Source organism: Olea europaea, unplaced genomic scaffold (assembly GCF_002742605.1).
Source record: "Olea europaea var. sylvestris unplaced genomic scaffold, O_europaea_v1 scaffold336, whole genome shotgun sequence".
Classification (NCBI taxonomy): domain Eukaryota; kingdom Viridiplantae; phylum Streptophyta; class Magnoliopsida; order Lamiales; family Oleaceae; genus Olea; species Olea europaea.
In genome coordinates, this window is record NW_019252586.1 from 91,485 (window position 1) to 159,307 (window position 67,823).

The window sequence follows — 67,823 nt, forward strand, 5'->3', positions numbered from 1 at the left end:
CAATATCATGACAATATGTATTCACTCTTGTTGATCAATAATCTCTAACGAGTAGAATTAAATCTATCATCTCATATGACCTTCTTATATATATATATATAAGATGCAAATATGACAGCATGTATAAAAAATGTAGAATATTTATTGAAATCACATAAGGCATAATGGCATATCTCTATCTTTTATTGGACATCACAACAATTGTTACAATGTGTCATCTATCTTACTGTCTCTCTCAACAACAATAAAATCCACTCATCAATCTAATTACTGATCAAACAATTGAAAGCAATAATCCCTATAACAATCATCCAAGAATAAACACATATTTTGCATCAAAATATTGAAATTATATAAAAAAAAATTGTAACAAGGATTCATCTATGTTATAGTAAGTTTTTTCAATGGTTGCTTGATTAATGTTCAGTTGCACATTCCTCTTCATTGCATAGAAACCAAGTTTGGATCATCAATGGATTGAATTCTTATATCTCACCTCTTGATTTTCCCCTAAAAATGATGAATTCCCTCTCTTTAATTTCAAGATTTAGTATATTGTATGATATGGGCGGTATATTTTCAATGTTGGACGAAGTTCTCTATTTATAAGACAAGATTTATGTCTTCCGTTGTGCCCAAAAGTGATGGAATTTGGAGTTTGAGTAAAAAAATGAATGCTGGAATGCTTACTTTCAATTTTGAGGGACTAATTTGCAATTATAGCATAGTTTTAGGTACGATTGTACATTACAAATAAGTTTGGGATTGCTACTGAAATTTTCGTATTTGTGGCTTCATCCCCAAGTACCTAGTACGAATGCAACAATCACTGAACTTCCTTATGTGCAGTTGGGTACTCAGATTTCATCTTTTCTTTCGCTGCGTCCTATCATTTTTGTAATCTTGGTCTTTAACCTCTAAATCATTATAATTTGGTCCTCTACATTCTTCAATCATTCAAAATCGATCCAATGCAAGTTCCAAGTGTTAGCAATTAAGTCCTTAAACTTTTCAAATGTTGGATTTAACTCCCAAAACTTATGAATTTTATTCGATTCCTCAGTCAACACTTCCAACAAATCAATTTCAATCAGATTAGTCTTCAACTGCTTCGAGTCAACCTGAATTAAGCTCCAATTTCATTTCAATTTCAACAGTGTGTCAAAATTTGGATATTTCCTATAATAGTCGATCTAGGCCCCACAACCTACTTTTCAACCAAAAAAAAAAAGGCATTTGAATCATTCAAATCACAAGAAAAATTGTCTCATCAATAGTAACTTTTTCTGTTTTAGTAGTTTAGATTAGTTTAAAAAAAAAAAAAAAAAAAAGAGTTATTGGTACAAAACTTTCTTATCTTTCAAGTTTATTGTGGAAGACATCCTTATTTTTCGTTTTTTGACATTTTTGCCACTACCTTCCACCTTCCTTTGCGCATAAGGTCTTTTTCATCAATTTTGGACGATTTTACCCTTCATTCAACTAGAGTAAAAAGAAAAGGAACTAATTGCATTTATAGTCCCAAAATTTTCGAAAAATTACAATTCAATCACAAATTTTCAAATAACTAGTACAAACACTTTTTTTTTCATATATTTTTTAAGTTTTTTCATTTTCATTGGCTATGATTCAAAAATTGTGAAATGATAAAGGTAAAAGCAATATTCATATCAAATTCTCGTAACTTCAAAGCTATCTTTACTGCGTGATGGAGCCACGCCCTTTTCAATCTGATACTGATACAACTTTCCAACAAAATTTCCAACTCAATGGCCGACTATGGTGGCTGGAAGAAACATGAAATTGGTGGTGAAGATAGCTACAACGGCCAAATAAGACACAAACATTTTAAGGGCTCGCATTTTGATATGATTCAACAATGCAACTTTTGAATCAATTTGCTTGTGAATTGGATACAATGAACAAAATTCAGCAGTGAAAGCTAGCAGAAATACTAGAGAGATAGAGAGAGAGACTAACAGAGAGAGAGAGTAATCAGATAGGGTTTGGTGATCTAGCCATCTTGGGAACAACCTTTTTTTTCATAAAATATATGTAGATTTGAACTGCGCAAAGTTACATCCCAAAAACACCTGTAAATTAGCAGTACAAGCACTGGTGGATCCAGCACCTGGCGACCACCCGCGGCCGCACGTGCTGGATCCGCCGGCAGCCATTTTTTTTGTTTGAGAATAGATGAATTTTTAGGTTATATTTCTGATTATCATTTTCTATTCAATCATTCCCTCTGCCCAAGTGGGTAAATGTTGGTTTTTACTTCTTGCAGGTCCCAGGTTCGATTCTTCATCAATCAACTTTTTGTTCAATTTTTTTAGCTTTACAATTTTTACCAAAAATTATTGGAATGAGGAGGAGGGGATTCGAACCTGGAGCTATTGTTAAAATTATTAATGGTTTGACCAATATGCCAATTGTTGAATTGTGATAGCATATTTAACAAATTTATATATATTAGATATTAGCTTGTTTTAATGCAACAATACAAATTTGAACTCGTGCTCTTTTTGAATTATATAAAACTTGGCAACAATGTCATTTGATGAATATAGTTTATTGTTTTAACAAAATTATATATGTTGAATTTTGACAAAATAATTGTTATGTTTAAATTTTAGGTCTTGCTTGATTTCCATTTATTTCAAAATATATTTTTCTCTCTTTTATTTTCAATCATATATTTTTCAATAAAATAATATTACACGAAATTCAAAGCTTTTTCTTATTTTTAACCACATATTCCATCAAATCACTATTTTTCAAAATGCATTTTTTGCCAAAATTTTTTTTTTAAAAAATTACATCAAACGAGCTTGTAATATTTTATTGGGCCCACGGTTGGCCCTCAACGATCGCCCGTGCTTACTCAAAATCCTGGATCCGTCACTGAGTACAAGTTTTCATTCCACATTCAGCAAGTCAATATCATTTATTTCCTCAACAAAACCAACTACACAAGTTTGACGATTCCAACACAATTTAGACTAGTAAAAGCAGAAAATTAAAACCATACCCCAGGTAATGGCAACCTTCTAATCACATTCAGTGCGTTGAGTCTGAGAAGAATCGAATTCAAGCTGTTCTAGTGCTTTCTGGCTAGCCCATGTCTTGATGGTGAGATTGGGCTTGGCGTTCAGACCTACTCCAAGGATAACAATTGTGAGGAAGCTGATAACATTGCAAGGCAACTCCCAGTCCTCCCATTTTCGAGACTGTCTCGACGGCAATAGCGTCTGGATAGGTATCCCTTGGGCGTTCCTCATTACTCGAACTTGCCCACCGATGAGTCTTTTGGATCTAAATTCCAGATCCTGGGAAGTGGAAACATCGTCATTAATCATTGTATAGAAATTCTAGAAGTTTGAGGGGGATATCCTGGGAAATTCATGGGTTTTATAAATTGTGACTAATTTGTAATTTTTTGAAAATTTTGGGACTACGGTTACAATTATTTTTTTCATTTTTTCTTTTCTTTTTATTTTATTTGAATGGAGGGTAAAATCGTCCAGAACTAATGAAAAGGATCTTCTGCGCAAAGAAATGTTGAAGGTAGGGACAAAATGCCAAAAATGAAAGGTATAGACGTTTTTCACGATAAACTTGAAAGATAGGAATGTCTTGTGTCAATTACCCAAAAAAGAAGTCCCAAAAAAAATGTTAAAAAAAAGAGCAATTAGTTCATCTATTATGAAGTTGCTATTTTCGGTTTCTCAAAAAAAAAAAATTTATAAAAAATAAAAATGAAAATCCAAATGAAAGAGAAAAAAGGTTGAACTACTGTTGTTTTTGTGCTGCTGTATTTAGTTGCAAAAATGCAACTCCAGCTTTCGACACTCCAAACAAACAAAATTTTGGCCCACTAAATACATATAAGTTAATAGCCCCAATCTAAGTCCAAGCCCAATAACAGCCCAATACTCTGCAAAATCAGCCAAGCAAACATGTTAAATAAAAGGGAAAAAAAATCATAATTAAGAGACTAAGTATCATCCACTTCAAAATTAAGAACAAATGTTTCAAATTTTAAAAATAGACATTTATTAAAATTTATTTATGATTTAATTAATTAAATATATTGAGGTTACATACCTATACAATTTGGTCACAAATTAACGATTTAGCTCGTTACATTATTTTCGATCACAAATCAAAATATTTATGTCACAAATTATTTTACGATTATAATTAAAAAAATTTATAGGTTGCAATTTGTTCATCAGTCATAAATAAAAAAATTTATAAGTCACAATTTATTTATCGGTCACTAACCATAAATATTTATAAGTCAGAACTTATTATACAGTCACAAATTATCAAATTATCGGTCGTAGATTAATAATTTTTTAGGTCATACAACATTTCTTGTTCATAATTTATATTTTTCATTGGTCACATGTTGCTTATTGGTCACGGATTAACGAATTTAATGGTAACGGTCAACCAAATAATTTGTGACCACCAACAACACTTGCTACCGCTATTTCACTACTACCTCCCGCACCACCACCACCACCATCGTCGTTGTTAGAACCATTACCACCATCTCCCGACAACAACATCACCACATCAAATAAATCAACACGTGGTAGCAAAATACCACCACATCGTCACGTTAGATCTACCACCTTCCTGATAGACCCATTGCCACCAACATCTCACCATCACGACCACCACCATCATGTGCATAGTCATCGGAACCACTACCTCTCGATAGCAACACCACGACCGCCATGACCATAGATTGGGACTATTGCAGCTATGTCAACAACACCATCATCACCACCACCAACACCCAAACCTAATTTCTCCAAAGTTGCATTGCTGCAGTCTTGTCGACTGAGGAGGCACACCGCTTGGAACAAGGATATAACATTTTCCATCACTCATCTCGACGCTAGATACGGTGTTGCTGCGAGCATCAGCACTACGCTGTCATAGTGCAGAACATCATTAACAGTGGTGAGAGATGCTCGCTGCTATGAATCGAGGAGAGAAAGTGTCACGACTGTTGTGAACCAATGGGAAGAGATTGGGAGAGAGTGATGATGATGGAAAGAGATGCGAGAAGTCTAGATATAGAGGTAAGAATGAGAAAGGATTTAGGGTTTAGGAAAATGAATTAGGGTTTGGAATGAAATAGGGTAGACTAGTTAACACACACACATATGTATGTATGTATGTATGTATGTATGTATGTATGTATGTATGTGTGTGTGTGTGTGTGTATATATATATAAATTAACAAAACATCTGATTTTTGAAATAGTAAACTCAACATATGATTTATGAAATGGGATATCAAAATGTATTAGTTTATGTAATTTCAACTAAATAAAATAACTAGCCCATTAGTCCAATAATCAATACTAACCCACATATAAAACAACTTTGAAACAACCCAGGCCTCATGCCCAATCGTTATTTTATGTACTGTCTGCTTTGGGAAGCATCTGAACCTCTTATCGCTTATGGCTTTCTTTCGTGTTCTCCAGAATTTGAATATACGACCTCTCCTTAAAAGAGATTTAAATTGAATCCTAGTACCAATTGAGCAATAGAATGTTGTAAGAGGTAAGAGGGCCAAATGCCTTCTCAAAATGGACATTACGTAAGATAATAGTCTGGCAAGAGGCTGGGTCATTACAAAGAAACACGCATTTTTGTAATAATCATGTCCTCATGCTTAGTTATTATCTTACATTCTATCCGCTTTGTGAGAGAATCTGAACCTCTTATCCTTCATGGCTTTCTGTCACGTTTTCCAAGATTTGAACACATGACATTCCCTTAAGAGAAACTTAAATTGAATCATAGTACCAATTAGACAAGTTTGCCCAATATTGTCATCTTATGAACTTACCTTAAACTTAAACCAACCTAGTATCTAATAACCCGGCCCATATCCTCCATCTTCTCATCCAAAACGTAATCCATTTTTCCTCTATCTGCAACATCCTTATCATCTTTGCTAGTGGTAGTGAACAAACTACTAATAGCTTTTGCCAAATTTCAAATCCCCAAATGCATTCAACCTGAAGAACCCCTCACGTAGTCTACAATGCAGGCTCTACCACCTACAACACTGTTGGTTCCACCACTATTATGAATCTATTGTAAGGATTTTTTAATTAATAGATGGGCTCATATGTGTGAAAAATTGTGTTTTAAATTAAAGGCTATCGAATTCGATTGAGCCCATATAAAGTAATCTAATAAGTCTTCAATTTTGGGCTTTTATGCATCCAATTAAAGTATGAGTTTATAAATGTGTAAAGACCGAACCCAAGTCCCTAATTCAATGATGGCCCGAATTAGGTCAAAGGATGTCGCTATATAAATACGGTTATGTTCCCCATATCACACGTACGTATTATTCATTCTCTTCTGCATCTCATCGCAAAGAGAAAAATGAGGCTGCATATAGATTTGGAAGACAAAATCGCGAAATTCATTATTGCATTAACCATGTCCGATTCAGGTATGCTTCCGCCATAATTTATGTATTTCTTGATGATTTAACATTAAAGATCCTGTGATTTAAAGCAATAAATTATCCTACAATTTGTATCAGAGCCTTTTCATATTGAATAATTGAGAATCGAATAATTTATTTGGTTCTTGCAATATATTTTTGAAGTTTTCAGATTTAACAATTTCGGATTTATATTTTGTTGAATTTGAAAACTTTTGCGGTATAACTTTCATTATCTTTCATAATCCGGATTAATTGGTTAAGAAAATTTCAGATTATGGATTTTTAGGGTTTTGATTCAGATTTAAAAATACAGATTTCGGTATAGATTTAATATAAAAAAATTCATTGGGTTTTCCAGCTGCAGGAGCAGCGCCGATGCTGCTGTAGGGGGCGCCGGCCGCCGGTGCCGCCCAAGGGAAAGAGAATAACAGATTTTGGTTGATTTGGGGACGGGGCCCTCACGTGTAAATTAGATAACTTGAAGGGCCAACTTGCAATTAGGGTTAGGGTTATAAAATCAATGTTTCAGTCCTTAACATTTAAGTTATATTCATATTTGGGCCTTTAAGTTTTGGATTTAATAATTTAGTCCCTAAAGTTTAAAAATTAATTAATTTGGGCCATTAAAGTTCTGAATTTTATAATTAAAGCCCTCAAACTTTAATTATTAATTAATATTGGCCCCCAAGTTTATAATTCAATTGACCCCCAAAGTTTCAAATTTTCAAAATTTGATCCCTAAAGTTTTGAATTGGTCATGTTTTGGCCCCTAAAGTTTTCAATTTGTTCTAATTGATCCTCTAAAATTTTGAATTAACTAGTTATGGTCCCTAAGGTTTCAAGTTTATTAATTTCAACCCCTAAAGTTTGGAATTAATTAATTTTCCCCTTAAAGTTTTGGATTATTTATCCTAAGGCCCCTAAAGTTTAAAACTAAACAAAATATGCAAAATTGGTGATTCTCTTTCTTAATTTTGGTACTAAGGATTCTTTTAAGAGATATAATATTCGAAAGTTAGTTAACTGAAGCAACATGTTGCCACAACAACCTCTCTTGTGAAAATAGACTAACTTAGAATATTAAAAGGTGTTTGTGCATGTGTTATTCAAGGGAATATTGGTCGGCCCAAAGGAATGTCAATATTTAACAGAATACACATGCACCTGTGGTGATGAACATGTGACGATTATTTGGTTTAATGTGTGATCAATAATTCAGTCCAAAGAAAGGTTTGTTGATTGATATATTATTTTATCGTCAATGTTTGATCACTACGCCAAGAGTACCGCTTACAAGTCAATATCTTTGTCTAAAGACTGATATTGATGTTGTACTTGGTATCTTGTGATAGGCCCTACCACTATTTGAGATTATTATTATTTTCATATTAAAGATATTCATGTGAGCTATTCATAATAAACGTTCTCTAATTCAGTTTCAGGTTTTGTTGCTAATATCGTTGCTAGTATCAATTCAATTCCACTGGTAAATGGCACAAACATCAAGATATGGCAAGAGAATGTGATGATTGTTCTCGGAGTCATGGACCTGGACCTTTCTTTACAGGTTGATCAACCTACTGCACTTACTGATAAGAGTACCTTTGATGACAAGAGGGAGATGGAAAAATGGGAACGATCGAGCCGCATAAGCTTAATGGGCATGAAGCGTGCTATTCCAGAAGCGTTTTGGGTCACTATGTCCAATAAGGTGACTACGACTAAGGGTTTCATTGAAGATCTTGAGAAGAGGTTTGCCAAGGATGAAAAGGCTGAAACAAGTACGCTTTTAGCAAACCTTGTCTCAATGAAGTATAAAGGGAAAGGAAACATTCAAGAGTACATTATGGAAATGTCTCACATTACTTCAAAACTAAAGGCACTCAAGTTAGATTTATCTGAAGACTTGTTGGTGTACTTGGTACTAATATCCCTTCTGACACATTTCAGTCAACTCAAGGTAAGCTACAACTGTCAAAAGGACTCATGGTCTCTTAATGAGCTCATCTCACACTGTATCCAGGAAGAGGAAAGATTGAAGCATGAGAAAACAGAAAGTATTCATTTAGCCACCACCTCTAAGGACAAAAGGATCAAGAAAAGGAAGATTAATAAGGAAGCTGCGAGAACAACATCGCAAAAGAAACAGTATAAGGAACCAACTGAAGGTAGTTGCTTTTTCTGTAGAGCTGCATGGCGTGTAAAGAAAAGTATTCTAATTCATTTGGTTTGTTATGAGGTTAATTTAATTTCGGTTCCTAGACATATATGGTAGATAGATTCCAATGCAACAACTCACATCAGTATATCTATGCAGGGTTGCTTGAGTTACCGAAAACCAAGTGATAGTGAAAGATACATCTATGTTGACGACGATAAGAAGGTGGAAGTAGAGGCAATAGAAAAATTTAGATTATTGTTAAAGACTAGATTTTATTTGAATCTTGTTGAGACATTTATTGTACTGTCTTTTAGATGGAATTTGATTTCTATTTCTGTTTTGGACAAATTTGGTTATCCTTGTTCATTTGGAAATGGAAAATTTAGTTTGTTTCATGATTCAAAATTGGTTGGTTCCAGTTCTTTATCAGATTATAATAATCTTTTTTCAATTGATACAACTGCTTCTTATAATGAATCCTTGCATATAAGTACTCGATGTGTAAAGCGAAAATCAACCGACGAGAATTTTGCTTCGTTGTGGCACAAGAGATTAGGTCACATCTCCAAAAGGAGAATTGAGAGACTTATGTTTGACGGGATTCTTGACCCTCTTGACTTCATAGATTATGATTTGTGTCTCAACTGTATAAAGGGAAAACAAACCAATTAAAGAAGATTTCAAGCCAATAGGACTCTGGATGTCTTAGAACTTATATATATATACGGACATTTGTGGACCATTCCCTACGGGTTCTTGGAACGAATGATCAACAATATTTTATAACGTTCATAGTCTCTTTTTCAAGATATAGCTACATATATCTCATTCATGAAAAATCATAGTCACTAGATGTGTTCAGAAACTATAAAGCCGAAATTAAGAACCAACTCGGCAAAATGATTAAAAGCGTTAGATCTGACTGTGGGGGTGAATACTATGGCAGATATGACGGTTCAAGTAAACAACGTCCAGGACCATTTGCTAAATTCCTAGAGGAATGAGGTATCTTCCCACAGTACACTATATCGAGTTCGCGCATTATGAATGGTGTTGCTAAGAGACGAAACAGAACGGTTAAGGACATAGTAAGGAGCATGATTAGTCATTCTACCTTACCAGAATCTCTTTAGGGTGAAGATTAAAGACCGCAACGTATATACTCAACAGAATTCCAATTGAGGCCACTGATAAAGATGAGATTTGGAGGAGCAAGAAGCCTAGTTTGAAGCATATACATATTTGGGGGTGTGCAGCTGAGGCAAGGCCCTATAAGCCAAATGAAAAGAAACTAGACCCAAAGACTATCAGTTGCTACTTTATTGGATATTCTAAAAGGTCCAGGGGTTACAAGTTTTATGATCCCACAACTAAAGCAATTTTTGAGGCAGGAAATACTCGATTCTTTGAGGATGTTGAGTTTGTGGAGGGAAAAAGGGTTATATGCTTTGTCTTTAAGGAGGAATATGTTGAAATTCCTCCAATTGTCATTGACAATGATCATGTCTCTATCCCTGATATTGTTCAAGAAGTAACTCCAAATCAAGACAATATTATATTTCCCTGTCAAGATCAACAAATTGTTCCAGAAGAACAAACTCTATAGCCTCAAGAACCAATGCCATTAAGAAGATTTACTAGAGAGAGGAGAAGTGCGATTTCAGATGATTACATCGTATTTCTCCAAGAACATGAAGTTGACATTGGAATGGTGGAAGATGATTCAATCAACTTCCGTCAAGCCATGGAAAGTTCTAACTCTCAAAAGTGGCTTGATGCCATGAATGAAGAGATAAAGTCCATGAAGGACAATGACATATGGGACTTCGTTCCATTGCCTGAAAGTGCGAAATCCATTGGTTGCGAATGGATATTTAAGACCAAGAGGGATTTGAAGGGTGATATAGAGAGATATAAGGCTCGTCTTGTCGCAAAAGACTTTACACAGAAAGAAGGCATCGATTATAGAGAGACTTTCTCTCCGATTTCTTTGAAAGACTCTTTCAGGACTATAATGGCATTGGTAGCATATTTCGATCTTGAGTTGCATTAGATGGATGTTAAGATAACATTTCTCAATGGTGACATTGATGAAACAATTTATATGGTATAATCAGAAAACTTTGTATCGGATGATACAAAGCAAATGGTTTGTAAATTAAAGAAATCCATATATGGACTCAAACAGGCATCTTATCAATGGTATTACAAGTTTCATCAAGTGATCATCTCACTTGATTTTGAGATAAATTTGGTCGATGATTGCAGATACCACAAGGTCAGTGGGAGCAAGTATATTTTTCTGATTTTATATGTCGATGAGATATTGATTGCCAGCAATGATATAGACTTATTGCACGAAATCAAGAGATTTCTAGCAAAGAATTTTCAGATGAAAGATCTTGGTGACGTCTCTTTTGTATTAGGAATTCAGATACACCGAGATCGTTCTCGGGGTATTTTTGGATTATCACAAAAGAGCTATATCGAAAAGGTACTTAAAAGATATGGCATGCAAGATTGTAAACCAGGTGACACCCATGTGGCTAAAGGAGACAAGTTCAGCTTAAGTCAGTGCCCTAAAAATAATTTGAAAATTAAAGAAATGCAGAAGATTCCTTATTCCTCAGCTATATGGAGTCTGATGTATGCTCAAATTTGTATGTGTCCGGATATAGCGTACATTGTTGGAATGCTAGGGAAATATTTAAGTAACTTGGGAATGGATAATTGGAAAGCAGCCAAATAGGTCATGCAGTATTTATAGAGAACAAAAGACTACATGCTCACATACAAGAGATCAGATCAGTTGGAGGTTATCGGTTATTCTGATTGTGATTTCGCAGGATGGCAAGATAGTAGGAGATCCTCTTCAGGCTATATTTACCTGCTTGCTAAAGGTGCTAGTTCCTGAAAGAGTGCTAAGCAGACACTCACGGTTACTTCCACCATGGCAGTGGAGTTTATAGCATGTTATGAGGCATCAAATCATGGAATATGACTAGGTAATTTTGTCACTGGACTGTGCATTATGGACAATATAGAAAGACCGCTCAAGATATTTTGTGACAATAAATTAGTAGTCCTGCATTCTAATAACAACAGGAGCTCAATAAACTCAAAACATATAGAGATCAAGTTCCTGGCTGTTAAAGAAAGAGTTTAGAGTAGACAGGTATCAATAGAGCATATCGGGACAAACGCCATGGTTACGGATCTGCTTACTAAGGGATTGATACCCAAGGTTTTTCATGAGCACACTGCTCATATGAGTGTAATGTCTCTTGAGGATATTTAGTTTCAATGGGAGTTTGTATTTTTGCTTTTCATATTGGACACATGTACTGTTATTTTGGATACAGATTAAGGTTAAAGTTATTTTCAACTATAAATTTATTTGGATTATTATCTCTGAACTTGTTTAAAATGATCTCACTCAAGTATTAAGGTGGACCAGTTGGAAATAGTCATGTTACAGATCACATCACATGTAGTTTCCATACTATACATCCATGCTTGATCCATGTCATTCAATTATATCGATATACGTGACCATTGATAGGTCTAGCTACATGAAAGTAGTGAAAGCCGCTTTGATCCTATGGTGATATTATTGATGGACGGGATTGTTTGGGGATGCATTCAATAATGATAGCAAAATTCTGAGTACTCAAAAGGTTATGTTTAATGCATAATTATAAAGTGACAAATATAGCCTAAGTGGGAGATTACTGCAAGAACCAAATAAATTATTCGATTTTCAATGACTCAACATGAAAAGATCCGGCGATTTAAAGCAATAAATTATCCAACATCTATGATACCAATCCACCATAACCCTACACCATTCGACCACAACATTAGCATTTGTCCCCACAACTTCCCTAAATCCCAAAGTAATATAATAATTCTGCCAGCCATTACTTCAAACCCAACATGCTATTGCCTACCCAAAATCACCTCTTTCAAAAGTAGATATGGCAGTGGGGCAAGTTCGGGCTGAGGCGCGGGGCAGGGTGGTGGCTTGCCCCGTTTGTTGCCTCCTTTTTTTTTCTTTTTTTTTTTGGGTACTGAGGACAATGGCCCACAATTGGTGATATCGCCAGGCAGAGAGTTTGGGCATCATTTGTAGAAATTTGACATTCTTGGATTTGAGTTCAAATGGGTGTCATTTGTAGAAATCTGACTATGGCTGAGATGTAACTAGTGTCTTAGATGAGGAAGACATTCAAAAAGTTTACTTCAATATCCTAGTGTGGGGCTATCAGATGAGTGTGGGTGCACCTGTAGACTTTGATATTGCTCTTGTTGTTTCTCATGATTTCAACTAGAATTTTTTTTCTTTACAGGGTGGGTGAGTTTTTTTGGCCCCATTCGGGTCGGGGACGAGTTATTTTGCCATCTCTATTCAAATGCCATACCCAAACAAGATGAGCTGCTGCCTCTAGCTGGCTGTGTCTTCGCCTCCCAATTCTGCCCTTACCAACCACAAATCCAACTCACAGCCAATCAAAAATTGAATTACTTTGGCAGATCTCTATATTTCAGCATCTGTTGTCTGTTTTGTTGGGAAATTTGGACCTAAAAATGCCACATCATCATTTACTACTCAAATGCCTATTGTATTTGTTCAATATTAATTGGGAAAAATTAGGATGGAGAAACTGAGGCTAAAAGCCTACTCGATGAATTGATGGAGAGGCAATTAATTTTGCCCTTGCGTACCCAAAGTCCATGTCTGCAGAAACTGAGGCTAAAAGCCTAAGCCATGCGTACGCATAGGCATACAAACTAGCCATTAGGCTGGTCTTTGCAGGTGTGTTTCTTGTGCCTTTCAATGAAAAGCTTCTAATCTTTCATGAATTTTTGGGGCCTCTTCGTTACACATTGATGGAAATCTATAAATAGGATATTTTATTTCCATTTCAACGTAGACAACAAAAAGTAAATCATCATTTATTCCATACTTGAGAGAATTATTTTCAACTTTATGTACATATTCTAGCTTTCTTTAGTTTTTGTCATGTTCATTTGAAGAAACACTTCTACTTTGGACTTCTTTCATTATAGGCTTGATTAATCCTTCGAACTAATTGCTGAAAATCCTTAAAAACACATGTGACGAGGCAAATATCGTTTGAGGATTATATTCTTAAATGTATTCAAGTCTTCATTCATATTTCTATTTTATGTTTCCATCTCCATTCTCTTCTATCACCAGTTTTTTCCAACAATACCTAGCACACCGCCATCTTCAATTTCTATGTTTTACCAATTGTTTTATTTCTCTACCTTTGTTTGTGTTCAGTAACGGGGTTTATTAGATTAATTGATTTATTTTACAAAAAAGTCAAAAAAATATACACATACAGAAGAGAATAGAAGAAAAGAAAAGTGAAAAAAGGAGGAAAAAAAGAATTTTTTGACACCATTTGATGGAATTGTGATCAGTTCCCATTGATTACACCAACGGTTCCCATAGAACTCACATTCTCCTATATGTTTTTTCATCGTAGTAGTGCCAACTTGAAACTGTTGATTGGGACAATATTAGGCACTTTTGAGTACCAATTTTTTCTATGTTGAAATTTTTTGCCTTTACTTAAGTGTTTTGTCTTGTTAATTTAAAAATGAAAAAATAAAAAATTCCTAGTAGTTTTTATAGAAATAGAATACAGACTTTTAATCCTAGTTGATTTGTTTTCCTTTAAATAATATAAAAAAATGTTATGACGTGAATGTCAAAAGTTAGGAGTCTAATTATTGAAAAATGAGGGCAAAAAACCTTCTTCGATCTTTGTTGTTTTGTAATGAGCTCCTATCTTTAGTCAAATAATCTATGGATTTACTCTGACAAGTTTACTCATATCTCTTCCTAAACTTATCAAAGCATTGATCTCCAATGAGTTATTATAACATCCAGAGTTTTCTATAAAAGTAATAGTTGTTCCTTGTCTTGGTGAAAAATTTCATATTACGACAACCAATATCCCTTATAGTTATGAGACAATGCATCATATCTTTTCATAAATTATTTAATCATCTGCATCTATCATTGACACATCCACCAACTTATATGCTAAACAAGCTAGGATAATTGAGACTGTGGACAATATAAGATACTGCATCATCATGTTGGATTTTTACTGTGAGCATATGATAATTGATATGTTGCAATATTTTCTTATAGTCCTGAGGAAAACTCATCTAGAAAATATCTTCATAATTATAGAGACTATTATGACCCTTAAATTGGAAGAAAGTAACAATATTTCTCTAGATTTGATTATCCTTCTTTTGGATATTGTACAAAGGAAAGCAATGAGGGTTTTCCTATTGTATTTAATGTGGTGGAAAGACTTTTGAGAATTGTGCCGATACGATTAAATCTTGTCTTTCATAATCTATAAATTCTTTAGGGATTTCTTTAAATAATTATAGTATAGTGATTTTTTTTTCCTTTTCATAGACGATCAGAGTTCTGAACAATGTATTGTGTCACTTATTGTGATCAGAACTACCGTCGATGTACTTGACATTAACATAGTTTAGGATTTATCTATAACATCGCCATCAAAGTCAAACATTCTATAAGTCGTCGATCTCATACCAATATTGATATCACCTACTCTTTTGCATGAATTTCCATTTTAACTTTGTTTAGATGTTAACTCAACTTTGTGTTACTTCATAGTGTACCACATTGTGCTCCAAGGCCATTGCTCAATTGCACACTTTTCCTATCGACATTAAGGTTGTTGTATACAAATATATGGTGTTAACTCATCCTTTTGTTGTCAATATTCCTAAATTTCATGCCAAGATAAACGACAAATTCTTTTTTATCATGAAATTTTTAATTTACTTTTGATGTATAATATAACCTAGGGTATTCTAATGACAATTATTCCTTATCGAGGCCCATTCAACCCTTTGATGTTGCAATCATTTTATTCTATAAGTAAATCTATAATGTTGGTTCCTCGTGCTTTTCATTATGCACAAGCAATTGAAGATTTGAAGATAAGTAGCAAACGTTTTTACTTTTCGGACTTCCATATTATTACTTGGTTCGAAGGAGAGATCATTCCCCTCGATCAACTCATATTATTGGGAATGGTTTGTAGATACAGTTGATGTCATGTTCTCAATTTTTATTTTTGGTAGATCACCCTCGGGGAAAAGTTCAGATACATGTTATCATTGGTTCAATATAGATATTTTGTTAAAATAAAAAGATCAACCTCGTTGAAGTATGATGTTCTTGTCTACCTCGTTGAAATCGAATTCTTTCAATCAGGGAGAAATGTTGAAGATCAAGATGAAGATAAAGATAGAGTTAGAATTATAATATAGTTTATGAATAGAGTTTAATTTAAATTAGATTAGGAAATATTATTTTTTATATTTTGATCAAATTATAGTTTATTATGAGTTTGTTTCCTTTTGACTTCTTTTTAGTTTATCTACTCTATAAATAGAAAGGCTTATTCAATATAATAGTTAACATTAGATTATATTAATTAAACTGGCACTATACCAAAAATGGTCATTTACAACACATAAAAGGCAACATTCGATAGTTAAGTTTTGCTAAAGGGGTCTATCGCAACATTTGAAAAAGTGAATGTTGCAATTAGTCAATGTAATTGAGTTTTGGCAACATTTTTAAAATAAATGTTTTTCGTAACGTCTTTGAAAAGTTACGAAAAGTTTAATTTTTTGCTTGCGAAAGGTATCTTTTGCAACATTTTATAAACATTGCAAAAGGTAGACGTTTCGCAACGTTTTTTAAACGTTGCAAAAGATAGACTTTTTGCAACATTTTTTAAACGTTGCAAAAGATACCTTTCGCATTTTTTAAACATTGCAACAGGTATACTTTTTGAAACGTTTTCTAAACGTTGCCAAAAATTAGACCTTTTTTTATGGAATGTTGGGCCTTTCAATTTAGAAGCCCAAGAGAAAAACGTTGCAGGCCTTAACTCCCAGCTCAAATTTACCTCTCCATTCTCCATGCATCAATCTCGCACTACTGCCTCTCACCAACTTCAAGCACCACAACTAGAGGTGGGCAAAAACCCAACCCAATTGATATAGATCGAATCTACAAACACATGATACTAATAACTCAAGCCGATTGAATGCAAAAAACAAATGTTTTTCTTATTTCATGAAAAACCAAAAATCCTAGGAGACATTTTTAGAGTCTTAAATATGAAAAGAATAGATAGCCTATGGCCAACAGTCCCTTAATGGGCTGAGCTACAAAGCGAGAATAACAAATACGGAAAATAATAAACTACGAAACTTTAAATGTCGTTTGACCAAATAAACGAATTCAAGAATCGTCGTGAGCTTTCCGAAATGGGGTTATAAGCCCAAAACAGACATCGTATGCAAAAGTTACGCCAATTTCTTCGAACGTCGACTGTTGTTAATTTTAGTTTCGCAAGTGTATGAGCTGTAACAAGTAATAGTGGACCTAAGAGTCCGGATTGTCGATCCCACAAGGACTATTTTCTAGCACTAAATTCAATTTTTTCTTTAACTACTATTTGATGGAAACAAATTAAAAGTTGAATGATTTGAGTTTTAATATAAAATCTAGAAACTAAATGGTTGCTGACACGATTGGTTGGAAAATCAAATAATAAATGGATGTTAGGGCAGAATAACTTCACATATTGATCGCCTTTACATCTCAAATTAAAACTCAATTCTAATGTAGTAAACGGTCGAATTCTCCTATTATATTCAATTTGCCCCTCTCGAGTTCTCATTAATCCTATTCAACTAATTAAATTCCATATCTCTATCCAAATTCAACTTAGTTAAACGAGCTCTTTGTCCTAGGAATTCAATTATGACCGCAATAAAAGGTAAAGGCATCTCTACTCGTTATACCAATGTACTAGATTCTACAACATGGTCTAAATCCTAAATTCATATCTCTATTTGTAAAGAATTCACAAAAATCATCAAATTATTAATTAGATAATTTAATGCATTCAAATCAAGCAAAATAAACACATTTAAAAATTAAAAACTAAGAATCTTAATAATAGAATGTAAAGAATCCCAATTAATTACATTATTCACCCTAACAATAAATTTAGTTATTCATAATGCAAGAAGAAAAACAATCAATTGTCTTAGAATACATCACCAGATTTGTAATAAAGATGTAGAAGAAAAAGTAGAATTCTTATACCAAGATCTCATTCCCCTTCCAATCAATGCTTCAAATATTCAATTGCTTGATCTTATTCTCCTTGAATTTCTCTTTTGAATATCCTTTTTTGTTATCTTGCCTCCCAATGTGTTAAGAACCCCTCAAAAGTATGAGAAAGATGTATTTATAGCTGTCCCTCTGTTTTGTGTAGAAAGTAGGGTTTTTATGGATTTTAAAATGGCCCAAAAATATGCCCTAGACGACCTAGATGCTACGCCTAAGCATCACGTCAATTTAAACGCAGCGCCTAGGCGCTGCCTCTCGGGTTCAAATAATAGTTTTTCTTCAGTTTTGTGGCCAAGGGGCTACGAATGCTTTTCTTCTCTAATTTCCTTATTTTTTTTATCTCTTCGTTCACTTTAGTTCCTCTTTTTGCATCGCCTATCCTAATCTTCAAAACAACACTAACAAACATATCAAAAATGTTCTGTACTCATTGTGCAAAATTCAAGAGTGACACAAACTCATCAAATACCCCAAAACACAACAGTTTCCTAGTCCTCGAGTAAACAAACACACCAAATAATAAAATCATCCAAGGACGATGCACACAAGCATGCAAAAGATAATTGATTGGACAATCAAACTTTTTACTTCAGGATTTGAGATTTTGAAGTTTATTCCATAAACATGCTTCAAGTCACGATACCAAATCAATATATACTCTTCCAGTGCAAAACTGACATGTGTGTGTGTGTGAAGAATTAAGAAATCAACCATGACTGCACAAGTTGTTTCAATTTCCAACCCTCTGTGGTCAAATATACCTTAAATTTCTCGTAAGATTCACACACCCCCCAAACTTACACTTTTTCACTACTACCTCACCCTCTCGAGTTTAGGTGGACATTACTATTTACAACTCAACACTTCAGTGAACAGGGATTTTCCAATTATTTGGTTGCTTTGACCGCCATGACTCAACTAGCTAATTATCTTGCATCACAATCAAATTTCCTCAAATAAGTGTTAGGGTCTAACCAAGGTATTTAGTGCTTTTGTTTTCACGCACTTGTTTTTTTTTTTTTTTTTTTGACAAGTTATTTTATTTATTTATTATTATTATTATTTTAAATTCTCTCCATTAAATTTTCTAGATGATCATTGTAGTAGACTTTAGGTCGATGGCTCTCAAATTAGAAGATTTTAGGGTACCAGGTTTTAAATATCCTTACAGGTTTATTAACCCGAGTAAAAAAGGCTTTGAAGAGAACAATTTTTTCAAGTGCAACTTCATCTCTGATTGCTTTTTAAATGACTCCTGTAGCGAGCTTTAGGTCGATGACTCCCAAGTTAGACGACTTTCAGGGTACCAGGTCTTAAGATACCCTTGCAAACTAAATCACTCGAGTCATAAAGGTTTCAGAGGAAAGATTAAAATTTTCAAATGTATATGCCTTGATTAGTGCAATGCCTCTTATCACACACTTATTCAAATAAATCGACCTCCAACTTAAGACTCTCACCTAGTTTTATCATGTTAGTCTAAGACAATCCATACATAAGTTTTTACACATGGAATCCAAATTCACATCCACATCTTCCTACAATTGTAAAGTCACCCCCAAACTATGCTAACTTTGGTCCAAGGATAAATAACTTACCATGGTTTAGGTAAAGCATCTATGTCCAATTAAATCAACCTATCTAACAAATGAATCAATTCATTTAATCACAGTGTCAGACTCAATTCTAGTGCACATATGATATTGGGTTTTACAAGGATAAGCTTTAATCAATCTAGCATGCATCATATCCACAGTTCATAAAGCAACACCAAATCTCAAAGTAAAACGTAATTGTAAGACAAAATGTCCAACTCAAAAAAATTTCATGTAGGCAATCAATAATAATACACTCTCCCAAACTTAAACTAAACATTGTTCTCAATATTAAATCTAAAGGAAAAGGAGGACTTCCCTGAAATATCAGTATTGCATATGATGTTGTGGTGTCTTAGTGTTGCATTTGATCGGCTCTTCTTCCACATTCATCCCCAAACTTGAGATTTGCCCATTTTCTCCATGTCCATGTTGGTTTGAGAGTTCCACGATATCATTTTCCTGAAAAATTAAATTTGAAAAATTAAACTCATGGACCAAGGGTTACTTAACTCAAACTTCTAATAACCAACTTAATTACTCAAAGACCTGTACGTAGAAGGTGTATGGGTGATGATTCCTGAATATGCTAAAAATTAAACTATCCTAGAACTTTGAAAACAAAATAAATAAATGAAAGATAGCTTGGGTTGCCTTCCAAGAAGTGCTTCTTTTAGGTCATTAGCTTGACTTGTGCCGCTGATTTATCATGGTGGCTCAAACCAAGTTATTCTATCATTGTAATTTGTGCAATTTTCATTGATGCAGTCATTTTTTGCTCTCCATATTTTGATTTGTCCATTCTTGTCTCTACCAAGAAGTTCTCGAAAATTAAGTTTTTTGTTCTGACAGCTTCTTTGATCAGGTGGCTCTTCTTCATCAATTCTATAGCAATCATTTTTAATGGGAGGTTTCTCATATTTGGTGTAAATATTGAATATCTTCTACTTGTCCTCCACCCTCAAGATTAGTTCTCCTTCTCCATATCAATAAGGGTTTGTCCCGTTGCTAAGAATGGTCGACCAAATATAACTGGAATGTCTAGATCTTCTGGTATGTCCAATATAATGAAATCCATAGGAAATATGAAATTTCCTACCTTTACGAGTACATCCTCAACTTTGTCACATGGCCTTGCGATTGTTCTATCATCTAGTTGTAGCGTTATTGATGCTGAGTTGACTTTACATAGTCCTAATTCCCTGTAATTAGAATACGACATTAGATTAATACTAGTACCAGTGTCACATAATGCGTTAATTGAACAGGAATTCCCAATTGAAATTGGTAAAGTAAAACTCACTAGATCCTTCAATTGAGGAGGCAATTTGCTCTGGACTCTTGCATTACTTTCCTCAACTAATGCCACAGTTTCAAACTTCGGAAGCTTTATTTTCTTTGTCAACATCTCTTTCAAAAATTTCGCGTAGCTTGGAATTTGTAGTATCGCATCAATAAATGGAATATTGATCTAGAGCTTCTTGAGAACATCGAGGAATTTTTCATAATTTGTGTCTTGTTTGTTCTTCTTGAGCTTTTGAGGAGAGGGAATGGGAGGCATGTAAGCTTTGTCTAGACTTGGTGCTTTGACAGCTAATGTTTCTGTACTTTCTCCATTTTCAGTTGCGTTTGGTACAGATTTTTCTACCTTTGTAGCTTCATCAATCACTCCCTGGTCATCTTTTCTTTTGGGTCTCTCCGTAGTGATCTCTGGCGATTGTACCTCATTCTTTGTATTTATGACATGACTATTTTGCTCCATTGCCTTCTTTCGAAGTCTTTGGGGAAACGGAAGTGAAGGTACATATGCTTTAACTTTCATGGGGGCCTTGGCTGGATCATTCTCCACTACTTTAATTGCCATTACCTAGTCCTTAGGATTTATCATTGTATTGCCTAGCAATATCCCTTGTGGACGTTCTGTAAGGTGTTATGCTATCTGACCAATTTGTGTCTCTAGTTTCTGGATGGATTCCTGCTGGTTTTGAAAGTTCATGTCAATTTGCTGGAACACCTTGTCCGTCTTCTGCACATATTTTTGAAACATCTTCCCCAAACTTGGTCTTTTTTCTTGCTGGAAATTGGTCCCATATAAGTTGAAATTACGGGAGCTATTTTTGAATAAAGTTTACTTGTTCCTCTGAAGAAGTGAGCGTCATGCAGCTCTCTGTAGCGTTACTTCTCCCACAATTCTCACATGCTGAACTGGCCATTAGTGCATTTGTTCCACGTGTTTACAATTTTAAAAGTAACTCTACCTATTTTGTTTTGTTAAAGCTGCTATCTGTGCATTGGTAGATGTTGTACCGTCTAATTCATACATTCCCGCTGCCTTTGGTGGTACCACTCTTTCTGATGAGAACATTGAATGTGTGGTGGCAATTAACTCAAATAGGTCCTTGGTTTGTTGCACTTATTTTCCTATGATTGATCCACTAGTAGAGGCATCAACTTAAGATTTTGACAGTGGTATAATCCAGTATAAAAGTATTGCACTTGATTATCTATAGTAATTCTGTGATTTGGGCATTTTCTCATCATCTCATTAAACCTATTCCATGCCTCATGGTAGCTTTCTCCCTTTTTCCATTGAAAAGTTTGAATCTCCAATCTGATTTTAGCTACTCTCACCGGTGGGAAAAATTTATTGCAAAATTTCCTGGTTAGTTCTTCCCATTTAGTAATGCTAGCGTGAGGCTCTGCATCTAACCACTCCAATGTAGCATCTCTCAATGTAAATGGGAATAGTCGTAGTTTAATAGCATCTTCATTGACCCCAGAAGCATGTAAGTTCTGACAGTTTCTGAGAAATCTGGAAATATGCATATTTGGATTCTCATGAGATAGCCCATAGAATTGTAGAGTGTTGTTTATCAAGTTGATCCAATCTAGCCTGATCTGAAAATTATTCACCACAAAATATGAATACACAATATTGGAATGCATGGGTGTTGCTATAGGTGTCAGGAACAGTGATACTGACAAATTTCCTTCATTTATTTCCCCACTCTAATACGGCTATTCCGATGGTGCCACCACTCTTGCAGCCATTTGTCCAATCGGCTGGATAGGTATAGGGATTTGCTGATTGTCAGCCATTTGATATTACTGTTTTTGTTTGTGTTCCTTGTGTCTTCGTCTAAAGGTACGTTCTATCTCCGAATCAAATGGTTTAAGATTGTCACCTTTGGCATGGAGCATACAACGAACACAATTTTCTGTCAATTAAAGAAAAATAAACAAATCAAATAACAGTTAAAATAAAAAAAATTAAGAGTAAAAGAAATAGTTCTCGACAACGGCGCCAAAAACTGGTTGTTAATTTTAGTTTCGCAAGTGTACGAACTGTAACAAGTAATAGTGGACCTAAGAGTCCGGAGTGTCGATCCCACAAGGACTATTTTCTAGCACTAAATTCAATTTTTTCTTTAACTACTATTTGATGGAAACAAATTAAAAGTTGTATGATTTGAGTTTTAATCTAAAATCTAGAAACTAAATGGATGCTGACACGATTGGTTGGAAAATCAAATAATAAATGGATGTTAGGGCAGAATAACTTTACATATTGATCACCTTTACATCTCAAATTAAAACTCAATTCTAATGTAGTAAACGGTCGAATTCTCCTATTGTATTCAATTTGCCCCTCTCGAGTTCTCATTAAGCCTATTCAACTAATTAAATTCCATATCTCTATCCAAATTCAACTTAGTTAAACGAGTTCTTTGTCCTAGGAATTCAATTATGACCACAATAAAAGGTAAAGGCATCTCTACTCGTTATACCAATGTACTAGATTCTACAACATGGTCTAAATCCTAAATTCATATCTCTATTTATAAAGAATTCACAAAAATCATCAAATTATTAATCAGATAATTTAATGCATTCAAATCAAGCAAAATAAACACATAGAAAAATTAAAAACTAAGAATCTTAGTAAGAGAATGTAAATGATCACAATTGATTACATTATTCGCCCTAACAATAAATTTAACTATTCATAATTCAAGAAGAAAAACAATCAATTGTCTTAGAATACATCACTGTATTTGTAATGAAGATGTAGAAGAAAAAGTAGAATTTATGCACCAAGATCTTCTTCATCTTCCAATCAATACTTCAAATCTTCAATTGCTTGGTGCTATTTTGCGTGAATTTCTCTTTTGAATCTCTTTTTTGTTGTCTTGCCTCCCAATGTGTTTAGAACCCCTCAAAAGTATAAGAAAGATGTATTTATAGGTGCCCCTCCGTTTTGTGTAGAAAATAGGATTTTATGGACTTTAAAACGCCCCAAAAATGCGCCCTAGATGTCCTAGACGCAACGCCTACGTCTACAATGCCTAGGCACTGATGGTAGCGTCTGGGCGCTATGATTGCAGTGCTCGGGCGCTGCCTCTCAGATTCGAATTTCAGTTTTTCTTTAGTTTTGTAGCACCTAGGCGCTGTCTTTCTGCTTTAATTTCTTTATTTTTGATCTCTTCGTCCATTTTAGTTCCTCTTTTTGCATTGTCTTTCCTAATCTTCAAAACAACACTAACAAATACATAAAAAAACGTTCTATGCTCGCAAGATCGAGCAAATAATCAAACTAAAATTGTGCAAAATTCATGTGCGAAACAAACTCATCACCAACCATCCAAACTTTTCATATACGCAAGTGTTTGTTCCTCCACACGAACATCATCACCAACTCGCCAAAACCGATTGAACCGAATTAACCCAATGTTTGGGTCGATTTTTGCTTATTTTTTAAGTGGGTTCAGTTTTTCTACTTCTATGGGTTGGGTTGGGTCAGGTTGTGGATTGACCAATAAAAACTGGCCCAACCTGACCCGCCCTAATTAAAAAAAATGAAAAAATAAAAAAAACATGAAAAAGAAAAAACCTCATAATTCTCTCAAACTCTATCCACCCAATTAAAGCAGTGAAGCCCGAATCTTTCTACCTCTCTCATTCTCTCTTGCCAAACGCCAAATGTTGAAGCCCTAATCCCGTCGTCGAGTCTATTTTCGATCAAATCGCTCATGTCAGTCGCCATTTTCCAGCAGCTCATGTCGGTTGCCATTTTCCTTAAATAGTATTTTCAGTCCAAATAGTATTTTCAGAGATAGCTAAGGTATGTAGGTGTTACTCTTTTTTCTTGATGAGATATTGAAATTAATTGCAAAAAGGTGTGGTACAAGGCACTATTGGAGTGCTAGTCAACTTGCCATCAATTTAGGGTTGATTTTACCATATTATACTTGTCCTAATATTGAGGAAGCATGCCTTTTTCTGATGCCTTAGATGTCTTTCATTTTTTATTTTTTTTATATAACAAAAAAAATAGTCCTCTTTTTGGTGGTCTTAGCATTCCATTATTCTTAGATTCTCTGAATCTAGAAGTAGATATTTTTGCTTCTGTTTGTTTCTAATATAATTTGGGGGTTACCAAACTACCATTTGAAAAAAATAGTTTGGCTGTATTGTGTTATCATACTTCTCATACTAATTGCTCCAGAATGTTTTCATTATGCATTTCACAAGGTTGCTGCAGTTATGTGCTCATTTTCTATCTGAAAGATATGAATGTTTCTCTCTTTTATCGTGTAGTTATTTGATATGGAAGTTTTTTTTTTCCATTTTGCAAGCACCCCAGAGGACTCAAGAAGAATCACTAAAGGAAATTGAGGAAAAAAATGCTGCTCATATTTTAGTTGAATCTGATAAAGCCAAGTGGACTGACAGGTAACAATTTAGTGTTGGTTTTCTTTATCACTTAAGTGTTTTGCCTTAGAAAATGACATTTTTTTGCCTTAGAATAATGAGGATGTGAATCTGTTACTAGCATTCTCCTTTATTTAGTTGAATACTACTTTTATTTGGTACTCAGTTTGATACCTCTTCTCGATATTAGTTTTTCCTTGCTAATTATGAGAAAAAGTGGTGGACGTACTTGGGACAGAATATTTTTCTGCAAGGTTGTTCAATGAGAGCCAATTTAAAATGCTTTGAGTATATTGAATATAAGTGTGTATTGTTCATTTAAGTTGCAAGTGCATGGATCATAATAAGTAATAAAATGGATTATAGTCCAAATATCGTATCTATTGATACTAATTATTTACAATCTTTATCCTAAATCTTGCTTCAATCTAAACTAATGTGGTGTTTAATTTGAAAATCAAGAATTTGGATTTTAACTGAAGTTGAACTAAATTAAAATGCTTGGAGACTTTTTGGGATTAAGTAATTAAGAATTTCAATTTCACTTCGGTTAATTAACATTCATAATTCAATCAAATATTTCATCCCCCTTTCATATTTGTTAACAATTGAATTAATCATTTTTAGCTAATGATCTCCCGATCAAATCACTCATATTCAAGTGCCTGAATTTACAATGTGTCTTGTAAATTCATAAACAAATAAATCCATTAATTTGAATGAATTCAATCAAAATTGCATAAACTATACAAGTATCTCTCGACCTTATATCAAGGCCTATGTTTCTTATTGCACGAGCTAGACAATTATGTCTATTTTTTATCTCAATATTGTCCCTAAACCAAGCAATTTCTGATCAACCAATCGAATATCATCAAATTCACAATAAGTAATTAACATATAATCTAAGTTACTTGAAATCTTTTGAATTCAATAAACATTAAACCTAAATTACTTCGTTCATCCTAACAACAAATTTCTTCTCGATATTAGGTACTCAGCTTGATATCTCTTCTCTTCTCAATATCACTTTGTTGTTATTCATTTATTTGTATTATGGTACAATGTATTTGTGTTAATGCTTGAATATGATTTAAGATGCAGTATCCATTTCAGTAAATTTACAACTTTCTTGCCTTTTCGTCCTTCTTTCTGTTATTGAAACTGGATCTATGTATTTTCACCTCTTTTAGTTTCTTTATCGATTTCTGTTATTGTATACTAGATCTATGTACTTTCACCTCTTTTAGTTTCGTTATCAATTTCTTTAAGTGGTTGTAAGTCTTTAGTTAAGCCTTAACTTAGTAAGTGGTTTTTTCATTTTTTTTTTCAACTTCAAAGATTTTGCTCTTAAATCAACTTTCGAGGAAAAAGCATCGGAGGGATTCTTATTGTAAGACTATTTTATTACATGGTATTGTAGATTTCCAACCACTAAAAAATTTTGAATATTGCAATGTTTAGTGTTCGATAGTAGCTTTGCCTATAATGGACAAAGAGTGGCTTCACTTATCAAGGTTATCATCTGAAATTACATCTTATGAACCTAGTTACCAAATGAAAATAATTTCAATGTATAATTATCATAAAGATGTACTCGTAGATTTTCAAGATAATATAGCGATGAAGCACAGAATTTTGTTGAATGAGCTCGCGAAAATTGCAATTCAAAAATGATAGTATGTCCTTGTATTAAGTGTAGGAAACTAATGCATCATCATTATGATACAGTCTATGAACATTTGGTTACTAGAGGTATGGATCCTAAATATACTACTTGGGTATTTCATGGAGAGCAACCATGTGCATCAAATCAGAATGTTGTAAAAATGTCTGAGGCGAATAGGATGTTTAAGGATTTCTATGCATAACATGATGTAGATTTTGAAAATCATCTTGATGGAAGAGACGAAGAGATTGAAAGTTTAGTTCATGATGCTAAAATTCCTTTATATCCTGGTTGCAAGGCATTTGCAAAGATGTCAGCTTCGGTTGCAATGTTTAAGCATAAAGCTTCACATGGTTTATTAGATAATTGTTTTAATGAACTTATAAATCTTGTTCGAGACATGTTGCCAGAGAATAATACACTTTCAAGATCATTTTACGAGATGAAAAAACTTGTCAATACATTTGATCTTGGCTATAAAAAAATACATGCTTGCCTAAATGATCGTTGTCTATATAGAAAGGAGTATGAGCATACTAAATTATGTTCAAAATGTGGTTGCTCGAGATGAAAAATTAACCTATGGACAAAAAAAATTTAGAAAAATATCCCAGCAAAAGTCTTGCATTATTTTCCTATAATACAAAGACTTGAGAAGATGTTTGGAATATATGAGATGTCAACACAACTTAGAAGGCTCTCAAATAATAAAAGTTCTAACGGCAAGATTAGGCATCCAGTTGATTCATTGAGTTGGGAAATGATTAATCGAAGGTGGCCAAAATTTGCATTCGATCCTCGAAATATTAGATTAGGTCTTGATGGATTCAATCCTTTCAAAGATCTTAGCTCTAACTTGCCTCCCTTAATTTGCATGTCAAAGAAAAGTTTGATGTTGAGTTTATTGATCCTGGGACAAAAACAGCCGAGTAATGACATAGATGTTTATTTGGCACCACTTGTAGACAACTTAATGTTGTTATGGAATGATGGGGTTGGTATGTATGATGCTGTTACAAAGTCTACATTCAACTTAAAAACTCTTTTGATGTGGACAATACATGATTTCTCTGCATTTGGAAATATATCTGGATGGCCCATCGAAGGAAAAATTACATGCCCTATTTGTCGTGAGAATATATGTTCACTATGATTGAAGCATGGTAGGAAGTTTGCTTACATGGGACATGGAAAATATTTATTCAATAAATATTCAGTTTGTAGCATTCTAATTTTAAAAAGAATACTTTTTGTTTATTATGAATTTGTAATCATACCAAGGAAGTGGTGTCCAACGAAGTACTACTCCCATGTCAAATGCAAGATGTTAACTGTTGCATTGGTACACATTTGAGGAGGAAGAAGTCGTAGCAGAAGGGAAGATTGCCACAACACACCTGAGTGCAAAGGTGCATCACTTGCCACTCGGACGAGACTGTTGGAAGGTTTGGGTTGAGGAATTCTCTATGGGTAATTTGACTCTATACAGACCCATAGATGAATTCCGCACTCTTAGTGAAGCCATGGGAAGTACTATTGCTTGGCTAAAGAGTACTATTACACTTATTTGATTAAGGTATATTTTCTGGATTTATAACATATACGAGTGAATCTATTTCCCTTTCTTTCCATCTTAAATAGTCCTCAGTGTTGGTTGGCACGTACGAAGTGGTTTCATGTAACTGGTTGGTTAGTTAATAAGATTTTGGCAGTGGGGATTAATAGGTTACTCGCTTAATTCTTAGGTTTCGTTCAGTAAGTTTTTTGTTATTGAATGGTCTAAACATGATTTCATGCTCAGGTTATAATTCTTGTAGCGGGCAATTTGTTAATGTGTGGGCAACATGATTTTGTGCCAATTCTGGAATGCCTTTGTGATTGTCGTTTTGCTAGTTGAATGTTTATTTGTTATTCAGTGGTTGTTGGCTAAAAAACCCCTACAGGACTCGTTGATTTCATAGGCTGACTTTTCTCCAACAAAAAAAGTTTCTTTTTCAAGTCTCAATTGATACAAGGCTCGTTGGACAAAAATTGTTTTAGTGGCAATGGTATTGATCTAGGAACATTCGATGTTTTCAAGTTTAAGTTTCGATTTTTGTAGTTTTCCAATTACATTTTGGTGGTACATGATTGGAGACTCTTAATTTTATTTTGGAGAAGATAATGTGTTGAATATTTTACAAATTTAATGAGTACATGTTTGTTAGTTTATTATTTTGGTGGTACATGTTTGTTAGTTATATATTTGACTTGTTGGATCAAAGAACATGATTTTTAGTAGTGTGTGAAACATATATAAAAAAAAAAATGTGAATTATCTATTACAGCATTTGGAAAACGTTGCAATAGACAGGCTTTTGCAACATTTGGCAAACGTTGCAATAGACAGACTTTTGCAACGTTTGCCAAACGATGCGAAAGCTCTTCCCTCAACAGTAATATCAACCTCCGCAACATACGCTAAAACACTGCAAATAACTTTTTGCAGCTTTTTTTGGCCTCTGCAATAGCCATTTTTTGGTGAAGTGTGGTTTCTCTTTACGTCTCTTTGCATATCTTTCTTTTCTTAATTTTCGGTTGTTCTTTAACAAATTATATGCTCTTGCGTCAACACCTCTCACTTGTCTATATTCCTTCACAATTTTTCATTGGACAAAATTCCAGAATCCCTCACTCATTCTCTACATCAAGGCACGCGCTCTTTCTCTCTACACTTGCAGAAACTTTTGGGCTAGAAATGGAAAAAGATCATCAAAACGTGAGCTAAATTGAGTATCATATACGTCTTCGTAATAATAAGTATTTTAAGAAGTCTATATCTGTTATGAAGAGAACTGAGAAATTTTCTAATTGGCACCAATATTTGGTATATAAATTTCAAAATGGAAGCTATTTAATTTAGAATTTTTTTCTCTTTATTGTGTTTATAAAATCTATATTTGCCTAATGCTTAGTTAGGTGTTAGTCACTGTCCTCTAAACCAGCAACTTCCACTGCCCCTGTTCTGCTGCTCATACTTCTATGATCGAGCTTACCGGGTACACACTGCCTACCTTTACTAGCAAGTCCTACCTATTGGAGCCATATGTCGGCTTTATGACCTAAATTAGGGAAAAAATTGTTGTTTTATCTTTAAGTGGAAAAAATTGTTTCCATTTTAGGTTAAGTCTCTAATTACAAACCCAAATTTAACAATATTGAACAACAATGAATTTTCTTACCTCTTGAAATGGAATAGAAAAAAAATGAAGAACCTTGTACTTGAGTCCATATTTCATCTTCTTCAAAAACCTCTCTCTCATTTTTTTATTTTTTTCTTCCCCCTTTTCTTTATTTTCTTTTTCTTCCATCCTTCCTTCTCTTCTGCTTCTTTTCTCAGCTTCTAGTTCTTTCCAAAATGAGAAAATGGATTACTTATCCTTTAAGTGGAAAAATATTGTATAATTACAAGTCAAGTACCAAACTTCACATAAAGTAACATTTAGTCCTTTAATTATAGTATTAAAACATTGAGTCACTAAATTTTTATTTTAAATTATTTCCGACCCTTTAATTTTGAGTAATTATATATTAGGCCCCATGAAATTATTTTACTTAATTTAAGTCCTCATTTGACTTTGACTTTGACCAATAGAATTTTTTTACTTTGACTGTAATGAATGAGATGTATCAACATTCGTTTATGCAATAGTCCCATTTAGACATATCTCCCATGTTTTCATTCTTGCAGAATGCCATGTACTCTGCAGTTGGCGCACATGGCAAAACCCGAATCTACACAAATTGCCATCATCAATATTAGCCCAAGCAAAATATTTCTCTATGTTTTGCATGTTTCTCTTATCCGAATTCTTATTTCCCAAATGCATTAGAAGCAATATTATCTTAATTTTAAGATTATATATGGTTTATATATGCTCCCAATGCATTTAGTTCTTAAATGGATGAATGTATATAAGTAGCACTTTGAGCATGTAAAACACATGAAAAGGTAAGTTACAATTGCAAGTTTATTTTGACGTTTTAATTTAGTTTTCATATTAGCACACATTGTAGCTCATAAAAAAAATAGTCTTAATTGACTTCCTGAATGCGTGCTCACAAATTTGCATTCGCATAAAGTGAAACTAGTGAAGACACTTCTATTAATTCTATGTTCTGACTAGTAATTTTGTAATTTATGCGATTCCATAAATATATAGACATTTTAGGTAGTTGAAACATCTCAATATAATGGAACCGTGAAGGAATTGCAATAAGAATGACATCGTTGCAATTGATAGGAGATTCAGAATAATGACCAGAAACCAATTTCAACTGAATTAGTTTAACCTCTTTAATCTTCTTTATTCAATTGCATCAGTTTCAATATTCTTCCCAACACTGAATGGTTAGAAGATTAGTTTGGTTGTTCACCTTATTAACTTTCAGTGTAGACTTCAATATATACCTGCCTGTCTTGCTGTTTTTCAATGTTAAATAACAGTTCCTTGCTTTTATAGATTCTTTAAGTTTCATAGTCAAAGCAACTAAAATGGAAATAATACCATTCTGTTCTCTGCTTTCTTTTTGTTATCATGGCAGAAACATCTCAGCCTAAACCATTCCAAACTTCCATCCATGTGCTAGCCTAATCTCCACCAAACTCACCACCTCAAATTATTTGTTACACGTATCTCAGGTTCTTCGCCTTATGAAGTCTTGGACAGGAACATCATATTGTTGAAGATGCTGTGATTCCATCAAAATTAATAAAAGGAGGAGATGACAAGGAGGTTGTCGATCAAGAGTTCATTTTTTGTATGAAAAATGATTGATTGCTAATGGTTTAGCTTATAGGTGTTGGGAATTTACTTAACGTGCACAACGAATTTTAAACAATATTTCAATTCCCACTGAGGATTTGCTTTGTATCTAGAAAGAAACAGTGATAGGTATGATACCATAAGTTAATTCCGCTAAGAACAATTCTGATCTACAATTTACAGCTATCTAATTATCTAGCCTCCAATGAAAATTCACACAGGGAACAAGAATTATCGTTTCTCTTTTCTTGTCTTAACAAGATAATACATTGTGTTTTTATTTCTCAAACCCTAACAACTTATCAATAGAAGTTTAAGTGGGCTTTACCATTCCCTTAACTTAACGATTAAAGGGGATAAATTACACTATAGCAGGTTATTAAGAATTGTAGTTCAACAATCAGAAGTAAAGTTTAACTTATCCATCAACCAGGCAATGTTTCAACTATTAATATTAATAATAATATTATAAAATCTATCGAACCACCCATTCCGCATCCCATAGACGAACTTTATGCTCGCCCCGCATAAGAAATGAAAAGCCGAATACTAGTTCAATATATCTTAAATAATTTTTTTTTTTAAATGAAGTGGGATGGAATTTAACATTTTCCCAAAAAAATTGACCCGACAGTGAAAATTTATGTATAGTAAATATTTCTAAGATTTGGTTTCAGTACGCGTTATTTTTCAAAAGGACCAAATTATAAAAAAAAAAATGAAATGAAACTTACAATTAACCAAACAGACCCATTTTAAATTCTCTTTAACTGAGGAGTATTGACTGCCACCGTTTTTTTTTACCTTCCAGTTTCAAAATTTTCACACTTTCAACATTTGTTTGTAATTTATACATGGAAATACATACACACATAAGTACACACGGAACCTATGCTTCATTTCAATATATATACACTAAAAAAACTTTTAAAATGCCAAAACTTATGAAATGCTAATAAACTTTGCATTAAATCGTAACATAGAATACATTTAAATGAATCATAAAAACCTTCCTTTAATCCCTACTAATTTGTGAATAATTACCAATGATTTCGTCTTGAAATTTCATAGGATTAACTTTTCCTTTTCCCCAAATAATTCATATCCCTTTCTACAATAGCTTACACACATGAAAATATATACACTTTGAACGAGTAAGAAAAATTTTCAAAGTAAGTGAAAGAAAAGACAAGCAGATTTTCTTAATCAATGGTTGCATTTGGAAAGTAATACTTACGTCCAACTTCATAGATTCAAAGGCTTCAAACGAAGGTACGTAGAGGTGCAAGTATTATTTCATTTTCAAATTATGGTATTTCGTTAAATGTTTGAACGAAATAGTACCTCCGTGTATGGTGCTTTGGCACTACTATAGTTTAAATGATCATTTTCAAGCTCTATGTGTTATGATAATGCTACAAAAATTAGATTTTGCCAGAAATTCATCTACAATCCGAATTATATAATTTGATAACTAAATGCACCGATAATATCTATTGAGTTTCTAACTCATGGGTTGACTACCTTTTTACAGGTTGATTTGATTTGCTTAGGGCATGGATGATGGTAGATAGAGATGCAACATGCCATGGAGAAGTCGGTGATTTAATGTCTTTAATTCAATTTTGAAATGTTTATGTTTTCTTGTAAATAAATTTCTATGGACGTCGTATGTAAAACTATTCTACAAACATTTCTTTATGAATAAGTTATGTTTGAAAGTAGTTATGTTTAAAAGTAGTTATGTGTTCTAGAAATTTACTTACGAAACACTGTTTATAAGAAAAAATTCTTAGCAACTTAATGTTTCTATTTCTTTAAAATTTCACCTTTTGCATTGACTTCAAAAGTTCATAACTCAATCGTTACTTGAAATTTTAGGATGAAACCAATGGGATTTGATAGTCTCATGGATTAGCTGCTGAATAAAGTTGAAATCATGTTTGTCCGATGTTTGCATGAATTTTATACGTCATTTTAAGTAAACTGTACTGGTTTGCCTTCTAGCCGACTCATGAGGTTTTAAAAAATATTTTAATAATACATATGTTGTCGATGGAAGTCAATTTTTGGATGTATCTTATCATAAAGAGTTTCCTATTTTACATTAAAATTTCGTGAAGTTTCGAAGTTGATAGCAATACAAACGAATTTATTTTGACAATTGCCACTTGAAATATAAAGCAAGACAGCAATACTCTTGCCTTTGATGTTCACATCAACAATAGATATATGCAAGGAAATCATTCTAAAGACATTTTTGAAATTGTTTCATTTAGTATTAAATTGTTTTGTTAAAAAAAACAAAAAATATAAATAAATAATACTTAAATATATTCTTAAATTAAATCTTTATGATTTCCGCGAAAAGTATAGTTAATGATTAAGTTTATGGCTAAAGTATAGTTAAACTAGTGACTTTCGAACCATGCAGGTCATGGAGTTACAAAAAATTAAGACTCGATCAAATGTAATATTTTCTCACCATCACAACTCCTTGAAATTAATTAGTTACTCGGACTTATACAGATTGTATAATTTATTAGAATAGTAATTCAATAAAATAATAGATTTTGCCATAAATAAAATGCATTAAACATATAAAAAGTGTTTACAAATTAAATTGATTTGACTTAGGGCATAACACTTATAATGTGATTGATGACATAAGTTGTAGTAAGCATGGCAATTGAAGAAAACAACTCTTGACAGGTCTGTCAAGTTGTTGAAGGCCATATTCTTCCTGCAACAAAAGAGAAGGAATCTTGGCTTAGGGACCTTCCATACTCAACAAAGAAGGGGTTTTTGTTATTAGAAGATCTCCTCAAGCATTTCAAATGCATTTTGTGATAGCCTTGCAGCCATTGGAAGAAGAATTTCTGATAAGGACAAAATTTTTCAAATTGCACGTTCACTCGGCCCTAAATATATCGACTTCAAAACTATGATGTTGGCCAAGCCACCATTACCAAACTACAACCAATTTATTGTTACCTTATAATGTTATGAACAAACTATTGTTGCTGTAAAATGATGATGAAAAATCAAACATTGATCATCACTGAGCTTTCTTCGGTAGGTGAGGAAGAGATCAAAATCAATGCAAAGGTCATTTCGTATCTTGCAGAAGAAGATTTCAGCAACAAAATGGAGGAAGATAGATCAACTCCAACAACTAGCTTAACTTCTACATTAATCAGCACTATCAGAATTTTGCTCAGTAAAATTCTGAGTATCAACCTGTTATTTGCCAAATATGCGGTAATGAAAAACCACATTGCCAAAGACTTTTGGGATAGATATGACTATGTAGAGCTTGATGCTACTCAAGCTCTCGCTTCTATGAACATTGTGGATCCAAATGAACAAAATTTTTATTCCGATACCGGAGCTATTTGGCATAGGACAGAAAACCCAGGTAAATTAGAACATGTTAGTTGTGTAATTGCCTCAAAAGTCAAAAAGTTGGAAGACTTCCATTGCAAATAATAAAAGGTAATGATTGTATGAAAGATTTCTAATTAAAGTTGAGAGCATAATCTTTGAAATATTTGGCTTCCAATTTACGATCGATTTTGGAGTCTTACACTTGAAAGAGTCCTTGTTTGAGTTGAAATTAAACTTTTCTACTTTGTTATTGATCCTATAAATGGTGGATGTATTTCACTATTTTTGGTGTGGCCAAAGAGTTGATCCAAGAGAAAATATTGTGTGCCTAGCATTTTAAAAGTTTTCATACAAAGAGTAGAAAAATGGCCGTGGTAAAAGTTGAGTTCATTTTTCTTTATAATAATTGGAGATTGGATTGGTGAGAGAAATTCTATATGGTTATAACAATTTTCAAATGGTGAAAAGTTTTGACGTTCCCTATAATTTGTGCTTTATATTCTTTATTTTTTCTGTTTGCCAATATTCTCTTAAACAACAAAAGATCCTGCGGGTAAATAAAAATAAAGGGAATTGGTGTAAAATTTCAATAGTTTATACTTGCAAATGCCAAGATAAAGTATTTGTCGGAAATAGTCAAGGTCTGTATCTCTATTGTTACTAATATCTCTCTAGACTCTAAACATGGACATTTGAAACTAAACAAAGTCTTTGTTGTTCCTGAATTAATAAAAAAATCTTTTGTCTATTAGTCAATTAATTTCAGATAATAAGTCTTCTATTTAGTTTACTAATAATAATTTTGTTGTTAGAATCAGGAAAAAAATGCTTTTGGCAATGGACAATAAATGAAGTGGATTGTATGCCTCGGAGGATGATTTCAAACTAGCTGTTAATGTTGTCCATGGACTGCCACCGACTACTACTAACAGTTGGCATCAAAGACTTGGTCATCCAAGTCTAAAAAATGTATACATTTTAAACTCTAGCAAGACTATCAATATTTCAAATAGGACTAAGAAACCTAGTATTTGTGTTTTCTATCAACAAAGAAAAAGATGTAAACTAAGTTTTAGATTATCTAATGAAATTGTTCCCTTTCTTTTTTCTTTTCTTTTCTTTTTCTTTTTGTGGAAATAAAATTCATTTTGATTTGTGGGGGCCTTCTCCTGTAAATTCTTCTCAAAATTTTCAGTATTATGCCATTTTTGATGATGATTGCACTCGTTTCTCTTGGTTATTTCCTCTTAAAAGGAAATATGATTTTTTATAAGTGTTTTTTGAAGTTCCAAAAATAGGTAGAAATTCACTTAAAAAGGACGATTAAAATTTTCCAATGTGATGGCGGTGGTGAATTTGTCAATACAAACTTCTAACACTTCTAAAATGGTGTGGCATCCACAAAAAAATTTCGTGTCTTTAAAACTCTTAAAAAATGGAGTGGCTGAAAGAAAACATCAACACGTCTTTGAAACTTCCGTCACTAAAATTTTAGGTTGATGCCTAACTGATGCCTATTTGATCAACAATATGCCTCTTTCAACTCTTGACATGATAAGCCCATTTCAAAAGATGTTCAAGTTTCTCCTCATTATAGGGGATTATGGATTTATATTCATCAATAACTCCAATTTTTAAGTTAAGCGTACACTTTAAGGATGTGTTTGTTGATGAACCACCAGAAGGACAATCTCCATACGATCTTATTACCTCGTGACAACAATTTGAGCCTTACTTGATAATCATTAAAACAAGTTTATTTATTTATTTTAGTAAAATAAGTTCTAAAATAGTAATTTCCTAAAGAATACGTGGTTAAAAAATTTTAAAAAATTGAGTTTAGATGTGAAGTATTTTATTATGAGAAGACGTGATTGAAAATGAGTTTGTGAAAAAATAATTATTTTAAGGGAAAATTGCAGCTTAGGAATCAAACATTTCGTTTATTAGCAAATTTGACCCAATCTTTTCATTTGTGCCATCCACGATACCAAACATTTCAAAAACTCACAATTGAAGTCCAAATGGATGGAAACTATTAATTTGACTGTTATTTGACCAAATAATTAATATTGACATAAATTTTGACTAATTTTAAAATGATATGATGGTAACTTTACATTTTTCAACAAAAAATTAATTACAATGTATTAATAATTAAATCAAAAAACAAACACACTATTCATCTTCTTCTCAACGCACCCCTTCACACGCACCCACTCCAAAACCAAAACCCACGAAAATCGGCACCCACCCCAAACATAATTGCATTTCAGGATATCGGATGCTTAGATGCATTTATATTCATCAATAACTCCAATTTTTAAGTTAAGCGTACACTTTATTTGTTAAAGGGAGAATATTAATATCATTATTTAAATTTTTAGTTCTGTGACGAGTTATGATAATACGTATTTTCTACATAGTTATATGTTGAAAGAACACAGCATAAAATACATCTTTAAATATAAGAATTATGATAATGATATATTAGCAATTTTCACTATTATGTCCCACTTCCATGGGGCCTCAATCACAAACGCACATTTCTAACGGAGCCTCTCGTGAATGATGAAAATCATGATGGTTTTCACGCTTAACACAATGTATATAATCCATATGACAATTGTTTATGCAATAGTCCCATTCAGTCAAATCTCCCTTGCTTTCGTAGTCGCAAAATGCCATGCAATCCTTTACTCTGCAGTTGGAGCCCGTAGCTAAACCCGAATCCAGACATACTGCCATCATCAATATTAGCCCAAGAAAAATATTCCTCTCTGTTTTCATGTTTATCTTATTGGAATTCTTATTTGCCTAATGCATTGGGAGCGAAATTATCTCAATTTTAAGATTATTTTAGTTTATTATATATGCTCCTAGTGCATTTAGTTCTTAAATAGATGACTATATATAAGTAGCACTCTGCTTATGTAAATCATATATGTAAAGGTAAGTTATAAATATAAGCATTTATTTTTACGTTTTAATTTACTTTTGATATTAGCACACATCGTAACTTATAAAAAAAATTCGTATTAATTGACTTCTTGAATGCATGCTTACAAATTTTTGTTAGTATAAAGTGAAACTATTGAAGACGCTTCTATTAATTCTATGTTCTCATTAGTATATGTTGTTACTATGCCAATTCTAATTTATTTTGTAATTAATGCAATTCCATAATTACATAGAAATCGAACAAGGTATATGGCACGATATGAAGTATTGATCGCAACGACAAGAAAACAAGAAACAATAATTTAATTTGGTGGAGGAATTGAAGATTTTATTAAACTATAATGGAGAGAAGTTACAACCATGCTTTGTTTCTATACAATTCTGACTTGCAATAATGAATCTAATTGTAAAGAAGAGTCTACAATTTATAAGGGTACATGTCAAATCCTAATAATAGCCAAAAGGATGAAAACTAGGTCAAAAACGCATCGAATAAACAATACAAGGCAAAACCTGGACGGCAGTGGCACTCAAGTGCCAGGCAGGCAGTAGGTTGCTGTTGAAAATTCCGTCTTGTCGCTAAGGGTCCAAGTTGCAGTAGGCTAGCATCGTCTATCTCTTTTTCCTCCATGGACTCTATTTTGACATCTTCAAGGCACAATACACCAAACCACGAAAACCCTGGATGAATTTGAGTCACAAACCCAACATTTTCTACCTTGACATAAATTTCACTATAATGGACAAAACTTCAAAATTTTCCCCCCTGGAGAAAAAACTCGACTACATCGAATGAACTGTACACTTCAACAAGAATCAAACTAACTTCTCCAGAGCCAAAAAAAATTCTCAACCTCTTCCATAATATTCAACTAAGATAGATGAATTCAAGCACTACTCTACAGAATTACCTTGGGCTCTAAAAAATCACAAATGATTTAAAAGTTACCAAATAACACACCCTAAAACAAAATCAACACTAATTGCATTTGTAGAAGGCTCCTATAGACTAAACACCTTCAAATATATTTAAAGCATGAGCAATAAAATTAGCTTTCCCATACCGTTCTTCAATTGTTCTGTCCCTAGTAATTGAATATGATGGTTGATGGTGGCAAAGTGGCATCACCCATATCCTCTAAACTCGACTAGGCTATATTCTTCTACACGGACCCCAAACCAAATCCCAGTGGTGCTATACCAAACTATATATTTACCACAATACTAAACCTTCGCTGATTGTTCTTCAATGATTTTGTACGACATTGCAAGAGGTATAATTGGGACTTTTTCTGCCCCTTCAATACAACCTGGCCACCTTTGCAAATTATCAAAGCTCCACATCCACCAATGAACATGTACACTTTTGCATCAAGAGTAGCCAACGAGATGATATTTTTCTTCAAATCTAGAACATGTTTATGTTCTAAATGTCCTTTTTAACTGCTTAACTCTAACTCTACCAATACTAACTACATGACGAGGTACGTTGTTTTCCATGACCATGGCACCTTTCGAAACTATTTAATATGTTGAAAACGAATTGCGATTGGGACACATTTAAAAAGAACAAGCTAATTTTAGAATCCAATCCTCGTTAGGATTGGAGTTGCCATTAGAAATAGCCAAGACATCACATTCACTCAAATAGTCCTCTGAGCCATTAGCTTCGCTTGAAGTATCTTATTGCCTTTCTTTCTAATTTGCAGCCAAATTTTCTTTTATTCTGCTACATATTACGATCCCTCTTGATGTGTAATTTCTTCTTGTACCAAAGACAAACTTGATCTCTTTCATGACCACCATGAACAACAAGGCCTTCTCCATCTCTAGTCTTATAGATCCAACTAGATAGTTCATCTTCTCTTTTGAAAACAAAGTATCATATGCATCTTCAATGGTGAGAGTAACACGACTATATAAAGTCATGTCTCTAAACGAAGTAGGTAATGAGCACAAAAGAACTAAGGCCAAATCTTTTTCATCATATTTTACCTTTAAAGTCCCCAAATCAAGGATGATATCTTTAAAATAGCCAGTTGATTTTCCAACGATCTACCTACAGTCAAACGATGCGAATACAACCTTTACTTCAAATGCAATTTGCTTGTTAGACTTTTAGACATGCACAATTACTCCAACTTCAACCACAAGTAGCTGCCATTTTCTCCTTCAAAACGTCCCGAAGAATATTATTTGAAATACAAAGATGATTTTGTGAAAGTACCTTTTGATCACTCTGTTATTTCTCCTCCATCATCTAAGTTGTGGGCATCTTGTCAAATCTCAACAACTCATTATCCAAATCCATTTGAGTGAGCACTGCTCACATCTTCACACGCCACAACAAGAATCTAAGGTCTACATCCAAAAGCGGAAGGTCTTACTTAAAGGTTGCCATAAAAAACAAGAAACCTCAAAAAGTTCAAACCAAATCTCTAATAACACTCCTTAGAAATTGAATGAGGTATATAGCACGATATGAAGTATTGATTACAACAACAAGAATATAAGAAACAAAAATTTAATGGGCAGCAGAATTGGATATTTTATTCAACTATAATGGAGAGAAAATTAAACAATATTTTGTTCCTACACAATTCTAACTTGCCATAATGAATCTGATTGTAAAGAAGAGTCTACTATTTGTCGAGGCACTTTTCAAACACTAAAAATAGCCCAAGGGATAGAAACTAGGTCAAAAATGTGTGGAATAAAGAGAACAATAAAACTCAAACGACAATGCCCTTCGAGCTCCAAGAGAGCACTCGGTGGGTGGTATTCGTGTGATAGGTCACTGCTAAAATTTCCATCTCACCACTAGAGCATCCAATTAGGGTTAGGCTATCTCCGTCAATCCCTTTTTCCTACATGGACTCTATTTAAACTTCTTCAAGGCCCAATATACCAAACCATGCAAACCCTAGATGAATTTTGGTTGCAAACCCCAACATAATTAATAGAAGGCTTAGACATTTTAGCTAGTTGAAACGTCTCAAAATAATGGAACCATGAAGGAATTGCCATAAGGACATCATTGCTATTGATAAGAATAATGACCAGAAACCAATTTCAAATGAATTAGTTTAACCTCTTTAATTTTCTTTATTCAGTTGCATCAGTGTCAATATTCTTCCCAACACTCAACGGCTAGAAGATTAGATGGGTGTTCACTTTCTCAACTTTCAGTGTAGATTTTAATATTTCCACTTGCCTGTTTTGCTGTTTTTCAATTCTAAATAACAGCTTCTTGCTTGTATAAATTTTGTAAGCTTCATAGCCAAAGTAACAAAACTGGAAATAACAATTGCCAGCTTATCTTTCCAATTTTTTCTCTGTTTTCTTTTTGCCACCATGGCAAAAACATCTGAGCCTAAACTTACAATTCCAAACGTCAACCAATGTTCCATCCTAATCTCTAACATAATCACCACTTCAAATTATGTGCTGTGGATATCTCAGGTTCTTCTCCTTATGATGTAATGGACTGGAACATTATATTGTTGAAGATGCCCTGATTCCATCAAAATTATTAAAATGAGGCGATGACAAGGAAGTTGTCAATCCAGATTCAATTTCTTGGACAAACAATGATGGATTACTGATAAGGGCATTTTATGCACCATACCTCGATTCTTATTTATTTATTGCTAGATTATGCGATTATTTACTGAATAATGGTTAAATTTTGCAAATTGTAGGTAAAATTTGGATTGGACAAGTTTAGATGAAATTAAATTGAAGTGGTACAAAGTTGAGGAATAGGGGACCAAAATAATCAAGTCTTGAAGATAAGGACTTCCTTGCAAATAAAGAGACCTAGGATGCACAAGAAGTTAATATAGGGGATCAAAGTGCAACTAACAATAAAAGAATTCCAGTTTTTATTGGATTCCGAATTACATTCAAATTCTACATTGAAGATGCTTTAAGAATCAAATTTAAGAGTTAGTCTGGAATTCTATTTATAGTTTTCAATATTCATTTTTATGGGACACACAATTTTTTAGAGAGAACAAATAATCATCAAAATCAAAGGCAAAAAGCTAGGTATTGAGAAACTTTTGAGATTGAAGAAGATTCTTGGTACAAAATCCAATTCTTTACATTATCAAAATTTCAGAACTCAGATATGAACTTTTGAGAAACATTTTTTTTTTTTTTTTTTTTGGCTTTTCATTAGAATGGATAGCTAAATTTATTTTTAAGACAAATAATATAATCTGTGTGTAACTTTTTAATTTAATTTTCAAAGTCTTAGTTCTTTAAATTTATATGTGTTGATTTTATTTATCGTGTTTTATGCTTTAATTACTTGGCAAAAAATTAAATAATCTGGTGAATTTATAACAAGTTGATAGGTGAGTTATAAGTTTAGACCACATAATAAAATCTAGGAACTAGTATTAATGCATAGAGATACCTTTCTAGTTAATGTTGTCATTACAAGGATTTTTAGAGATTTAAGGCTTTTAATTAAGGTGTGTCCTATTTTATATAGACATATGATATTGACTTAATTAAATAAGATCAATTTGAACTTGACAGAGATAAATTGAATACTTTAGAAGAATTCGATCGAGCACTACATTAGTAATGAATCTTGATTAGCGAACTAAAGGGGATCCATAAAGTGAAATTTTATGTCCTAGCCTCCATATTCAAACTTTGAAACCCCAAATTTGATTAATTGGGTGCTTTTGGATAATTTTAATTTAATTAGATAATCCAGATAAACTATAACCAAATTAGAACTTATTTATTTATTTTTGTCAAATAGGAGTTAGAAATAATACATTAAGAATTAAGTTATAGTCCTCACGGAAATGATGATCCAAACTCATTGGTCCATTATATTATTTGTTAAAATTCATATATTTGCGGGATATAAAATCGACAATAAATTTTTTTGGCACCACTGCCAGAGACTATATACATTTAGTCTTAGTATAATTTATTAAATTTTTTTTTTACTTTTACTTAATTAGTTTATTTTACTTTCTTTTATGAACCAAAAGGTGCTCATTGTGTGGTCGGTCCCCTAGGCAACAATCTTGGAACATTTGATTCGGAAATAGAATGTACCTTTAGACAAAAACTCAAAGAACACAAACAAAAAACGAAAACATCAAATGGTAAAAGAGCAAAATATTTCGATACTATGAATTGGACAAGGAACCGTGATTTACTAGTGTCACTATTCTTGTATTTTACAGCAGCACTTGAGTGGTTTAGTATAGTATATCCAAAATTTTGGGTAGAATAACTTTCAGATAAGGACTGAGTAGATCAATTTGACTAGCAACACCCTCCAGTTCTTCATGTTACCTCATGAAATCTCCAACACAATCTCAAAATTTCTTTGGAATTACCAGAACTTTCAGCTTACGGGAGATTATTGAATATGCAATAAAGCTATTGTTATTTTCGTATACATTGAGAGATGCAACTTTGGAGTGGTTGGATTCTGAGCTACATGGTAGTATCACTAAGGAGGACTTGGTGAGAAAATTTTGTTGTGAGTTCTTCCCACCTGCAAAACAAGTAAAATCTGACTAAAAATCCTAACAAAATAACATCATGATCGGAAAGTTATCATGAAGCTTGAAACATATCTAGGAGTTGATGAAAAAGTGTCAAAAACATGGGATAAGCAAAGGTAATCAAGTAAAGTATTTCTACACCGAACTTTCACTTATGGCTAAATTTCGGTGGATTTTTAAGCAAATGGCTCCATAATCAGTAAATCAATTCAACAATGCTTGGACCTATTCGAGTTGGTTGCGACTATACATTCTATGTTTTTATCAGAGCGAGTGGTCCAAAAGAAAGCAGCATGAATTTATGAGCTGGACAACATGTCATCTACTAATGCACATATTGCTTCTTTGACCAAGAAAGTAGAGTTATTGGTATCTCAAACACAAAGATCAAAAGTAGTGATAGTCAGTTCGATATGTGAGAATTGTGAAGCCAATCATGCTCAAGAAAATTGCTTGTTGCTAGTTTCTCCAAAAGAACAAGTAAACTATATTCAGAAATTTTCAACTCAAATGGAAAAACATATATTCTAGTATGGAGACAAGACTCGAACTTCACATGGTCTGATAATCAGTAAGGGAGTAGTTCAAATAATTCACAACAAGAGCAAAGACCAAGTTTGGAAGAAATATTCATCAATATATGCAGAAAACTAACAAAGTAATCAAGTAGATCGAGATAAATTTTCAAAATCAACAAACATCAATCAGAAAGTTGGAAATACAAGTCCGACAAATTACTCAAAAACTTTATGAACGTACAGTAGGATCATTGCCTAGTAATACAAGACAAATCCTATGGAGAAAATGATGACAATAAAAGTAATGAAAAATGTCCACCAAGTTTACCTGTAAAAGTTCAAGCATATGTAACTCCACTCTATTTCCCTAGAGACTTCGAAAGAAGTCTAATGGAGAAGATATTCATGTTATAACTACTAAGAGTGGGTACAATTGTAGAGATAATTATGGAAAGATCTGTAATGATCCAAATTCTAAGGATTTGAAATCGTCACCAAATTCATTTATTTTAATAGTGAAAACACATAAATTTTATGAGTGCAATTTAATTAATAGAAGGAGCTCATGGCCAAACAAAATATATTTTAAAAATCACACATTTCACATTTATTAACTAAATGATAAAGTATTAACCCACTATTGTATCTTTTACAGATCAAATTATAAAACTAACTAAATCATAAAATAAAATTCCTAAGAAACAAAAATAACATGTTGAAAATAAAATGTTTCGCTACATTACGTGGATTTGATTTATTAATTTACCACATCGCCCACCAACCAACCACCTGCTCTAACCTGTGAGAGTAGTGAAAATGGTGAGTACATAGGAATACTTAATAGGACACAAAAATAGTAGTGCAATCCCGAATAAAAATATTTAGATCATGCTTCAAAAATAATCATACAGTCATTATATCATTTGGAACCGGTAAGAGCTCATTGTATATCATATCTTTGGTACCGGATAGTCATTTCATATCATATCGAAATCATCATATCATTTCATAACTTTTGTAAGTATAATAATTTATCAATATTAAAAAAATATAATTTAAATGGGACAAAACACTTGTATCTCGTAGTCCTACCTTGATTGATAATAAGGATTGTTGGAAGGAAGAGCAAGAATTTTTACATTCCCAAATCTTTAATTTCTCCAGCTATAGTAACACGTATCTATGCTTTCTCTTTAGGGTAGATAATGATTATTTTTACAAGGTATTTTAAGCTAAAAAGGAGAAATGAATTTTGCTAGGCCCCTATAATCTACAAAATACCATGTTTTCCCTAAAATTTTCCAATCTTGGTATCTCAAATAAGGCAAATTTATTCAATTTGAAACAAGCCAGTTGACACATTGGTAGGAAAAGTCATAATTGCCTTGTACTATACCAAGAAAATTGCCCAACATGTATTATATAATAATTCATTCAAATCATTCTAAAAATGCTACTTTATCCCTCTATCAACATCAAGTCATTACCATCTAAGAAAAATGTTTCTTTGCTCAACTAGTGCACGTGTGGATTGTCAAACCATTCTAAAAAAAATGCTACTTTATCTCTCCATCAACATCAAGTCATTACCATCTAAGAAAAAATATTTCTTTATACAGCTAGTGCACATCTGGATTGATTTGGAAGAATGTATATTAACTTAATTAATTATAAATTGAGGTAATATCTTCCAATATCAATAATATGAGCATAAATTATTCGAAATAATTATTTCTCGAGCCTAATATGCATGATTACTTACAAGCTATCTAACGAGCCCGATATTGATATACTTATACTTGCTCTATCAAATTTTTTATTGTTTGACTCAAATAAAAATATGAATTTAAAACCTATTTCATTTTAGTCCTCAAATTTTCAAAATGTAAAAATATAACATACATAATAAATACATTTCTATTCTACTATTATTAACTTTTTTTTTTTTTTTGGGCGTTACAAGATCAGAAAGAAAATATGAGCACGAAGAGGTTGATGATGCTAAAACAAAACAAAAATTTGCACTAGCCTTAATTGAGAAGCGAGAAAGTTAAGAAACACCTAAGGTCAGAGCACCAAGTCCAGTTAAGGTTTACGTACTTCCAAATTCTTTTTCCACAAAGGCTTAAAAAGAATAAGCAAGACACAATTTGAAAAATTTCTGGATGATCTCAAGAAACTCTACTTCAATAATTCATTTATTTATATGATATTACAAATATCAAGATACAAAAAGTTTTTAAAAGAGATGCTAACCAAGAAAAGAATGCTTCCAAAGTTTGAGGTCGTAGCATTAACAGAGGAAAGTAGTGCAAGACTGTAAAATAAAGTGTCCCCCAAACTGAAGACTGTATGGGATTTTACTTTGTCAATTTCGATTGGAAATTCTTATTCTATTAATGCTTTGTGTGATAAGGGTATTCATGTAAATCTAATGCCATATTCAATTTATAGGAAATTAGAATTAGGTGAAGTCAAAGCAGCATTTATAATGCTACAGCATGCTGATAGAAAAATCTCATGTCTACTAAGAAAAGTTGAGGATGTGCTCATGAAAGCAGGAGATTTAATATTTTCGGTAAATTTTGTTATGTTGGATATGGAAGAAGATTGGGACATTCCAATTATATTAGGCTGACCATTCTTAGCAACAAGTCGAACCTTGATTCATATGGAGAAGTGTGAGCTGATATTGAGTCTGGAGGAGAAGCAAAAAAAAATTCAAAATATACACCCCATTTGAACAATCATCTGACCCCGAAGATTGTTGTAGAATTTATGAAGAGGAATCGTTTGATCAGTGAATCTATCAGGATGGAAAATCAAATTTTGGTGGACTTTTTGGTAGAGATGAAAATGGAAATATCAGAATTTGAATAGTAAAGAAAACGTGAATCGATGAAAATTGTACAAAGTGCAAGGACGATATAAAGTGATTCGACCCACCATAATTAATCATACACCAAAGTCGACCTTGCGACTATAAATCAAGAACTAACTGGAGAGAGACCACTTTTCTGAACTTTACTTAATTTTTCATAATCGCATTCAATACATATAGAATTTAAGATATGCGTGTTTTAAAAAAACAAAAAAAAAAAGTTAAATAAAAAATTATGAATTGATCAGAAACAGACCCAGACATTTTGTCTTGTGGGGTCAAAAATTAAAATGTAATTTTTTAAAACAATATAATATTAATAAAAATAATTCAATACACTACTACAATTGTAGTCTACGCATCTTGATACTTTGAAATCGTCATATAATTATAACATTATCAATATTGTCAAATAGATTTTGCTAATAAAATAATGTAAATTATATTGAGAAATTTGTTGTGAAAAACAATAAACATTAATGAAATCATTAAAAATTTTTAAAGGAAAGATGTGTTAGGCTTCTTTTTAAGAGACATAAGTTTGACACACATTTAACTATTTCAATATTTGTTTGGACTATTCGATGTCTATGATATAGTTCTCGAAAGAAGCTTCTAAGTGATGTAGACGATTTATAAATTCAGCTAGAATACAGTCGTTGGAAAATTTTTAAAATTAGCATATTATCAAAATTTTAGAAATACTAGTTTAAAATGGCATATTTTGACATGATATAGCTTTTGCTGCGATTGGCCATTTCACAAGCTATTAATAAGTGAAAGACTATTCTGTGAACACTTCAAAATGGTATTAATAGTGCAATATTTCGACTTTATTTGACATCCCGTAATGAGTGTCAAAGTAAGAAGTAAAAGAAACGAAAAAAATAAATAAATAATTGTGGGGTCACATGACCCCATGTGGGTCCACCCATGGAGCTGATGTCTACCATTGGTTATGTTGGGGATAATTGGATAAATAAAACGGAAACAACAACGTCTCCTTCTTTCTAGTTGTACACAAATCCATTACTCTTCATTTACTCAAAATTTATTTTCAAGGAAACATCAGCTTATGCCCAAAAATTCAACCACTCACCTCACATTCTTCATTACATTCATATATTTTTTTAAAATCCAATAAATTTGTTTACCACAAATTCCAAAATTGACCTTTAAATTTGGAGTCTTGCTAATCGGTTTTCATTTTTGGGAGTTTGGGAAGTAATTATATGATGGTTTATGGGTGGTGGATTGTGTGCAATAATTGGGAGGAAACAGCTTTATAAATGTGGGGAATCTTACGAGACAACAAGATGTTCGATAAAATTACCCAATGATTGTATTTTTTCGGATTTTTACTCCAACTTTGCACGCCAAATTCTTGCATTGATATACAACAAGTTGTGTGAAAATTTTGACATTTGCATTGAAATTGGAACGTTTGCATTGAAATTGGAACGTTTTTGACACAAACGCAGCTAGGGGCTGCATCTCCATTGTGTCCCAACCTGCATTCCCTATTGCATCTCTGCCTGTGTCCTCTACAGTCCCTACCACATCCCTATTACATCTCTGTCGCGCCCATAGTACATCTGAGTTATGACCCGACCATGCATCCCCTAAGTCACTGCCTACGGGCCATGTTCTGTCCCCCTCCATTACCTATTTTTTGTTTACAAATTTGATATATTTGAGTATTATTCATTGATTAAGTTACTAATGTATTCCATGATTTTCTTTGTAGGAAAATATGACATCGAAAAAAAAAATGGAAGAGACTTTCTAAGGAAGAAAAAATGAAAAGGGATATTGATAGGAGATTATTCAAATTCGAGTTTGAAAATAATGCAGTTTGACCCAACTAACAACTAGAATGTGTAAATAGCTGCTTGTGCAGAATTTAAACAAATTAATTAATAATTGCAACAAGTCACGATTATTAATTAGTTTAGATGAATTCACATGCAATCAACCCAATGTTGAATTGTCGTAGTATAATAAATTGCAGGAGAGTGACTAACATAGATATTTGATGAAGAAGAAGTTCCCTCGGGGATTAAAACTCTGGGCTGAAGCTAGTATGAATCTACTATAAACAAATCAACTTATAGTATTCTCATACTTGACCAACACAAATACTTTTTGATCTCCTAACTATAATTTTCAAAGTCTTCCTAGATTGCATGCTCATGCACTAATTCTTGGCTTTTTGATTTCGTCAATCTCCAGTGGATTCCCAAGAACTCCTCGTTCTCCAATAACTAGAACTTCAGTCACCTTCCTTGATCTTCAACTTTTGACAAATACTTTGGAAGTATGGATTTTTAGTGTTTGATTAGTGGCTTTTGATGTTTTTCAATTGCAAGACTCAAGCATCAATGGATTGAATGATATGAAAGTAGTATATGTGTTTTCTCACAATGCTCAATCCAATGTTTTTCATAAAGTGGCATTTATATAATGGACATTTTTGGTAATATGGTCCTCTTAAAATTCTCGAAAATCACAAATTAGGGTTTTTTAGTACATACTATCGCTTGAGTGACAACGTAACGAAAAGCAAGCGACAATGTTTCACTTAAGCGACGTCCCGGTGACTAGCTAGCAAAGACTATTATGTTTTTATCGCTCAAGCAGTGTCTGTGTGAGAGGCATGAGAAATTGTGGTGATTCTTTTTTCTTATTCCAAGCTTGAACCCTAACCTACCTAACACATCTATGCAAAATTGCAACTTCTTATTCCAAGCTTGAACCCTAACCTACCTAACACATCTATGCAAAATTGCAACTAACTCCTTAACTTTTATATATTTTCAATTTAGTCCTTTTTGTTCACAGAATCACCAATTACATTAAAACCTACAAAATCTTCCTTTAGCATTCTATGACAAAACATTCATTAAATAAAAAATTAACTAACAAGACTACCCAAGACAACTTACTCTTCGCCTTTATTGAACCAATTTTTGGAAATCACAACTCACATATCAAGTGTAGAAGCACGTGAAATAGTAACATAAATAAAAATAGTTAAAGACTGTCATCAATAAATGCATAATCATATTAGCTAGATCAAGATACAATATTAATATAAGCCAAAGCACCAAAAAGAACATACATCAATATTGTAAAACATCAAAACTTTAATCTAGCAATGTATCTAAAAATGTCAATCTACCATCTAAAACAACTCTTCATTTTTGTCACAAAGGGGATCCCTACCAACTAATCTACAGCAGCGTAGTCGCCATCATCAATATCATCACACTCATTGTCGTCATAATCCTAATGCTTGTGCATCCATTGAATCCTTCGCTATACATAAGCAATCGCACCACAAAGGGTAGCAACCTCAGTGGTGTATGCTCAAAAGTAGCTTTCAATTGTGTGATCTCAATCATCATGCGAGCCTACTTCTCAATGAGCACAGAAATCTGACCCATAAGCACAACCGACAGATCAATAGTAATAGAAGTAGGCTTCAGAATGGATTCAGTAAGTGGATGTGGAATAGAGGTAGATGATAATGGAATATCAATACGAATAATATGTTGAGATGGAGGGATGAGGATATCGGTAGGATCATTCGAAAGAAGATTACCAATAGGATCAACAAGTAATGCCAAATCAGCAAGCTCAATCGACTCAGTAGGAGCAGAAGACGAAGGGACATGGAATCAACTTTGGGATATAGTAACCTGACCAATAGGACGACGAACCCATCCTTAGATACTATGCAAAAATGTGGCTCAAGAGATATAACTAGGCGATGAATCAAATATGCATAAGGATGATCTATCCTATAACCTGGCACTCTAAAGGTACGTAATTTAGTGACAAATGAAAGTGGGCCAATCAATAAAATTACCATGCAACAGCGCATAAAGAAACCTTACCTTTGCCATAGGTAAGGAAGAGGTGTGAAAGACAGACCACAGATTTGTGCACACAATGTGCAATGAATTTGGTAGTTCGTAAGAAGAGATCTAGTACGGGTAGTTAGTAAGAAGAGATCTAGTACGGATCATAGTCGGATCCCCTCCCAAAGAGCTATTAAATAACGTTGATCAAACGAGTAAAATGATCGGGAGGGTGCTAGCAGATAAATGAAGAAATAAGAGATAAACGACCTAAGAAATATGCATAATATTAGAAATGACATCCGAAGTAATCTTAATAGTCATATCCCTAAGGAATACACTAAGCCCCTGTTTGTGCCATATTTTTGGGTCATTTTAATGAAAAATTCGACCGTTTCAACTGTGATGGTGGGCCCCTGTACAGTGCACTTATCAGACATTGCAGCAGTCAAGAAGCATAAAATTTTCGATTTTGCCCATACCATGTGAAAGCGTCAGCAAATTGTGGAAAGTCACAGAAGTGGGCAAAGAATAGTCAAAAGGCTGCATTATGAAAACAGTCACAGAAATATGCAAAGAATAGTCAAAAGTGTCAGCCATATTTTTGCACTATTAAACCAATGAAGACAGATACAACCACTTCCAAGATTTTTAGGTGACCATTTTAATTGCTTAGACGTTTGCAAACAAAAAAATAAAAACTCAAAATAACAAAGACGTCCCCCCTTGAACCGAACACAACGTAAATTTAAAAAAATGAAAAAAAAAGATGTCAATAGGCGGACAGTCCCTACAATTATTGTAAATGGAAAAAAAATACAAAGTGTTGAAGTACCTTCAAACCAATTTTCACGTTCGACATAAGCACATACACATAACACACGGATAGAACTCTTGCAACGGTGACGACAATATTGAGTCAAAGTGTTGAAGTACCTTCAAACCAATTTTCACGTGCCGCACGTGAGGTCCCTAAATGCGATCATCACGGTTGTTGTGCCATGTAATCGTGAAGTTTATCTCACTCATTCCATTGTATCTCCAGCGCATTTACTTCGGCCTGAATCTCATCCTCAGCATTAGGTAACTCCACCTCGGCAACGTCATCATCCGTTTCCGCTCTTGCGAACATCTCGTCCACAACTCCCGAATGACGCAGAAAATTGTGAACGGCCATATTAGCTAAGACAACTATAACTTGTGTTGGGAACGAGTAACTAGGCATACGATCAAGGATTTTCCATCTCTGCATCAACACACCAAATGCACGTTTAATGACATTCCTGCACAAAGAGTGCCTGAAGTTGAACTTCTCACGAGCATTTCGAAACCTACGACGCTGACCTGTTCGTTTGTCGCGAAACTGGTAAAAGTGATATAGTATGTCTGAACATTTGTACGAGGCCATATACCGTGGCTGATGAGCAAAATCGGAATCCACCAAGTAATACTTTCCAGTTGCTGGCTGTGAAAATTCTATCTCTGGGCTGTATATAGCACGAGCTAGAATCCATGCATCATGTGTGTTCCCGGTATAACTAGCAAGCACGAATGTGAAACATAAATTAAAATCACATGCGGCCAACACATTTTGGGTTGGTATTCCTTTTCGACCAATGAAGTTCACCCGTTCGTGACGCGGGAGCATGGCTCGCACATGTGTTCCGTCAATAGCCCCAACACAATCCTAAAATAGTGGATACTTGTTCGAGTCCGGCTTGTGTGGCTTGACACCGTCATTGTAGTTATGCGTCGATCGTATAATATGTTCAGATAGCGACATGACGGCACATAGCACCTCTTTGAAGAATTGACAGACGGTTTGCAAAGAGTGATTGAAAATCGTTGTCGCCTGCTGATATCCCTCCCCGTGTGCAAGTATGCACAGGAACATACAAACTTTCTCGTAGATATCTACCTGCTGGCTACTTGTTAAACCATATTCGTCTCGCAGCAAATGTGCAAAGTGGCGCAACATTGGTGGGTACATTCGGAACTCCTGGTAGCACATCTTTCCATTCCCTCTCATAGCCTCCATCATGAACATGTGCCCATTTTTGGAGAACGGGAATCGTCGCACCCGATTTCGCTGTATGCTCTAATAGATTCGAGCATGGGTCCCTGCAATGGCTGAAAATGTGACCCAAGTTGTCACGTCATTCGTAAGACGATTGAACAACTCATCCTCAAGCTCTTCTTCTACGTCGGATCCTAGTTGTAGCACGCAATCAAAGCTCAGATCACCCATAGCGTACCACCAATCCAGGAACACGTTATCGTAATAAGGTTCTTGGCCACCCATTGGGGGACATTCATTTATATAGGGGAATGCAAAAGCTAAGTTTGCCTCGTTGTAGCAAGTGGGCTAATTGATTGGGAGAATGAAAACAAAAAAGACAAAGGCTGCATGATTGGAGACATGTGATACAGCAAAAATGGACTGCAAGATTCCCTGCAAAATGAGTACATATATAGGACATGCTATTCAACACGAGTAAAATACGCAACATGATACAAGTTGTAAAAAAATACAATGAATAATCCTATTTATACTAACATTCCCTAAACCTAATTAAAATTGGAATTAAACTCCTAAACTATTACAGAAACGTAACTAGACTCCTAAGAATAAATCCTATTAACTTGATCAAGGTTTGAGAGTAATAGGTTTCTCCTTTATTATTCTTCAATTTCTCCTTTACTTTAACTTGATTAACGTTGAGAGTAATGGGTTTTACAGATTTGGGACAATTGCTCCCAGTTTGTTTGGCTTTCTCTACCTTCATGAAATCTCGATCTTTGAGCTTATTACCTCCATCATATTGAACTCCATAACTCGACCATGCATTCATATGGTTTTATTGGCCTAAATTATTTCCACTTTCTCGCCCGAACCCGCCTTCCACAATCAACCAAAGCACATCACAATAGTCAGCAACACATATTGACAATAGTAGCTACATAACATTAGTACAAACACAAATGTCCAACCCGTCCATTTATGAGCAGGTAAAAGTACAGGAAAAATTAAATGTTCGGGTGTACCACTACAATATTACATAAGTACGTAGCAAACAGTGAACTCCTAGTGGAGTGATTTGCCACGCTCATTGAACTGCCATTCAATCCATTCGAACTTTTCGTCCGCATCTCTCGTGACAGATAACATATCCCAATAGCGCTTCTGTGCCAGGAGTGTTTAGGCATAGAAATACAGAGGGGTGCGACGCTGTAGCCGTTGTGTCGTGAGAAACTCCTCGATACATGTGGCCCCGACGTTCTCATTATCATGTATGACACTATTGAGCTTCGCGGCCACTTCTTCGACTGCAGTGGTCGCTCGTTCCATGAAAAATGAGAGATCACAGGCTGAAATTTTCTTGTGCTTCCCCTTCCGTCCTTTCGTGGACTATTGTCGTTTCTCACCACTTCGAGCACTCGAAGTGTTCATACTTGTTGGACTAGTTCCATCGTCCCCCCTCATCGCTAGAATCGTTGGCCTCTCCATCAACGGGAATGTCATTCAAGTGGTCCCCTACTGTACTATTCTCAAACATAGCTAAGCCTGTTCTAGACAACAGGCTCGGGGTCGTTGCATACTTGTCACCGTCGTAGCTTTCACCAAATAGCACGTGATAGCGGATGTAAATCTCGCTCATATTTTTGTCCTTGAAATCCTTGTAGTCTTTGTTCTCCTGTAGTAATGAATGCAAAAAAAAATGCATGAAAATTGAAATATGCTATAGACAAACATATCCTGGTAGGAAAGAAACTTAACAAAAATCATATTAATGGCAGGAAAGAAACTCAGTAAAAATCATATTAATGGCAGGAAAGAAACTCAGTAAAAATCATATTAATGAACTCAAGAATTTCATGTTTCTGGGACAAATTTTCATCAACCAACTTGCAGGGATTTTCTTTCACATTCAATCTGCCATTCAAGAGGATATTACACAATGATGGTTTTACAAAACAAAGTACTCATCACTCAACCAAGACACAACTAGAAAAAAGTCACAAGAAGTTTCAAAGATTGTCTACAGAGACTTTTCTCTCTCAATCTCACTTTCTCTCTCAACAGAAAATGCTCCCCTCTTGCTCACATTTTATTCTCAGCCCTCTTGGCCCTATTTATAGCCACAGATCAAGAGATATACAAGAAGTGTATATATAAACATCAGTTATAACGACTACCAGATTACAAGTAATAGTTTCATTGATTCTAACTAATTGTAACCCGCTTAACTAATTGCCTAATTGTAGTGTTTAATCAACCGAATGCAAGAATCAATTAGTTACAACATGGTATACAGGGACCGAATTTATCAATCCAAAAGAATCTGATAAACCTGTATCAGAATTGATCAAAGAGACTACAGGTGGACTGGGGGTGGATTACTATTATAGTGCACTAGAGTTCCAGAGTTGCTAAATGAAGCAATTGAGGGATCCAAAGTGGTAAAATTCCTCAAATCTTCCTGTCAATTTCAGTATTAGTAATGGCTTTTCCTATTGATCATAACATATGACTAATTTCTTTTTAACCGTGTCATTTAAATAGGGACTTGGGACAATAGTTTTCATTGGTGCAGGGCTTCATTTAAGTGGGGAGCTCAAATACATTCCGCTCTTGTCTGGTAGGACAATTAAGGGGCCATTTATGGTGGAGTAAGACCTCAAACAGACCTCTTTAAAATAGTTGAGAAATGCATAAATAAGGTATGAATCCATTTCAAGTTTCACGATGAATCAAGAAGCTTTATTGATTGAATCACCTCATTTAAAAATTTAAGTTCTTGAAAAAAGAAAACACACCTTCGTCACTTCTCTAAAATAATTGATTATGCCTTCTTGTACATGGACTGAAAAAAAAATGTTATTTGAACAGGAAATTCAGCTGGATGAACTATTGACCCATGAAGTTTCACTCGAAGAAATTAACAAGGCATGGGAGTATTTGAAGCATCCTAGATGTGTTAAAGTTGTTATCAAATATTAGAGCGAATCAAAGTACACAAGCAGAGAAATAACAAAAGCCGAAATTAGAACCTTGTTTGCATTTCATATGGCATGCAAGATTAACAACTTCAGTTTAATTTCCGACAACAACATGGTATGTGCATGCTCAGATAAACGACAACAAACTACCCTATAGTTGCAGGGCACATCGATTTGTGTCTGGGTCGTAGGTTGTGGTGATTAATGGAAATGTTACAATCGCTGCAAGTTTAAAACCGGCGCCTTACCTTGATTTTTCACGTCCACCACTCCTCGGATGCTACAATGTGACCCGTTGGCGAGTCGTACTCGACTCCGCTGCAGGATAAGAGTTCGCGGAGGCATTTGTGGTCACGACGCATTGTATCCCGGTGGTTGCAGAGTTGTTGTTTTGTCCAATTGGGGTCGGACGACGAATTGAATAATGTAACCACACGCTCCTAGCCTTGTTTCGTGAAACACCTGCCATGGCAATGGCCTTCAGCAATGGCAGTTTCACAAGCTGCTATGAACGTCATCCGTTCTGTCGGCTTCCACCTCACGTTTTTTCTTGTTTCTAAGCCCCTGTTTCCACGAACTCGTGCATCGGAAGATTCTTGCTGTAGGTCGGAGCCCATCTACAGAGAGGGAGCTCCAAGTGGTCGAAAAAAGCAAAAGTAAAATATGAACCGTAAATGGTGTGCTTAGCCGTCGGCTTACCTCGGTAGAGTGGATCCATGAGGTTTGTCGTCGATTTCAACCAAAGGCAGCAGGGATGCCGGTGTTGGACTATCGACTTTTTGCATACCGAAAAGAATTTGTGCAGATGGGAACACGAAGGCACGCCCAGACGAAATCGAATCCCGGACGGTACTTTGTATTCTTTCTTCGTTGTTGGTTGATGGTCACTTCCCGGTGACCTTTGCGAAAATCATGCAAATGAATGGAGGGTCTTCTGCAGTAGGTGTTGCTAGAGACGAAAATGGGACTTTAGTCACTGGAAACGGAGTGTTTTGGGAAAGTAGTAGAAGGTCAAAGGAGGAAAGAATAAATATTTCTACCATGTGACTCTTTAATGGGTGTCAAAGAGCTGCAGGACCAAACGGTCCAATTTTTCATTAAAATGAGCCAAAAATATGGCACAAACAGGAGCTAAATGTGGACCACTAACATTGTGAATACTCGCACTGAACTCTGAACTAGGAGACTAGGTGGAGGTGACAAATCCATCAAAAGGGGTTCCCAACCACGTGTTGTGAATATGGCCGTTGAATTGGGAGAGAAATCCGAAAGGATTACCTTAGGCCCAACAAGAACAGGACGAAGGGAGAACTAAGACCCTAAGATCATCTTAGTAGAAAAGGAGATGAAAATAGACCTACTGTAATAAGTCGTTCCACTCGATAGCTGGGCAGAAGTTTGGGCTTTCTTCGGTGCCATCTATAATAAATAAGCAAGTCCAAGAAATCAATAGATGAAACTAGGATCCCATAAACCTTGAAGGCTACCTAATTTATGATGAGTATGAATGTACATGAAACGAGGCAAAAACTATGTAAAGTACAAAAATAGATATAAAATGCCCAAATTCATGTCCAGCAATACAAAAATCATCCAAAGCATGATAAACAATGCTAAAATGGACAACATCACACAAAACCATGGACAAAAAGACGCAAAAGGTTGCAATGTGGTGAAAAAGCACGCAAACCGATACATAATTGTGGAAAAAATGAAAAACGATGCAAAAATATAGAAAAACATGTATAATGATGTAAAATTGTGTAAAATGCATAGAACGATGTAAAGTTTTGTAAAACACGCAAAACGATATACCAAAGTGACATGAGACAAGAAGGCTGTGTAGTGCCAGGAGTTGATAACATAAACTAAGATGTATGTAGACATGATATCTAGACACGTGGTGACACAACGTCAAGACGCATAAGGACGTGATGTCAAGATGCAAGTAGATACGGTACCAAGATGAAAGGGATAAAATATGTGGCATGGCATTGATGCAAAATCGAAGGAAAATCAAGACAAACATGGGGCATGAAGGCATAATCAAGGTTATGACACCGTGCTTGAAGAGTGCAAAAATGTGTGTCATAAATTGGATATCTTGATGGATTCGACAATTTGTCAAACCCGTGGTGTGCGTGTAAAGGACATGAAATTCGAACAAAAAACCAACACATTCGAGACCATATTACACAGCAATCCATGCCCTACAACTATGCTCTTATACTATTTCACCAATCATCGACACTAGCAAAGGTAAAATGAAGAAAAGTGACAGAGACATCACCAAGAAAACAAATGGGAATAACGTGTTAAAATTCAAATTGTTGTGATATAAATCAAAGAAACATGATGAACAATGCAACACATTCCACCATAAATCATAATATATGTACGTGCAATGAGTGAATTGGTACAAGAACCACAAAAAATTCGAAAACCCCAAAAATTGAAAGCTAACTCAAGGGCTACAATTCTTCTAGAAATAGCACACATTCGAGACCATATTACACAGCAATCCATGCCCTACAACTATGCTCTTATACTATTTCACCAATCATCGACACTAGCAAAGGTAAAATGAAGAAAAGTGACAGAGACATCACCAAGAAAACAAATGGGAATAACGTGTTAAAATTCAAATTGTTGTGATATAAATCAAAGAAACATGATGAACAATGCAACACATTCCACCATAAATCATAATATATGTACGTGCAATGAGTGAATTGGTACAAGAACCACAAAAAATTCGAAAACCCCAAAAATTGAAAGCTAACTCAAGGGCTACAATTCTTCTAGAAATAGCTTTGTCCAAATTTCGATATTTTCTATATAAAAACTACATTGCAAGTTACAACTGAGAATTTGAAACATAACTTGTGTGGCTCTTTAATATTATTTAGACTTCTAATTATATTCCAATGATCATATGTGATCTTCTTGGACACATCAAGGATTATATTACCAAATCCAACTCTTTTCCTATAACTAGGACTCAATAATTTAACTTTGAGTATAACATATCTGCAGACTCCTTGACTTTTACAACTCTTTTATATTAATCATTTTGTTTAAAGAATTGCCAATACAATAGAAACCTAACAACGTTTCACATTGGTCATCCTCTTAACATCCGAGGAGTCTTAGTCTCCCTCTCTTGATAGGGTTTGTATTATCAAGCACAATTCTGTATTTCTCCATAGTGAGAGCAATCATTGAAACTAGATCCGAAGAATACAACCAAGCAAGGTTTTGAATTTAACCACAAACAATGAACTGAGCAACCAATAATTGTATAAATTACCGACCTCTTGATCACACAATTTAAGAGTCTTACCCGGATTCTGAATGCCACAAGAAACTCAAGTTCTTGACAGTTCGATTTATCCATTAAAGAACAAGAGATTTGAAGCATAGAGCTTCGAGAGAAAATTCTAAATTCAATTCATCATAAAAGTCTTGGTTACAAATAAATAAAATAAAGATACTATCTCTACTAAACTTGGGAAATCTAGTAAAAAACGAAAAATAGACTCCTACGAATATAAAATTACCAAAAACAAGAGTTTTATATTACATAGACTATCTCGCTACAAAGGAAAATTTTCTCCTCGGATCAATGCTATACGATTGCATGGTAGTTCCATGTGCAGTCGCACGGACCAACTTCTTTCCCAGCTTCTGCTCTCGAGTTGCCCTTGTGCGGCCAGAAGGGTTGGGCCACTATGCGGTCACATAGTGGCCAACTAAGGCTCCTTCTTTGACTGTTTGCGACAAGCTGGTCCAAGTCATTTTTGCCTCTCGAGCCCTTCATGCAACTTGTCAATTGGCATGCTAGCTTTACTCCTTTGAATATCATGATTCGAATAAACAATTTTATGGTCTTGTTGGCCCAAATTAAGCTCAAACTTTGTACTTGGTTTTTTTCCAACAATCATCAAATTCTCGATAGTTTGGTGCCCATAACGGATCATATCATCCTTTCTCTCTTCGAAAGGATTCAATCTCAAATTCGGACCTAAGATGTAGCCCTTACTTCCAATCATGGCAAGAGAATGAAATGGTCCGTCTCCTCTTAGATGCAATTTGGACCTCTTTTGAATTCAATTCTGCCTCTTTCGGATGTGAACTCAATCACTATCATGTAGGTCAAAGTGTGTACACTTGGACTGATTATTCTTGGAAGTTTGAAATGATCCGAGCACAATTTCATTTGATGAATCACCATGCAACCGTCATGTCCTTTCTCACCTAGGCTCATGTAGTAATAACACTTTAGATGGATTTATGTTGACCATCAAATCGTGTTTGTCTCTCAACCCCTTGCATATGAACTCTCTCCAATACCTTTAAAAATCCTTTGCCTCCTCAGGGATCACGAAGTCAACCTCCGGTGAATAAGATATTTCCAAACTATGGCGCTGCTGGTTAGTTTCATCCACAAATTATCGCTCAATGCTCGGATTGTATGGTTTTCTAATAGGCTTATCTTCATGGACCAAGTCTTCAAAATCTTATAAAACAGAAATAGCCAAACTAGGGAGGGAATTGTTGTTCTCATTAAAGCCCCTCAACTCCACTTTCCTTTTCACATAGTTTCACTTCCGACTCTTCTTTTATCACCAAAAACTTTCCTTCTTTTTCCTCTTGTAGCTCCATTTCTCCCTTCTCATTCTCACTCCCACTCTCGACTTCCCTCTTACTCTCTTGTGGCTTTTCTCCTTTTTCTCACATTTAGTCACCTCACAATTTTCTCTCTTGCTTTCCTATTCCTTTATATGATCGATTCGAGAATTAACCTTGTCACATAGCGTTGATAATTCTAATTTGAAATCCAAACTAGCCGACTCACTTGATGCACTAGGCATAGGCTTTGCAATAGGTATTTTATCTTCTATAGGATAATCAATTCCATCATATTTTCTAGGCTCCTCTCTAAACCCCCTTTCACGCCTATCTCTTCGGTGCCTATAATAGTTATTCAATCCATAACACTTCCTCATGATAGCCCTCAACTTATCTCAAGCTTCAATAGGCCTCTCATGATTCCTCTGCCTAGATGATGTTGTCAACTGATCCCACCAAATTATAGCATAATCCACAAATGTCCTCATAGGTAACTTTAATTCTTTCCTCAAAATAATTATGTCACTCAAATCTCAATCCTTCATTTTCTTCCCATGCCACATATGCCTTGGGATCACTTTTTCTCTTAAATTGTGGAATTTTTACATTTCTCATTCTCCTATCAACACTATCTCCAACAAGGTTTCTATCCCTTCTTTCAAGCCTATCACCTTTATTTCTCATCCTCCGTAATTCAGCCTCAAATAATGCATCTTCATCACTGTCACTACCATCTCCTTACATACCACGAATGTCAATCCTAGGCTCGAGTCTATCCCGCCTACTCACATTAGACATTTTTATACATTGTTCCCTAGGAAATTTAGCAAGTTTTGTACCAAGCCTATTCAGCCTATCTCCCATATCCACTAACCACTTTTCAAACCGCTGCATCACCTCATCTATCATGTTGATTTGAGTATAACTTCCAGCTCGAACTAAACTCTCTCTCTCTCTCTCTCTCTCTCTCTCTCTCTTTCTTTTTGACTCTTTTTTCGACTTTTGTTTTTACTCTTATTTTTGTGATTCTTTTCTTTTTTTTTTTTTTAACTCTTTTGGTAGAGACCTTGACTACTAATCTTGCAAAACAGATAGAAGTTGATTTGTATGCTAAATTAGCCCAAATATGACTTTTGAAAATTTAACGGGATTTAACGGGTCGAAGACTCAACAAAAATTGGGAAAATACGAAGAACACAAAACGAAAAACATGAAAAATGAAAAACAAAGACTCAACAAAAACAAAAAGGATATAATCTTGATTTTAGAGCCCAAGATTTGATACCAACCGATGTGAACCTACATAGCGACGACGGCTATGAAACCTACAGGAGATTGAAACTAAATCCCTAAAAACTACAACAAGCAAGGTTTTGGATTTAACTCGCAAACAATGAACCAAGCAACCAATACTTGAATAAATTATCGACCTCTTGAACCCACGATTTAAGAGTCTCACCCGGATTGTGAACGTCACAAGAAACTCAAGTTCTTGATAAGTTCAATTTGTACATTAAAGAACAATAGATTTGAAGCATAGAGCCTCGAGAGAAAATTCTCAATCTAATTTATCATAAAAGTCTTTGTTACAACGAGCGAAAATAAAGATACTATTTATACTTAACCTAGGAAATCTAGTAAAAAATTGGAAAATAGACTCCTAAGAATATAAAATTACCAAAAACAAGAGTTTTAAATTAAGTAAACATCTCACGACAAAAGGAAAATTTTCTCATTGAAATAAGGCCATGCGAGCACATGGTAGTTCTATGTGCGATCGCGTGGACCTACTTCTTTCTCCAGCTTCTGCTCTTGGGTTGCTCTTGTGCAACCGCATTGGTTGGGTCGACTATGGCTCTTTCTTCGGCTGTTTGCAACGAGTTGGTCCAAGTCATTTTTGCCTTTCAAGCCCTCCACGCAACTTGTCGATTGGCATGCTAGCTTCACTACTTTGATCTCATTACTCAAAATAACAGTTTCATGGTCTCGTTGGTCCAAATTAAGCTCGAACTTTGCACTTGGCTTTTTTTTCCAACAATCATCAAATTCTCGGTAGTTTGGTGCCCATCTCAGATCATATCATTTCCTCTCTCTTTGAAAGGATTAGACCTCAAATTTGGACCCAAGCTGTAGCCCTTACTTCCAATCATGGCAAGAAAATGAAATGGTTCATCTCCTCTCGGACGCAATTTGGACCTCCTTTGAATTCGTGTCCACCTCTTTCGGATGTAAACCAATTAACCATCATGTAGATCAAAAGTGTGCATGCTTGGAGTGCTTATTCTTGCAAGTTTGAAATGCTTCAAGGACAATTTCATTTGATGAGTTACCATGCAACCTCCATGTCCTCTCTGGCCCAGGCTCGTGTAGTAATGACACTTCAGATGGATTTATGTTTCCTCTAAAATTGTGTCTATCTCTCAACCCCTTGCATATTTACTCCCTCCAATGCCTTTGAAGCTCCTTTGCCTCCTCAGGGATCATGAAGTCGACCTCCGGTGAATAAAATATTTTCAAACTATGGTGCTACTGGTTAGTTTCATCCACAAATTATTGCTTAATGCTCAGATTGTATGGTATTCCAATAGGCTTGTCTTCATGGACCAAGTTTTCAAAATACTGTAAAATGGAAATAGCCAAACCAGGAAGGGAATTATTGATTTGATTGCTAAATAAGCCGAAAAATGGACGAAAGTTGATTTGGATGCCAAATTAGCCCAAAAACAACTTTTGAAAATTTAATGGAATTTTAACGGATCAAAGACTCAACAACAATTGGGAAAATACGAAGTCTACGAAGAACACAAAATGAAAACACGAAAAACAAAAAACAAAGACTCAACAAAAGCAAAAATGATATAACCCTGATTTTGGAGCCCAAGCTCTAATACCAACTAATGTGAACCTGTCTAGCAACGATGGCTACGAAACCCATAGGAAATTGAACCAGATTCAAAGAATGCCAACAAGCAAGGTTTTGGATTTAACCCGCAAACAATGAATCGAGCAACTAATAATTGAATAAATTACTGACCTCTTGATCACACGATTTAAGAGTCTCACCCAAATTGTGAACGCCACAAGAAACTCGAGTTCTTGATAAGTTCGATTTGAAGCTTAGAGTCTCGAGAGAAAATTGTAAATTGGAAAAATATATTCACTTCATCTTATTCAAAAGGAAACGTACGTATATATATAGAAATACACTTTGTCTAATTAAGGTATCTCTAATTAAGGTAATTAGTCAATTAGTCAATTAGGTCGCTATAAATCCATCAATCATATTGCTAATATTATTCTGTAACACTCCCCCTCAAGCTATAGCATAGATATTAATCATGCCCAGCTTATTACAAAGATACTCAATCTTATTCCCATTTAATGCCTTCGCAAAAATATCTCCAAGTTGCTCTCCAGTCTTCACATAACTAGTAGAGATTAAATTTTCTTGGATTTTCTCACGAATGAAATGACAGTCGATCTCAATGTGTTTAGTCCTTTCATGGAATACTAGATTTGAGGTGATACGGAGGGCATCTTGTTTGTTATACCAGAGTTTTGCTGGTATTGATGGCTTCAATCCAACCTCAGCTAAAAGACATTGTATCCACAAAATTTCACATGTGGCTTGTGCCATGGCTCTATATTCTGATTCTGCACTAGATCTAGATACGACATTCTGCTTTTTGCTCCTCCAAGACACAAGGTCTCTACCAACAAAGATGAAATATCCAATAGTTGACTGTCTATCAATTTTGGATCGAGCCCAATCAAAATCTGCAAAACATTCAATGCAAGTGTTTCTGTGATTGCTATACACTATGCCAAGACCAAGAGCTCTTTTTAAGTAACATAATATTTGTTCCAAGGCTGCCTAATGCTTTACTGTAGGTACAGACATAAATTGGCTGACAACACTGACTGCATGAGCAATATCTGGTTGAGTTACTATAAGATAGTTTAATTTTCTAGCTAATCTCATGTACTTTTCCGAATCATCAGAGATCACCATCATCCTTTGTAAGATGTACATTGGGAACCATTAGTATGCCGCATGGCTTAACTCCCATCTTTCTGGTTTCTGCCAGTAGATCAAGTGCATATTTTCTTTGAGACAAGAAAATTGCTTTTTTGCTTCTAGTTACTTCGACTCCCAAAAAGTATTTTAGCTGCTCCAAGCCTTTTGTGCGAAACTTAGTATGTAAAAATAGCTTAAGAGAAGAGATTCCTGCATAATCATCTCCTGTAATGACAATGTCATCAACATAAACAACAAGAAGAATAATGTCAGTTGTTGATTGTCTATAGAAGACTGAATGATCACACTTGCTCTTCTTGAGTCCAAACTCTTGAACTATCTCACTAAACTTGCCAAACCAAGCACAGAGACTTTGTTTTAGACCATATAGAGATGTCTTCAGGTCACAAAGTTTTCCATATTCCCCTTGAGCAAAAAACCCTAGTGGTTGCTCCTATATACCTCTTCCTGGAGATTACCATGAAGGAACGCATTCTTGATGTCCAACTGGTGTAAGGGCCAATCTTAAGAAGTAGCGATGGATATAAATAGGCGAACAGAGGTGAGTTTGGCTACTGGAGAGAAGGTATCTGAATAATCCACTCCATAAGTCTGAGCATATCTTTTTGCAACAAGTCTGGCTTTAAGTCTTACCATAGAACCATCTGGATTGACTTTGACAGCAAGGACCCATTTGCATCTTACAGCTTTCTTGCCTTTAGGCAAACCTACCAATTTCCATGTGTGATTTTAATCTAAAGCGTGTATCTCCTCAAGCATCGCATTATGACATAATGCTTCTTTTACTGTCTTGGGCACAGAGATTTAGTCTAAACAAGTAGTTAAAGAACTAGATGCAGTAGACAGCTGATCATAAGAAATAAAGTTGGCCATAGAATAAATAGATTTAGGAAAGGTACACTGACGTTTACCTTTGCGAAGACTAATGGGAAGGTCAAGGTCATTTGGAGGATTAGATGATGAAGTAGGCGGTGCAGGACATGTATCATTAGTCTCTTGTCTTCTGGAGTAAACGTGAATGATAGGTGGCTTTGCTGGAGTTGAAAGTCTCTCAATGAAGGCACCATCATCTGATTGCTTAGTAGGATCACTTGGATGCGTGATTTGATAGATTAACCACTTATCTTACTCTCCCTGACTTGTTGACATGGAAGGAGAGGAGAAGAATGGTCTATTCTCTGAAAAGATGACATCAGTCGAAACTAGGTATTTATGGAGCTCAGGAGAGTAGCACCAATATCCTTTCTGAAGGCGAGAATATCCGAGAAATGCACATTTCAAAGCTTTTGGATCTAGTTTAGTAACAGATGGTCTTATATCATGAACATAACAGGTGCTTCCAAATATTCGTGGTTCCACTAGGAACAGTAACTTGTTCGGAAATAGAACACTGTATGGAACATCACCATTAAGTACTGTAGATGGCAGGCGATTGATTAGAAAGCAAGCTGTAGAGATTGCATCAGTTAAAAACTGCTTTGAAACCTTTGTTTGAAACAAAAAAGAAGTCTGAAATGAGTCAGACATGTATTTTTTAGCATTATCACTTCATAGTATATGCACAGAAGTATTAAAATGGGTTTTAATTTCAGCATAAAAAGCACAAAAATGAGAAAACACTTTAGATCGATTTTTCATAAAATAAATCCATGTCATTCGAGAAAAATCATCCACAAAAGAAATAAAATATTTGAATCCAGTTTTAGACACAATATGATATGGTCCCCAAACATCGAAATGAACCAACTTAAAAGCAGACTCAGCTCGTTTATTAATTCTTAGACCTAATGAGCTACAGTGATGTTTTGCAAAGTGACATGGCTCACAATCTAGTGAAGATAGATCATGGAACTGAGGACATAGCTTCTAGGGCACAGACAAAGATGGATGTCCTAACCAACAATTTGCTTCGACTTGAGAAATGACATCAGAACAGAAATAGATCGAGGCACCCACGTATCAAGAATATAAAGACCATCAGATACATGTCCTTTACCAATAATTTTCTTTGTCATAAGATCCTGGAAAAGACAATGATGAGAAAAGAATGAGATACAACAGTTAAGATCTTTGGTGAGTCTACTTACATAAATAAAATCAAAAGCCAGTTTTTGTAGTCTTAGAATAGATGACAGGGTAATAGAGGGAATTTGTTTAACAGTTCCACATCCCACAATGTTATAGGTTGACCCATCAGCTATGGTAACAGGAAAGAGAGCTGTGTGATAAAAAATTAGAGAATGTATTAGGATTACCTGTTACGTGATCAGTGGCACTTGAATCAATCACCCACTTGTTTGAAAAGGAGATAAGACATGTTTTACCTAACTCAGCAAGGGCAGTAACTCAAGTGGGTTCTTTTAGTGATTCTTGATACTGAGAGAATTTAGCAAACTGATTAGCTGATATTATAATTGTTTTCTCAAACGATGAACTAGAAGAAGCAGCAACATTAGGAGTCTGAGTTTTTTGATTGCGAATCTACAATTTCCTATAAAATCGCTTGGTGTGGCTTGGCTCACGATAGTAGTAGCACACAACATTGCCCAAGTCACTACTACGATTGTGTCTTGTTTCCTTCTCCCTTGTTGTTAACCCTCTTCCCATAACCATTTTTCACTCCTTTGGTAATAAGAACATCATTCTGTTTAATATGTGATTTATTTTCAGTGTGAAGAACTCTACTAAAGACATATTGGAGTGAGGAAATCTCAGAGCTAGAGAGAATTTGAAAGTCTCAAATTTGGAAGGAAGACCAGCTAGGAAGCTCATAACAGCCATTTGCTCTTTTTGAAATTGCTGCATTTTGATATCAGCGCTAAATGGCAATAGCATATTAAGTTCTTCATAGGTTTTTTTAAAGTCCATGAAGTAAGCTGTAAGAAACTTGGCTTCCTTTTCAACACGATAAAAAGTCTTGCGAACTTCATACATTTGTGACACATTTCCTTTGTAAGAATACAAAAACTCCAGATAATCCATTAGTTCTTTAACAAATTCACAATGATTAATTAAACCAATTACTTCGTCGTCGATAGAATTTCTAATTTGTAAAATGAGCTGTGCACCTTCTCTTAGCCAACTTTGTTTGGTGTCATCTTTAAGCGGATATTTAGTTAAGTGATCATTGTTGTCTATTCTCCGTAAATAGACTCTAATTCTCTTACTCCATTCCAAATAATTAATGCCATTCAATTTGTGTTCAGTAATTTTGGACATTACTGGAACTATCTCACTCACAGATCTCTTAGACTCGGTCATTTTTCAACAAAAGTCCCAAAACAATTGGTAGATGCACTAATACAAATAATCCAAACCAATA

The 67,823-nt window shown here is 34.4% G+C and overlaps 2 protein-coding genes and 1 pseudogene across 2 annotated transcripts; 2 read left to right on the plus strand and 1 right to left on the minus strand.

Annotated features, from left to right (window-relative positions):
• Positions 1-20,457: 20,457 nt before the first annotated feature.
• LOC111385966 lies at positions 20,458-20,898 on the minus strand. Its single transcript, XM_023010391.1, has one exon. It carries the CDS (start codon positions 20,896-20,898, stop codon positions 20,458-20,460), a length of 441 nt encoding a protein of 146 aa, XP_022866159.1.
• A 22,984-nt stretch (positions 20,899-43,882) lies between these two features.
• On the plus strand, positions 43,883-46,723 carry LOC111385967. Its single transcript, XM_023010392.1, has 4 exons — positions 43,883-44,047; positions 44,457-44,544; positions 46,209-46,404; positions 46,540-46,723. The coding sequence occupies exons 1-4, from the start codon at positions 43,883-43,885 to the stop codon at positions 46,721-46,723; spliced, it is 633 nt and encodes a 210-aa protein (XP_022866160.1).
• Positions 46,724-54,620: 7,897 nt separating this feature from the next.
• LOC111385968 lies at positions 54,621-56,159 on the plus strand (annotated as a pseudogene).
• The last annotated feature ends 11,664 nt before the right edge of the window (positions 56,160-67,823 follow it).

Excerpts from the sequence above, each read along its gene's own strand:
- LOC111385967 (XM_023010392.1), top strand. The coding sequence starts at position 43,883 with ATGTCATCTACTAATGCACATATTGCTTCTTTGACCAAGAAAGTAGAG. Across the intron at positions 44,048-44,456 it reads TAGTTTCTCCAAAAGAACAA|AGACTTCGAAAGAAGTCTAA; the intron begins GTAAACTATATT and ends CTATTTCCCTAG. Across the intron at positions 46,405-46,539 it reads GAGGAAAGTAGTGCAAGACT|GAAATTAGAATTAGGTGAAG; the intron begins GTAAAATAAAGT and ends TTCAATTTATAG.
- LOC111385966 (XM_023010391.1), bottom strand. The coding sequence starts at position 20,898 with ATGTTGACAAAGAAAATAAAGCTTCCGAAGTTTGAAACTGTGGCATTA.